This window comes from Malus sylvestris, chromosome 12 (genome assembly GCF_916048215.2).
Source record: "Malus sylvestris chromosome 12, drMalSylv7.2, whole genome shotgun sequence".
In the NCBI taxonomy this organism is placed as follows: Eukaryota; Viridiplantae; Streptophyta; class Magnoliopsida; order Rosales; family Rosaceae; genus Malus; species Malus sylvestris.
In genome coordinates this window covers 17,727,189-17,797,846 of record NC_062271.1, presented here as the reverse complement: position 1 = coordinate 17,797,846, position 70,658 = coordinate 17,727,189, and the positions used below count along the sequence as shown (strand labels likewise).

At 39.5% G+C, this 70,658-nt stretch overlaps 6 protein-coding genes across 7 annotated transcripts in view; 2 read left to right on the top strand and 4 right to left on the bottom strand.

Annotated features, from left to right (window-relative positions):
* The window catches only part of LOC126592426 (synaptotagmin-3-like), a 4,527-nt gene extending 3,024 nt beyond the window's left edge, over nucleotides 1-1,503 (bottom strand). The window contains exons 1-6 of the mRNA XM_050258113.1: nucleotides 1,272-1,503; nucleotides 743-841; nucleotides 597-647; nucleotides 389-512; nucleotides 180-298; nucleotides 1-47 (exon numbers count right to left, since the gene is read on the bottom strand). The exon at nucleotides 1-47 is cut by the window's left edge and continues 55 nt beyond it. Coding sequence (XP_050114070.1) covers nucleotides 1-47; nucleotides 180-298; nucleotides 389-512; nucleotides 597-647; nucleotides 743-841; nucleotides 1,272-1,382 — 551 coding nt within the window. The 5' untranslated portion in view covers nucleotides 1,383-1,503. The remainder of the gene's footprint in view (nucleotides 48-179; nucleotides 299-388; nucleotides 513-596; nucleotides 648-742; nucleotides 842-1,271) is intronic.
* Nucleotides 1,504-17,730: 16,227 nt separating this feature from the next.
* On the bottom strand, nucleotides 17,731-21,444 carry LOC126592206 (uncharacterized). The gene is made up of 6 exons (XM_050257932.1): nucleotides 21,019-21,444; nucleotides 19,439-19,487; nucleotides 18,415-18,926; nucleotides 18,104-18,329; nucleotides 17,865-18,007; nucleotides 17,731-17,820 (listed from the first exon to the last, which is right to left on the bottom strand). The coding sequence occupies exons 3-6, from the start codon at nucleotides 18,922-18,924 to the stop codon at nucleotides 17,731-17,733; spliced, it is 969 nt and encodes a 322-aa protein (XP_050113889.1). The 5' UTR covers nucleotides 18,925-18,926; nucleotides 19,439-19,487; nucleotides 21,019-21,444.
* A 462-nt stretch (nucleotides 21,445-21,906) lies between these two features.
* On the top strand, nucleotides 21,907-29,353 carry LOC126592951 (ethylene-insensitive protein 2-like). 2 transcript variants are annotated; one of them, XM_050258769.1, is made up of 8 exons: nucleotides 21,907-22,145; nucleotides 22,742-23,492; nucleotides 23,839-23,925; nucleotides 24,066-24,176; nucleotides 24,257-24,469; nucleotides 25,163-25,357; nucleotides 25,445-28,159; nucleotides 28,748-29,353. In XM_050258769.1, exons 2-8 carry the CDS (start codon nucleotides 23,244-23,246, stop codon nucleotides 29,117-29,119), a joined length of 3,942 nt encoding a protein of 1,313 aa, XP_050114726.1. In that variant the 5' UTR covers nucleotides 21,907-22,145; nucleotides 22,742-23,243; the 3' UTR covers nucleotides 29,120-29,353. The 2 variants fall into 2 exon arrangements, with proteins under 2 accessions (XP_050114726.1, XP_050114727.1); XM_050258770.1 differs by lacking the exon at nucleotides 21,907-22,145 and adding an exon at nucleotides 22,164-22,368.
* Nucleotides 29,354-38,890: 9,537 nt separating this feature from the next.
* On the top strand, nucleotides 38,891-40,691 carry LOC126594240 (uncharacterized). Its single transcript, XM_050260460.1, has 3 exons — nucleotides 38,891-39,042; nucleotides 39,118-39,547; nucleotides 39,621-40,691. The coding sequence occupies exons 2-3, from the start codon at nucleotides 39,320-39,322 to the stop codon at nucleotides 40,182-40,184; spliced, it is 792 nt and encodes a 263-aa protein (XP_050116417.1). The 5' UTR covers nucleotides 38,891-39,042; nucleotides 39,118-39,319; the 3' UTR covers nucleotides 40,185-40,691.
* Nucleotides 40,692-59,308: 18,617 nt separating this feature from the next.
* Nucleotides 59,309-60,603, bottom strand: LOC126592204 (uncharacterized). The gene is made up of 2 exons (XM_050257930.1): nucleotides 60,078-60,603; nucleotides 59,309-59,976 (listed from the first exon to the last, which is right to left on the bottom strand). The coding sequence occupies exons 1-2, from the start codon at nucleotides 60,601-60,603 to the stop codon at nucleotides 59,309-59,311; spliced, it is 1,194 nt and encodes a 397-aa protein (XP_050113887.1).
* A 7,728-nt stretch (nucleotides 60,604-68,331) lies between these two features.
* On the bottom strand, nucleotides 68,332-70,153 carry LOC126592684 (uncharacterized). Its single transcript, XM_050258441.1, has 2 exons — nucleotides 70,035-70,153; nucleotides 68,332-69,114 (listed from the first exon to the last, which is right to left on the bottom strand). The coding sequence occupies exon 2, from the start codon at nucleotides 69,011-69,013 to the stop codon at nucleotides 68,447-68,449; it is 567 nt and encodes a 188-aa protein (XP_050114398.1). The 5' UTR covers nucleotides 69,014-69,114; nucleotides 70,035-70,153; the 3' UTR covers nucleotides 68,332-68,446.
* Between the last annotated feature and the right edge of the window lie 505 nt (nucleotides 70,154-70,658).

The window sequence follows — 70,658 nt, the reverse complement described above, 5'->3', positions numbered from 1 at the left end:
GGCCTCAAAATTATCCTTGGTGCTGCAAATATTTGGATATCCACCAACTGAGAGCCGAAAAATGAACAAGTTTATGAGACTATTTTTCATGGTGATTGCACGCAGACAGACAGCACCCGACGAGGGTGTAATTTGCGTGTGCATGCACGCGGATGTAAGGTTCTGTAATTCACTCTAACCTGTGCTGTAAATCGAAACGGCAACAGTTTCAACACCACTGTTATGTGGGGATTTCCTGCCCATCTAATTGCAGGCTCAAATATCAGTTCGTTTTCAGTGGTTTCATGAACTCTCATGCCTGCAAAACTTCGATGACTTGGTAAGATCTCTCATAGACCAAAAATAAAAACACACACACATGCAAATTTAAATGCTTCTTCTAACTTACCGTAAATTGTAGGAGGAAGGCTTCCGAGAGTCAGGGTCTCGAATTCGATCGATTTTATCTGATACTTTCCAATGTACTCTGCAAATATAGGCTTCGTGGTGCTTCGTATGATACCGCATATTGCCTATAAGTGTAAGAACACAAGTGAGGCATCGAGACGACTGACTAGTTCGCTAGGTTTTAGTTACTAGGGTTAGCTCCAAATCACCTTATCAAGGTAAGGCCACATATCATATAAAGCCTTGTTAAACCAGTCAATCTGCAAAAGTTCATTAAAAAAAGAAAAAAAAAATTACTAGGAATAAAATGCCACAGTAAAATGTAATTAACAAGGAGGTAAAGTTAAACTCTCACTCTTTCATAGTCAGGATGTTTCACCCATGGAGGAATCTCATGCAAAAGATCAATCAGAGAGCCTGTATCAATCTCATCAAGGGGTTTAATAATTGGATCCTGCATAATTAGGTTTAAAGGAAATTTAATTACTTAATGACCATAAAATGACAGGACCCATGTAGTGGAGGATTGTTCTCAGGGTAAGACGACGCTGGTACACCATTTTGGCCAGTTACTTTTGAATACCTATCTTGTCATGGATTTTTTAGGCATTTTGTTAAGCACCTTGCCGCTACTTGACAGCTATTCTTAACAAGGACGTAAATGAACAATGAATAATTTCAATGCGAAGCAATCGTGTGAGATGGGGGGGCAAGTGGGCAAATGTAGACCAAAACAAAATTGAACACATATAGCATTGGAGATGAAGAACGATTTTTAATTGACATTCCCATATCAGACATGGCATTCATGGAAGAAAAATGAAAATTGTCATAAAATAATGAAACGAAAAATTAAGGAAGTTCTCGGTTTTGTGGTTAATTACCTTCACATCTTCAGGCTTAGAGTATATAAATATGAAAAATCCCAGTACAAGGCCGATTGGAATTCCAAATCCAAATCCAATAAAATCGAATAAAAGACTCAGAATTCTCATTTTTCCCTACAGAAAGTTGAAAATTAAAATCCAGAAATCCATCATCAATACAATATCTGGAAGAATTATGTAAAAGAAAAAAGAAAGAAAGAAAGGAGGATGCAAGGATCAGAAATTGCAAAAAAGTAAAGGGATGCAGAAACTGCCAAACTAGAGTGTCGTTGTATAGTACACGTGTCAGAAAAAGGATAGGGTTTTACTTTATAATTACGGGCTTAACTGTACGCTCCACGTGTCCGGTAGTTAAGCAATGTAATTGGGAATCGGATCCCATCTAAATCGAAAGGAACTGAGTCCACTAATCAATGCATCCGAACTATTGAAATTTGATCCAACAACTACAAACAAAGAATCTCTCTACAAGTTATAATAATTGTAAATGTTGGATTAAATTTCAATCGCCCAAATTCATTGATTAATGGACTCAGTTCCCTTGGATCCGGAGGGGATCCATTTCCATGTAATTGCTAGCCTGTAGGAACTTGACCGAAGATGGTGTGAAAAATGCTACTCTCCTCCTACTTTTGAGAGTTGAGAGTTTATACAAAGAAAAATGTTATGAATTATCTGTCACTTTACAGTTTAATATTAATTTTTGTGTTAATATTATAAAATATTTTTTCAAAAACATAAGATGGCTCACTTTGAGAGTCCCTTAGCATTTCTCTTCTCCACAAAATGAATGTAAGGCTATCTCTAACCAAAGGGTTCAGAGGGCCAGAGGGTCGAAAATAACCTGAAAACCGTCTTCAACCGAAGGTTAGGAGAAAGGGCTCGTGGGCCCCACTGGACAAAAAAAGGCCAAAGGGCCAACCAGCCAAACCTAGGTAGGGCCAGAATTCAAATTGCAACCATTAGCTAGCTGGCGTCAACAAACCGTTATTTTTTATTTTATTTTATTTTATAGTTTTATTTTATTTACAAAATTTGTTTAAAAAATTGTAAAAATTCTTTTTTTTCCCTATAACTTCCTGTTTAGGCCCGAAATAATAGTTTGGGCCGAGTAGAGAATCATTCTCGGCCTGGAAGGCCTTGCGGCATGGATCGTTCAGTACGTGGGCCTCCAAACCTAGGTCGGCTAGGTCAGGACGTAGGATAAGTCGAGTCCTGGTGCAATAAGGAGTCTCGGCAGGATTAATAACCCGAGAGCAAATCCGACTCAATAAAGGATTAGGTTCACAGTCATAATGAAAGTAGGATTGGTCGAGTCAGTGTTTGATTGGGAGAAGAAGTCTTAGTCCGAATGGGGTTTTAACTCAACCTTGGAGGGAGCCGTTGCTATAAATAGAAGAGGCTGTGCATCATTCGAGGCCCCCTGCAATTCAACACAAAACTGCCCTGCGCAAACTCTCTCAACAACTTGAGATTTTTCTTCTTTTTTCGCTGACACATCTTCCATTGGCATCAACAGCACTGTGGAAGCAACCGGTGATATCTTAAGTCGGCATAGATAGCTCTGTCATCGTAGAATCAGTCGCTCTCGCAGTATCTTCCATTGGCATCAACAGCACTGCAGCGAGGACGGTTGGTTACCTATCCAAGTCTCGGTCGAGAAGGATTTCCAGATCCTTATTGATTGAGGTCATCTCATTAGCCTCCTCGACGAAGTGAGGTGTTTCAGTATATCGAGCTTGGCGCATTGCACGAAGAGTTATTTTATGATTGGATACTCCCAAGTGGGATTTAGAGTTCGGCATTCGGACGGCCGAACCACATTCACTATTAAAACTTATATTTGCTTTGAGTATTTGTGCCCTTACACTTTGGTGTCGATTCGGCGAGAGTTTACTCTGACGAATAACATCACGGTGACCGAATCCGACGACGGCGATTCGTGAACTTCGTAAGAATAGTAACCTTGTCTTCAGGTTCGAGAGCCCAAGAGGCCGAGACGTGTTCCTTTCTCGGCCGCAGTCGCGAGACGCAGAAGTCAGCCGCGCGCCCAACGCAACATCAACAAATTTACTCCTCGGCTGAGCTCGGCCAACGAGTTGGCACGCCCCGCATTCACCGAATGACGTAGTTAGCTTATAGATTACTCGGCCTGCGCGCCACGTAAGCTTGGTAGTTTCTAGGGCCAACATTTTGGCACGCCCAGTGGGACATAGGGCTAAACTACGAAGTTCATGCCAATTGAAACGCGATCGGTAAAAAAGAAAACAGCTATGGGAAAATCAACAGCCGATCTGCCGATTCAGAACATAGGACATAGTGTGCCACAGGCGCAGATTCCCATCAACGCTGTAACACCTGAGTCCACGAGTGCTACCCGCCGAGAAAGGGAAGTTAATCTCGGCGGTCAGGTTCGCAGTCTTGAAATTCCCGACAGGAACACTTGCATCCTCAATGAAAGAGTAATAGAAGATTGTGATAAGGATGGTGGTGAAGGATCCGATCCACCCACAAGGTCGTTTCGAAAATGGCTTGACGAGCAATCTCGGACAGTTGAACAGACATTGAGTCGAGGAATCGATAAGCTTCATGACGTGATACGCAATTCCAGTGAAGCACAAACCAGATTACTCGAAATGCTGGTTAGTAAGGTCAACGATGGTAGAACTTTCGATCTTGCCCAGCATTTGCCGCCGAGGAATAATCTATTATCAAGTGCACCGACCGAGCCAATTCCTGCTCGGCTCAGGCCAGTTAACTTGGAAAGAGGAGGAGGGTCGAATAGTAGGTCAGACGGATCCGACCAGATAGTGGAAGTAACACCCGTCGATATGACCGAGGTCCAACGGATGATCGATTCGGCCATGAAGAAAGGGCCGAAGTTCCCTAAGTTTATACACCCATATCCAGCTTATGTGGAACAGTTCGAATACCCTAGAGGTTTTAAAATCCCAGATTTTAGCCTTTTCGCCGGAGAATCATCCTTATCATCGTTAGAACATGTAGCTCGTTTCACCGCGCAATGCGGGGACGTCAATAGTGACTTTCACAAGCTGCGACTTTTCAATTTTTCGCTGACTGGTTCAGCGTTCGCTTGGTATATTAACCTCCCATCGAACTCCGTCCAGAGTTGGGAGGAGTTGGTCGAGAAGTTTCATGAGCAGTTTTATCGGCCGGGAATGGAAATGTCAGTATCCTCACTAGCAAGGATGGCTAAGGCATCCGACGAGTCACCAATGTATTATCTTACCAGATTCAAGTCAGCCAGGAATTGGTGCCGAGTACCTCTCCCCGAAGTTGAATTCGTCAGACTTGCTCTGAACGATCTTGACGTCGAATACAAAAAGAAATTCTTGGGGGCAAACTTTCGGGATATGTACGAATTAGCCCAACATGTCGAGCAGTATGATTATTTGCTCCGCGAGGAGAAGATTTCGAAAGCTCCATCTCAGGGGACGATTTACAAGAATCCTACTGTCAATTATGCGTCAACCGAGGATGAATGCGTTAGTGTGGATGCAGCTGAGATAGTGATAGATAAGCCATACGTTTGCAAGGCACTGACTTAAGTTAACTCTAAGGAAGTCAAAATCCGCTCGGCCACTGAAGGAACACTGAAACCGTCAAAAGTTTATACTTTTGATATTACAAAGGCCGACGCAATTTTTGATCAACTGTTATCAGCGAGGATCATCAAACTTCGGCCTGGTCACAACATTCCCAAGGCCGAAGAGCTTAAAGGAAAGATGTATTGCAAATACCACAATTCAAGCAAACATACGACAAACAATTACGTCTTGTTTCGAGACAACGTCCAAAGCTGGATTGATAATGGCAAACTGAAATTTCCAGAGAAGAAGATGAGTGTTGATACTGACCCGTTCCCTACGGCAACAGTAAATATGGTCGATGCGTGCCTACCTAAGGACAAAGGGAAAGGGAAGGCCGAAGTTGTTGCGACGCAACGCTTTCGGAATCAGAATTCTCGGCCACGTTTCATGGTCGATTTTCGTTCAAACGAACCACCTACAGCTTTAACGGGACCCGTTATTGTCAAACCTATGATGGATTATAGCACCGATGAAGACAGTGGGACGGCGGTTTTGTGCAGTAAATGTAGAGCAAAGGTCGGCAGTGAGCCAGAGGAGAAGCCCTCTTCGCTTATAACGGAACGACCTACGGCCGCAACCCAGCAAAAGGTAGCCAACGTAGACCAACATCAAGGGGTTTTTGATAGGCTCGGTCCTAAAGTGAGGATGGAAGAGACACCCTCAGTCAGGCGGCGCCTTGATTTTAATGCTTCATTTTATGACGAGGACTACTATAAACGTAATTCTAGCAGTTCGGAATCATCGCGGGGCCAAAAAACTTTCAAACCTCCCGAACCTAGAGATCAACGTTGGTATACATATCATTCTTCGAAAGGCGTCTACATCGCACTGTCCAAATCCTAGAAACGTCGGCACTAAAGGATAGATTGCATGGCCTGCCGACGGGCAGCCCAAGAAACTTCGATCCCTAAATGGCGGCCGAAGGACACAATTGCTACTGATGATGAACGACCACCTCCAGCTATTATGACAGAGTTGGTTCAAGGGAAACGGCTGGTCAACCGAGATGTCGAAACCACGTTCGAAGAGGCTGATAAACGGATCAAACTTCTTCTTCGGCCGGGGGAGATGAAGGCACACCTCGAGCATTTCAGGCAAGAGGCCGAAAGCAAATTAGCCCCGCCAGACTCCCAACAAGATTACTTGCTCAACAATCGAAGAGACACCGCCTTCCGAATCTCGAGAGCCAGACTCCTAACAGGATTACTTTCTCAAAAATCGAAGAGGCACCGCTCTCTGAATCTTAAGAGCCACACTCTCAACAGGATTACTTTCTAAAAAATCGAAGAGGCACCGCTCTCCGAATCTCAAGAGCCAGATCCCCGACAGAATTGCTTGTTCAAAAATCGAAAAGGCATTGCTTTCCGAACTTCGAGAGCCAGATTTCCTTGGATAAAGCTTGTCTACAATCTTCACACGCAACATCAGCTTTTCAGATACCACAGACCACTTTTTCAAAGTGCTCTGACAAAGTTAAAACACGTGAATCTTGCAGTTTCCACTACATTACTATGACTGAGAAGGGTAAAGGAACAACGTTACCACTCGCTGTTGGGACAATTCCTATATATGTCGACCTTCATCCTCCACAGCCAGGCAGACCTGCAAATAAAATAAAATGCTTAACTTTTCTTCACATCCGAGAGGGCACTCTCAGCTAAGTTTCTCGAAATACTCAGTTTCTTTTCCCCTCGATAATACCTTTGAAAACAACCCACACCAGAGCAAGAGTATTTCATATCATCAGGGTTAACAACGAGAGTATCCCATATCATGCTTTTTTCCTATCTTTTCCTTTGCCCTTGTTCTTACCTGCAAGACAAGGAGAAAGAGAGCAATCAGTCAGCATTTGGAATCAAGCTTCCAGTCAGGAACTGACTACCTAGAATTCCTTGCCTGATTACTTACCTGACATTGCTCTCAAGTACTTATCTTCAACATCTTATGCTTCCAGAAAAGATACCACATCTGCCTGAGGAACAGATAGGGCAAGTGAGAAGGATACAAGGAAGCATGTGGAAACAAACGCAACAGAACACATGTCGATTCATCTATTACTTTGTCAACAGCAAAAGTATCTCATATCATCAAGGTCGAACACACTCTTAATTTGATGGACTTGTTTTGACCCTCAAATTCTTGAGTCGACCTTATACTCTGGAAGAAACCAGAAAACCCTCCAGCCCAGTTCAAGAATAAGACTATGGAAAGTTACTTCTTCAAAAGCAAAAATATCTCATATTATCTCTTCTCCTTTTTCTTCTCTTTATCCTTCCTGTTGCCTGCAAGATAGGGAGAATGAGAACAATCAGCCGAAACTTGAAATCAAACTTCTGATCTGGGACTGATTGCTGGGAGCTCTCATTGCTTACCTTGTCTATCACCTATTTCGGTAGATCTCCTAGCTCGGCGACTTGGGGGACTTTTACTACATGGTTTGTATCGCGTTTGACTAAACGTGAAACTACAAGTAGGCTTTAAGTGAAATTGATACATTACCTTGTGCATCTACACCAGTTAAAGATACCACCCCTGGATGGAGGAAGAGTACTACCAGAGAAGATGACACGTCTACCTGTGAGACAGATAAGGTAAGTGAAGACGATACTACATTTCAGTACTTAGAAGTTTCGTGATTACTCAGCGGCTTGGATCTGGCAAGTCACCAACCGAGGAGATTCCCTCACTCGGGAACTTAGGAGAGTACTGTTTGTACCATACTTGAGCAATCCCTAAACTACTAAGCACTAGTCAACGTTATACCGTCAAGGATCTAGAAGAGTTTCCCTTCAACCATGGAGGCCAATCATAGTGCAGGATCTGTCTCACAATTGGGAGATTTGCAACAACTGGAAATTTGAGGAGTCGGAGGTGGAGCTTTGTTAAGAAATCAAGCAAATTACAGTGCATCCCTCTGTGAGAAGGTTAGAGAGAGAGATGGGAGTGGCTGAATCTAAACAAAAAAAAGAGTCTAAAAACACATAATTTGTGTTTTCAACAAATAGGCTTTGTTTTCAAATATTTTTGGGTTGGAATTTTGAGAATTGTTTTCAAATCAAATACCAAACAAAGACCTTAAATTGTGACTCAAAACTTGTTTTTGAGTTAAAAATATTGGATCCAAATCCAATACCAAACAGGCCCTTAATTTCCCGTTTAAGAATACAAAATTTAGAAATTTTCCGTTTTGGCCGTTGGAAGATTTAGTACAATTATTGGTGTGGACCAAAGAAACAATTTATAGATGAGATTGCTACACCGTTATATAGTTTTATTAAGAATTTAGATTATAGAGTATAACATTTATAAATATAATATGAGTAGACTAGTAATCTCATGTGACAGTGTTACAATCAAGCTAAAAAAATTACCATGACGAGAAATTTTGTCTTACATACTGATGCCTTACAATATCTTAATTTTTTTTAGAAATTGTGATTCAAAAACAGTAGACTTGGAAGCAATAGTTTTGGTTTAAAATTTTAGCTCGAAATTATTAAAGAATGATTTTAGCTTAAATTTTATTTTCCGGTAACTTTTTTAAAAATAAAATTTATATAGATTATCCTAATTTATTTTTATGAACAATCACTAAACCTACCTCATTCTTACACATATGCACCACATGAAAGAACATGGAAAACCACACAACCTACCCTATTCTTAAACACAAATACATAGTTGACTAGAAAGAAAGAAAAAGGAAGAATTGTTTGATGATTTTGTGTGGATATTTGAACAAATACGTAGATAATTATAGAGTTTTTTTGGTGAATTTTGATTTAAATAATTTTTTTTAGCCGTTGGATTTAATTTTGGGTTGTTAGATTTTCTTTTTATTGTTAGATTTGCTCATATTCGATCTCAATCGTTGGCTTTAGTTTATTTATAGTTTTATTTATAAAAAAAAATGAATCTAGACTGTTGGTTTAAACCAACGGTCCAACCACGTGGGCCGTCCAAGAAAAAAAAATAGTTGTTGGTCTTTTAACAAGTGGTTGACATTTTTACTAACTGTATTTTGGCTCATTTTTGGGTTAAATTTGGCCAAAAAATAATTTGAGGAAGTCCTTTTTATAGAATAAGGGTTCGCTTCTCAATACATAAGTGCTCACCCACTTTAAAAGCTTCACCCACAAAAACTTCACTCACCACAAAAGCTTCACGCACTACAAAAGCTTCACCCACCATAAAAGCTTCATCCACAAAAGCTTCACTCACCACAAAAGCTTCACCTACAAAAGCTTCACGCACTACAAAAGCTTCACCCACCACAAAAGCTTCATCCACAAAAGCTTCACACACTCTTGATCAAGAAAGTGTGAAGCAAAATCAATTCATGGTACCCAACAAATCTTCAACACCAAAGCTTCACCTACAAAGCTTAATATATATAAATATATATTTTCAGAAATTCGAAAATTCGAAAAAAAAAATTGCCTAGGCCTCATTTTCTTTGGGCCTAACAACTTTCATAACAAATATATATGAATGAGGAGTTTTGGGCTACCACTTAAAAAGGAAATGCCTCATTCGTCAACTCCCTCAACCGGAGACTTGGAGGACTCTTACCATATGCTATTGCACCTTGATACTCGGAAGTCTCACGGCCACTCAGTGACTTGGATTTTTCAAGTCTCCAACCGAGAAGTTTTCCTCACTCGGGAAATTAAGGGAGCACTACCTCAACATACATGCTTTACTCACAAAGCTTCAACATATAAGCTTCAACAAAAGAAAAAATTCAAAGAACTAGTGAAGAAGGCCTTGGTGTATTTAACACAATACGTTGAAATGAAGCAAAGCTTGTTTATTGATATCTCTGATAAGTTACAAATATGTACATATACATGAATCAAAATAAACAAACAAGAGGGAGCCTTCACAAAGGTTGCTCAGGAGAAGTCTCAGCAGTCGGCAGAGCCCCAGAAAGAGGAGGCACTGAAGGGTGATTATTCGGAGCCTCAGTACTGGGTAGAACCCCAAAAGGAGGAGGCACCGAAGGTTGATCATTTGGAACTTCATTACGCGGTATAGCCCCAAAAGACGAAGGCAATAAATGCCTTTAGAACAAACCTATAAACCTCTGATGATCAAGTAAAATCTAACCATCAGATTCATGCAGCTGGTCAAGCTTCCTTTTCATGTTTGTAGCGTAGTCATGTGCGAGCATGTGCAACTGTTTATTTTCATGCTTGAGCCCTTTGATTTCCTGTTTGAGACTTATCACTTCAGCCGTCAATGATTCAACTTGGCGGGTTCGAGCAAATAGGCGTTGGGCCATATTATACACAGAACCTGCACACTGAACACTCAGAGCCAGAAAATCCTTAACAGCCAACTCATCAGACCGTTTGGAAAGTAGTCTGTTATCTTTGGGAGTGAGAAGGTTCCTGGCCACCACCACAACGGTCATATGATTCTTCATCACAAAGTTCCCAACGGTAAGAGGACCAGTAGGGGATAAGAAGGATGGGCGATATATGTTGTCTTAAGAAGGCATGGCTGCCTCTTCACCAAAGTTTAAGTCAAAACGACGGTTTGATGGGCCAAAGATCCTCAAAAATGATGAAGGAGAAATGAGATGCAATAAATCTCTGAAGTAAAAAAATAAGGGGAAAATTCCTACAAGCAATAACTCTCTGAACGTACTTCTTGCACATAATTGGTGCCCCTATAAAAGAAAGGGCAATAGGGTCGTTGGTTCAAAAATCGAAAAGGTACCACTCTCCGGATTTCGAGAAGTAGATTTTTCTGAGTAAAATATGCCGACAATCCCCACACGCAACATCAGCTCCTCGGTTACCACAAATAACTTTGCCAAAGATCTCTGACAAAGTTTAGACACATAAATTTTGAAGGTCCATCTACCCTATTATTACCCACAAGGGTAAAAGAACAACACCACTTCTTGAAAACTATAAAGTCCCTGTGTGTGTTAACCTCCATACTTCGTGGCAAGGCAAACTGGCAAAAATGCCCAACCTTTACTCACATCGAGAAACACTCCCAACATGATTACTTGCTAAAAAATCGAAGAGGCACTGCTCCCCGAATCTCGAGAGCCAAACTCCCACCAGGATTACTTTCTCAAAAATTGAAGAGGCACCGCTATCCGACTCTCGAGAGCCAGACTCCCAACAAGATTGCTTTCTCAAAAATCGAAGAGGCACCGCTCTCCGAATCTTGAAAGCCAGACTTCCAACATGATTGCTTTTTCAAAAATCGAAGAGGCATCGCTCTCCGAATCTCGAAAGCCAGACTCCCAACATAATTGTTTTCTCAAAAATCAAAGAGGCACCGTTCTCCGAATCTCGAGAGCCAAGTCCCCGACATGATTGCTTGTTCAAAAACCGAAGAAGCACCGCTCTCTGAATTTCGAGAGCCAAATTTCCTTGGATAAAGCTTATCTGCAATCTTCACACGCAACATCAGCTTTCCAGATACCACAGATCACTTTTTCAAAATGCTCTGACAAAGTTAAAACATGTGATTCTTGCAGCTTCCACTACATTGCTATGACCGAGAAAGGTAAAGGAACAACGTTACTACTCGCTGTTAGGACAATTCTTATATATGTCGACCTTCATCCTCCACAGCCAAGCAAACCTGCAAATAAAAAAAATGCTCAACTTTTCTTCACATCCGAGAAGGCACTCTCAGCAGAGTCTTTCGAAATACTCAGCTTATTTTCCCCCCGATAATACCTCTGCAAACAAGCCACACCAGAGCTAAAGTATCTCATATTATCAAGGTTAAAAGCAAGAGTATCCCATATCATGCTTTTTCCCTGTCTTTTCCTTTGCCCTTGTTCTTACCTGCAAGACAAGGATAAAGAGCGCAATCAGTTAGCACTTGGAATCAAGCTTCCAGTCAGGAACTGACTGCCTGGAACCCCTTGCTTGATTACTTACTTGGCATTGCTTTTGAGTACTCATCTTCAACATCTTATGCTTCTAGAAAAGATACCACATCTGCCTGAGGAACAGATAGGGCAAGTGAGAAGGATACAAGGAAACCTGTGGAGACAAGCACAACAGAACACATGCTGATTCATCTATTACTTTGTCAATAGCAAAAGTATCCCATATCATCAAGGTCAAACGCACTCTTGATTTGATGGACTTGTTTTGAACCTCAAATTCTTGAGTCGACCTTATACTCTGGAGGAAACCAGAAAACCCTCCAGCCCAGTTCAAGAATAAGCTTGTGGAAAGTTACTTCTTCAAAAGCAAAAGTATCTCATATCATCTTTTCTCATTTTTATTCTGTTTATCTTTCCTGCTACCTGCAAGATAGGGAGAATGAGAACAATCAGCCGGAACTCGAAATCAAACTTCTGATCTGGGACTGATTACTAGGAGCTCTGATTACTTACCTTGTCTGTCACATCTTTCGGCAGATCTCCTAACTCGGCGACTTAGGGGACTCCTACTACATGGTTTGTATCACGCTTGACCAAGCATAAAACTACAAGTAAGCTTCAAGTGAAATTGATACATTACCTTGTGCATCTCCACCGGTTAAAGATACCACCCTTGGATGGAGGAAAAGTACTTCTAGAGAAGATGCCACATCTACCTATGAGACAGATAAGGTAAGTGAAAACGATTCCATACTTCAGTACTTATAAGTTTCGTGATTACTCAGCGGCTTGGATCTTGCAAGTCCCCAACCGAGGAGATTCCCTCACTCGAGAACTTAGGGGAGCACTATTTGTACCATACTTGATCAATCCCGAAACTACTGAGCATCGGTTAATGTTATACCATCAAGGACCCAGAAGAGTTTCCCTCCAACCAGGGGCCAATCACAGTGCGACACGTGTCGACATCAAAAGCCAATCATAGCGCGACACGTGTCAACATCAGAAGCCAATCACGACACGACACGTGTCAATGTCAAAACAAAGCTAGAAACTCTCTTATATAAAAGGAGATCATTCTCCGACAATATTTCCTAATATCATTTGTACTAAATCATTCACTTGTACTCATTAAAGGAGAGCTTGAACCTATGTACTTGTGTAAACCCTTCACAATTAATGAGAACTCCTCTACTCCGTGGACGTAGCCAATCTGGGTGAATCACGTACATCTTATGTTTGCTTCTCTGTCTCTATCCATTTACATACTTATCCACACTAGTGACCGGAGCAATCTAGTGAAGGTCACAAACTTAACATTTTCTGTTGTACCGAAGTCTTCACCAATTTTATGCATCAACATAGCCCAAAACCTTTTTTAGCCCAATGATTGGAGAAGCTTTGAGCAAGCTTAAAACTTATGTTTTGAGTTTTAACCCAACCATAGGAGTTGGTATTCGATACGTAAATGGGATTGTGGTTTAATTTTGGGTTGTTAGATTTTCTTTTTATTGTTAGATTTGCTTATATTCGATCTCAATCGTTGGCTTTAGTGTATTTATAGTTTTATTTATAAAAAAAATATGAATCTAGACTGTTGGCTTAAACCAACGGTCCAACCACGTGGGCCGTCCAAGAAAAAAAAATAGCCGTTGGTCTTTTAACAAGTGGTTGACAGTTTTACTAACTGTATTTTGGCTCATTTTTGGGTTAAATTTGGCCAAAAAATAATTTGTAGCCCAAAACCTTTTTTTAGCCCAATGATTGGAGAAGCTTTGAGCAAACTTAAAACTTATGTTCTGAGTTTTAACCCAACCATAGGAGTTGGTCTTCGATACGTAAATGGGATTGTGGTTAAATTTGTTATTAGAGCATCTCTAAAAGAGATTTCAAAATTTTATTTGATGGTTGATGTGGCAAATTGAATACAAATGCTAAATTCTCTTCTTTTCCAATGGATGTGTCAAATATTTATGTTATTATTTTATTGGGCCTAGAGTTACATTAACTATTAAAAAATAATCAAAATTAGGTTTAGTTTTTATTCTATTGATTGTTAATGGGATCCATGCATTAAAAATTAAATTAAATATATTTGACTCTTTCTTTGTTTGCTGTAAAAAAATGCAGCTAGAAAGTAAGGAGTCAAATTACTCACATACCACATCATACATGACTTATCCATTGGAGAACACTTAAATGTCTTTTAATCTTATTTGACATATTTGACATTTCCCTTAAAGATGGTCTTAAGCTTCAGCCCTAATTGTACCAAAAAATCACGTGCGACGATGATCTTTCTAACACTGAGTTTCTAAATGAATGATTAAAGCAATACAGATAAAAAAAAAAACATGTAGTATTTTGATTCTTAAGAAAGTAAATGCTGACATCTATTTTCCACGTGTATATTGACAATTGCTAGTTGCGAATCACAATATTGATTAATGTGGATTCTATATCGGGTCTCGTATAGATCTATAGTTAAGAATTTTGAAACTACGTGCAAATTAAATAACTTAAAGAAACTAGTGAAAATAAATTGCATGGTTGGATGTTTGTAGAAAACATATGTTTTTGTGTCCAAACCTTGTAACGTGTCCGACCCCTTGAAAGTTACACAAAATGAATTGATGAATATCTCCTCTTGGCACTAGTATGAAAATTCTTATTAACTACTCCATATTGTCTCTTAAAAAAATCACAAAATGTTAGTTACTTGTAATACAAATATCTACTTGAATAAATATATGAAGGTAACACACATTGTTGGAATTTAGGATTATTTTGTTATTTGAATTTGAGCTTAGCCTATTAGTATTAGAGTTTTGTTTTCTTGTTTATTAGGATTATGTTAGTTCTCTGTATATATGATGTTTTGTAGCTCGTAGATGAAAAAAAAGTTATTCACAATGTAGTCTCTTAGGGTTTTGTAGCCATTTTGGCATTTTCAGTTAGTTTAATAATATTCTTATTATTTTGTTAGTCTTGTTCGTTGTGCACTTTGATATTCAACTTGGTATCAAGGCAGGTTTGATCCTTCAGGATTGAATCAATTCTTGGTAGCTAGTTTGTTTGTCTTGTCACGTTCCTCTTCTTCGTTGTGGTTTGTCGTGGTGCCCTAGTTAGGGTTTTGTTGCTTAAAAAAAAAAAGAAAAAAAAATTGAATCTGTTTGTTGCATCACGTCATCGTCTTCTTCTACACTTGAAACAACCGCCACAAACCTGCATCACCATCCACACGTGCTGATCTGCAGAACCATCCACCACCGCTGTTGCTCGACGACCACCCGCCACCACCGCTGTTTCTAACTTGCACGCTGTTGCACCATGAACCAGACCCACATCGTACCCACACCTTGTTGCCTACCTACAACCCTAACTCGACCAGTCGATCTGAGCAATCCACCACACCACTGCTACACCTTTGTCTCGCACCGCTGCTGTACCTGCTGCCATCCCTGACTCCAGATGCTTCGCTCCTTGACCTGCTGTTGCACATCTGTCGCTTTGCTTACCAAGCCCACCTGATTAGATTTGTTGAACCCAACAACCTGCATCAAACTCGCCATCACGCCCACCAGAAAACAAAAAAAACAAAAACAAAAAAGGAAAAAAAGAAAAAGAAAAAAGGAGAAAAAAAGGAGCTTGCCTTGTCTTGTTTGCCTAACAGAGCTTGCCTTGTTGTGTCCGCCTAACGAAACTTGCCTTGTCGTGTCCGCCTAATGAAGTTTGTCTTGTCTTGTCTGCCTAACGGAACTTGTATCAGCATCTGCTTGTTGGCAAACTCATGATGTGTATCACTATAAGTTTGATGGGGGATGTTGGAATTTATGATTATTTTGTTATTTGAATTTGGGTTTAGCCCGTTAGTATTAGGGTTTCGTTTTCTTGCTTATTAGGGTTAGGTTAGTTCTATATATATATATATATGATGTTTTGTAGCTCATAGATGAAAAAAAGTTATTCACAATGTAGTCTCTTAGGGTGCGTTTGTTGAGCCGGACTGTCTCAGACTGGACTAGCTGCCGGGACTAAGCTGGACTGGCTTAGACTGGACTAAGCTGGACTAACTTAGTGAAGCGTTTGGTGTAATGTCGGACTAAGAAGCAGGATAAGAAAAACAGTACTGTTCACCAGATTTGTGTTTGCTTAGACTAGGACTACAAATTTTTGCCATTGTGTAATAGAGTAATGCTACAAATCTCATGATATGGGTTAATTGGAGCATATTTTTGCCATGTATATTATGAATCTTAAAAAAAAATTGACAATTGTTTTGTTTCTATTACCTGCTAATAGAATTGGGTTTAATTTGCAAATGTAGCTTGGTTTAAACTCTATCACCCAACAGAAGAAAAATAATAGTGCCCAATACATGCAACTTCAACAAATACAAGTACATAAGAAGATCTCCATAATTTAGAAAATCCTAGTTAACATTAGTTAACATTAGCCAAAATAGATCTCCATAATTTACAAAATGGCTAGTTAACATAAGCCAAAATACTAGTGCAAAGCTAAGTTATAAGCCATAACATAAGATTGTATGATTAATAAAATACATCCATGTTAACATTAATAAAATACATCCATGTTAACATTAGCCAAAATCCTCATCCGCTTGCGTTGTCGCTTAAAAGCCTTTGGACGAACACTTTCTTGAGTTCCGGTTTGATTGCCCTAAACACTCCCACATTTTTTGGTTTATCCAAAATAAGAGACAATGCATCAATTTGATCCATAGGAGAGAGACCCATTGCTTCAAGTTCATTAGCTATGTCAGTATGATCTGCAGTACCTTGAACTAGTTACCATTTGCATCCTCTTCCCACTTTCAACATAAAAATCTTTCAGTCCACTGATAATTGCCTCGGTTCCATCACTTGAACTTCCCACAGCTCTTTTCCTCTTTCTTTGGCTATTTTCAGATGGGGTGCTTTGTTGGCTTTGTTGGTTCATTGAAGAAACAAAAGTTTCACCTCCAATATCACTTTCACCAACATGATCATGACTTTGTTCCTCCACCATTTGAGCAGGGGTTTCGGCTACATTACCCGTAGCCCGATCTTTTCCAAATATATATGCAAATCTATCAAACAGTGGAAAAGGTTTGCTTCTCCATCCATCGGCTTCTTTATTTCTCTAAGATTATATCAACATAGCAAAACTAAAATTTAGCATGCGTAACAAATATAGCAGCAATAATATAACTAATGTATAAATAAAATAGGATATGAACCTGCACATAAGTTTGCCATGAGTCATCACTGTCAGCTTCAACGCACTTTTTGACATCATTCCATGCAAATCCACTTGTGTTTATCATGTCAACGACCATACTATATGTTTTTTTCCATTTCTTCAACTTGGACTCAATATGTGGATTTGCCTTTATATTTGAATGAGGACATAAAACATTGACAGATTTTGCTATTTCAACCAAAGTACCTTGTTTGAAAGCACCGGTGTCACACCGTTGCTTCCGAGCAACAAAATCCTCAAGAACTCCTAGTAATACTTCTTCCTCAAATGCTTCCCATTTACGCCTTCTTCCTTTTGGCTCTTGAGTAGCATTCAAAATATTTTCGTTATCCATACCTAAACAAAAAATATTTTAATGAAGGAAAATACCATACAAATAATCAATTTGCATAATATCCAATCAACTTGCATAATATCCAATCAACTTGCATAATATCCAATTAATTTGCATACCATCCAATCATTGTGCTAATATCTAACAAATGCATGATAAAAAGGAATACTAAAATAAAATGTTATCATTAACACATATAGCTAGTTCGGTTGCTGGTTCCTAATTGCTCTCCACTCGTTATACATTTCCTGAGCCATGTCATTCCTCTTTGCAGTCCACTGGTCAGATGTTTGAACACTACCAACATATTCACCTTCTTCTGTATTTTGTCCATATTCTATTATTGGCAAATTCTCCATTGGATCTACAGACATCTCTTGCCTAATAAGATTGTGTAGTAGGCAACAAGCGGTAATTATTCGACCTTGTGTCTTTATCGGATAGAAAGATGGACTCCTTAGTATCGACCACCTTCCTTTTAACAAGCCAAAACAACGTTCAATTACATTCTTTGCCTTAGAATGCTTCATGTTAAAATATTCTTCCTTATTAGAAGGTGTTCGTCCCTCCCATTCAGATAAATGATAAGGTATTCCTCTATAGGGTGCAAGGAATCCTTCACCATTTGTATAACCACCATCTACAAGGTAATAATAACCTAATGAAAAAAAAAAAACAGACCTTATTAGTGTTTTGTAGTTGACAAACAGAACTAGACCTAACTTACAAAGTTGAGACTAAGTAATAGTCTTACCCGCTGGTACCTTAAAACCATTAGGCCTAGTAATTGCATCATGTAGCACTCTAGAGTCTGATGCGGAACCCTCCCACCCCGGAAACACATATATGAACTGCATATCTCCTGAACACACACTTAACACATTAGTTGCGACTCGACCCTTTCTTGTTCGGTATCTTGGTTTGTCAATTTCAGGTACATGCACATCAATGTGTGTTCCATCCAATGCTCCCAAGCAATTCTTAAAAAAAAAAGTTTTTGTTAATTTATACAAAGGGAATGAAGAGTTAAAGCTTAGGGAAAATGAAAAAAAATTCTCATCATACCTTAAAACATCGCCACCTAGGATCTGTAGAATCAATAGGCACAGGCTGAGGGACTTTTAGTAGGATACCTTGTAATCGCAAAATTCCTTGCAATACGATATTAAAATACCTACTTATAGTCTCTCCCGACCTATAAAATCTACAGCCAACACTACGATTCTTAATATGATGTGCTAATATTTGTAAAGTCATACACACCTGCTCCTCTACAGACACCAAACCATCAGTTTTTACCCTCCCATCTTGACGAAGTAAGTCACATAATATGCCAAAAGTCCTTCTATCCATTCTCAATTCGTTGACACATTCAGTATCAGTATTCCCTATTATACCATTCAGATAACACAAACTAATCTTTCGTCTAATAAGTGAACGATTAGTCAATGTGGGTCGTTCAACATGTCTCTGTTTGCCACGTAGCATCATCAACACAAGAATCGTACAAATGCAAATTGTCTCCAAATAAGACATCTCTAACAATAAGATCAATAAAAGCTTCCTTCGATCCATATCTATCCAAACAAAAAAAAAACAAAAAACAAATTAAGGACATTATATATGTAATATTTACTGTTATTAAGGGTGATGGAAATGAAGTGATTATGATACGAAATGAACTAGATCAAAGTAACTAGCGAAGTCACAATCCGAGGCATCAAATATACGGGTGGTGTTGGAAAAAAAAAAGTTATCATTAACCCGAGGCAACAAATATACAGGTGGCGTTGAAAAAAAAAGTTATCATTAACCCGAGGCAACAAATATACAGGTGGCGTTGAAAAAAAAAAGTTATCATTAACCCGAGGCAACAAATATACAGGTGGCGTTGAAAAAAAAAAGTTATCATTAACCCGAGGCAACAAATATACAGGTGGCATTGAAAAAAAAAAGTTATCATTAACCCGAGGCATCATATTCAAAATGTTCTACTCTTACACATCTATAAACATGTGTCTAAGAACACTAGTATGAGGATTGCTATCATTGCTAGGCATTGCATGTGAAGAGGGAAATTAAAGGACACCTGTAATGCAGTAGCCTTAGCCTTAGCCTTCCGTTTATGCTCCTCTTCTCTGTAACCAACAACCACAAAAAATTGCAATTCAGCATCAACCCCACACAATACAAAACATTCACATTGTAATATCATGGTTATAAACCAAGTACACACACACACACACTCATGGATAAATGTGCAAAATACACATACATACTCACACTCACACTCACACTAACACACACACACGGACATATTCACACTCACACACGGAAATACACTCACACACACACACTGCATACACACACACACACACACACTGCATACACACTCACACACATACTCACACGGACATACACACTCTCACACACGGACATACACTCACACACACCCTGCATACATACATACACACACACACACACTGCATACATACACACACACACACACACTGCATACACACACACACTGCATACACACTCACACACTGCATACACACTCACACACATACTCACACGGACATACACACTCTCACACACGGACATACACTCACACACACCCTGCATACATACATACATACACACACATACACACACACACTGCATACATACATACATACACACACACAGCATACATGCATACACACACACACTGCATACATACACACACACACACACACTGCATACATACACACACACACACACGGCATACATACACACACACACACGGGTCAGATGCACACACTGCACACATACTGGTCAGATGCACACACTGCATACACACACACACTGTGCATACACACTCACACACTGCATACACACTCACACACATACTCACACGGACATACACACTCTCACACACGGACATACACTCACACACACCCTGCATACATACATACATACACACACACACACTGCATACATACACACACACACGGCATACATACACACACATACACACTGGTCAGATGCACACACTGCACTCACACGGACATACACACTCTCACACACTGACATACACTTACACACACCCTGCATACATACACACACACCCTGCATACATACACACACACACACACTGCATACACACACACACTGCATACATACATACACACACACACACACTGCATACATACACACACACTGCATACATACATACACACGCACACACACTGCATACACACACACACACACACACACACACACACACACACAGCTTTATGAAAACCCCAAATTCCAAATTTGAAACCCCAAATTCCAAATTTCTAATCTCAATTTCAAACCCCAAATTCCAAGCTTTATGAAAACCCCAAATTCCAAATTTCTACTGCATACTTACATACACACACACACTGCTTTATGAAAACCCCAAATTCCAAATTTCAAACCCCAAATTCCAAATTTCTAATCTCAATTTCAAACCCCAAATTCCAAGCTTTATGAAAACCCCAATTTCTAATCTCAATTTCACCTAAATATCAGAACCCTAAAATTTGTTCAACTGCAGAATCAAATAAAGCTCAAACCCAAAACAAATCCGCCCAAATCGACGAAAAAAATCCACCCAAATCGACCCAAATCGACGAAAAAAATCGAACAATCGAAGCTTACCAGACAACTGGAGGCAGATGAGGGCGAGCAGATCTGTTACGTGAAGACGAGGGAGCGGACGACGAGAGGAACAGATGAGGAGCAGGATGCAGATGAGGGCGACCAGGATGCAGCTGACGGCGAGCAGGACGCAGAGATGAGGATGAGGAGGACGACGTGAGGGAGGAGGACGTCGATGATACTCTCTCCTAGGATGACCGAGGTTCTTTCTCGCAAGAGCGCAATCGGATGAGGAGGACGACGTGAGGGAGGAGGTCTTACGAATCCGGACGTTTTTGGGGTGGTTCGCTAAGAACTCCTAGCGAGGGGTTTAATCCGTGCGAGTCGGATCTAATCCCATTAAACCTAATCCTTGCCCCTACCAAACATCAGACTACAATACCAATTAGTGTAGTCCAGTCCAGTCCCCCCTAAGAAGGTCAAACAAACACGCCCTTAGAGTTTTGTAGTCGTTTCGGCATTCTCAGTTAGTTTAATAATATTCTTATTATTTTGTTAATCTTGTTCGTTGCGCACTCTGATATTCAACTCACATGAATCAAAAAAACAAGAACCGAGATGGCCATTTGTCTACTTCTCCTCAAATATATTCGTGAGTTTTTTCGATTTCCGACAAGTTGAACTATCGTGAGGAAATTATTAATTGATTTTTTTTAATAAAAAACAAAAGAGGAAAATAGGAGGTAACACATGATAAAGAAAAGTAGAAACTGTTATTAGGAACTTTTGATTTTTTTTATGTTTTATGTTTTGTCATCTTTATTAGAAAAAAAAGACACATTTTGTGAAATTCTTTTCCTCAATACCTCACTTTCACCATCTGTCTTCCTTTCTCTCTCTTCAAGAATCAAGATGGCCTTGAAACCCCACCAATAGCTCTCTCTCTCTCTCTCTCTCTCTCTCTCTCTCTCTCTCTCTCTCTATATATATATATATATATATATATATATATATATATATATCCAGTACAAGATTATCTACATAAAATATAAAAGCTTTGTGGGTCTCTTCGAAGTCCTCTGAGATCTACTGCCTGTGTAGGACTTTAGATTAGGAGATAGAGATTGGAAGAGAAACTGAAACAGAACATTATAAGTGAAAGGGAAGGCTCACAGAGGAAGGTTGAGGTAAAGCTATAGCATTTCGAAAACCCTAAAAACTCATGAGCCAAAGGCACCAACTTTCTGTGGTTTTGTACTTTGATTGATCAATTGATTGTATCGTCTTCCTCGATTTTTGTGTACATGGCTTCTGGGTTTTGCTTGTCTTGGTGCCTCAGATCCATGGCAATGGATTCTGATGTCCTTCTCAGCGTACTGGGATTCTAGGGTTTTGGGATGTCTTTCAACTGTGAGTTATTATTGTTTTGGGACTTGTATGTGCCATGTTGATTCTGTTTATGTTTGGTTTTGTTTTCTAATGTTGGGGAAGGATCTGACATGGGTTTGGAGCTGGGTTTTTGCATTTGTGCTTGAATATGTTGAGTTGGAGTTTGATTGGTTGCTCTTAGATTCTTGTTAAGGTTGTTTTTGTTGTTCTGTTTTAGTTTTTTCGATTGACCATTTTATTTTTGGAAGATAAGCATGTTTTGGAGATGAATTGTTTTGGTGCATATGATGTCATCAAATGTGAATTAGTCATACAAATAGGTTGTGAAGATGCTTTGATTTTGATACCAGCCCTTTTCTTTGGTGCATCAAACTAATGTGATTTTGTGGATCAGGATTGATGCCAAAGGCAGAGTACCGAATGATTGGAGCGGTTGAAGTTCGTTCCATGGATGGAGTTGAGACCGTCTGTTAATTTTGCTCTGTAATTATAGTAATTGGCTCGAAGTTTCGCGAGGATTGTATGGACACTCTTGTTTATTCTCAGGATATGAATAGAAAATTTAGTGGGCTAAAGTTTACCATGCAATGGAAACCAATTGGATGTGGTTTAATGATAATGTAGTAGCCATTTGGAAAAGTTAGGTTTGATCTCCGCAACTGTATTAGAATAGCCTGCGCTACTTATCTGGATCTTCATTTGTTGCACTTTCTTTACCTATTTATGTCCTCCAAAGACAGTAGATTGGGTTCATGTATTGTGGCATATTAAGTTGGTGCTAGTGCTTTTTTCTCTCCTGCTGCCTCGGTTTGTGAGTCTAGTTTTGCAGAGTAGTTCAGGAAGGCCATCCGTAATCCATTGGACTGGAAATTTGGTTTGTCCTAGAGTTGATAGCTATGGAATCCGCCAATCCTAATGCTAACATTATACCGGGTGTTCTACAGCGGTTGATTCCTGTTGTTGGACCTGTGCTTCTGATTTCAGTTGGATATATTGACCCTGGAAAGTGGGCAGCAACTGCTGAAGCAGGTGCCTGTTTTGGATCTGAACTTGCAGCATTGATGCTTATTTTCAATTTGGCAGCTATTTTATGTCACTATCTGTCAGCTCGGATTGGTGTAGTCACAGGAAGAGATCTTGCACAGGTATCATTTTTCTCATTTAATGGTTTTTTTTTAATGCATAATTCTTCTTATAAGTGGTATTGGTGGAGGCGCTATTACTTATGCATATACTCTGTTTGCAATCATGCTTTTGAGCTGCGTCCTAACCAGGATAACTTTTATAGTTGCATCTCGTTATTTGATTGGCTATGCAGTTGGTTTTTTGATCTCTCTGTCTGTGTTTCTCCCTCTGTCTCTGTTTCTCCTTTGTTCAGACAATTATGTGCACATAGGATATGCAGTGAGGAGTATGATATTTTCTTTTTATGTTAAGTCGACAAGTGTTAACATCTCCTTTCTCTTTCTTAAATTTTGTTAATGTCAAAAGATATGCAGTGAGGAGTATGACAAAGGCACTTGCATATCCTTAGGAATTCAAACTGAGGTTTCTGCGATCCTGTCAGACCTAACCATGGTAATTTCTCTATCATGACCAACTTACCCCACCTCCAATTTGTCAAAACTATGTGGTAGCTGCTGTAGGTGTTGCATGAAGTTATGATCTGTATTATTGTTAACAATTCTCGTAACGTATGATTGCACTAATTTTACCAGGTCCTCGGCATTGCACATGGGCTTAATCTTCTGTTTGGTTGGGACTTGTTCACTTGTGTCTTTTTGACTGCTGTTAATGCCGTTCTATACCCTCTTTTTTCCACCTTCCTGGTAATTTCTGTTACTTGCATTTATTCCTCTGTCGCATTTGCAATAATGTTTACAATGACGATGGAGTATCCATATTCCAGGAAACTTGCAAGGTGAAGGTTGTATGCATATATGTTACAGGATTTATACTCCTTTCCTTTGTTCTTGGAGTAATTATCAGTCAACCAGAAATGCCCCATTCCATGAATGGGATGCTAACAAAGCTGAGTGGGGAGAGTGCATTTGCACTGATGAGCCTTCTTGGAGCCAGCATAATGCCTCACAGTCTGTATTTTCATTCTTCTATTGTGCAGGTATCTGTACTTCTCATTCTCCCCTGTTTCGGTCTCTGCATTTATGTTCACATCCATGCAGATATTGCTGGATATGAGCTTGTGCAAGCATCTGTATCTTGTTATGTATACACACATTGATTCTTTTGTTGTATGCTGTTTTGTCTGTGCATATTTGGTTTTACACAATTGCTCATTGCAGATGCAGATTGTTTCATATGGGAAATTTTGGTTTAATTCAAATCGGTAGCAAATGTTTCTCCCGTGTGTTGGATGTATAATGGTTTTCAACAGTTGACTTATTTAGATATACATTTAATGCATGGATATGCAGTGTCCATCTTTTTCTTGTTTTTCAAGATTACTTTCCTAGGACATGCTGCTGAGTCATCTATTCCCTTCACTTGAAAGAACTTCCTTACAAAATAATGCAATTAAAGACAAATGGTGCCATTTTCGATTGTCATTGGAGGTTGTTGGAGACCGCCGAGTTACACATGCTCATACTTCTTTCATAAGTAGAAAGGAAAAAGTTCCATTAACGGGAGATTGATAATCTCTTGCTCGACTAGGGAGCCAAAAAGCAATCAATTTTAATTTGTGCTTCAACTAATACACTTGCATCACTCCTGTCTGTTAACTACTTGAAAATTGTTCATATGATAATTAATTTGCAGTGACGGTCTCTAAAACTCCAATTTTCTAATTTTTCAGCAATATCAGCAGCAGGCAACTGTTCCCAAGGGTGCTTTGTGTCATAACCATTTAGTTGCCATCATATGCATCTTCAGTGGTATTTATATGGTGAATTATGTCCTTATGACCTCAGCAGAAAATTTATTCTACAGTCCAGAGGCAAGTTCAGGCCTTGTTCTTACGTTTCAGGATGCAATGTCACTAATGGAACAGGTTACACTTTCTTCCCCTGAGCCAATTTAATCTTGCAATATCATGCAGCATTCTGAGCCAATTAAATCCTTTTCTGAAATTATGCAGGTCTTTTGGGGTCCAATAGTGCCGGCTTCTTTCTTACTGGTTCTCGTTCTGTCAAATCAAATTACAACATTAAGCTGGAGTCTGGGTGGGGAAGTAGTCCTGAATGAATTTTTGAAAGTGGACCTTCCTGGTTGGCTTCATTGTGCTACAATCAGAATTATTGCCATTGTTCCAGCCCTTTATTTTGTTTGGAGTTCGGGAGCTGAAGGAATGTATCAACTGCTTATATTCACACAAGTTTTGGCAGCTCTGCTACTGCCACCTTCTGTGATCCCTATTTTTCGAATTGCTGCTTCAAGACCAAGAATGGGCGTCCATAAAATTTCTCAATTTGTTGAATTCTTATCCCTGATTACGCTTATTGGGATGCTTGGATTGAAAGTTATATTTGTAGTAGAAATGATTTTTGGGAATAGTGAATGGGGTGGTATCTTGAGGTCGAACAGTGGTAGTAGTATGTCACTATTCCTCACTGCTTGTGCATCATTTTGTTTGATGATTTGGCTGGCAGCTACCCCATTAAAATCTGCGAGTGTCCGACTAGAGGCTCAGGTGTGGAACTGGGAACTGAAGGGTACACCAGATTTGTTGAAAAATGAAGAGGAGAGTAACATAGCTGGACCTCAGTATCAGAGTGAGGCAAGTGTCCAGAACCATGAACCATCACCATCATTTGGGTTGGATGCTGATTCAGAAGTTGCAAATTTTGATCTTGATCTGCCTGACACTATCGTGGAGGCTGATCAGGAACTTAACCAAACAACTGTAGCGGAGAATAGTAATTCTCATATTACCTTTCCTAGCTCCCCTAAAAGCTGCATGGAGGGATCCACATTTGCAGTGGAGTCAGTTCCAGTCGCAACTGTTGTTAATGATGTTTCTGATGTCACATTAGAGGACACCAGTGCACTGAAGGTCAAGTCAACAGAAATTGAAAAGACAGTTGAAGTTGAAGGAGTTGAAGGAGACTTACCAACTGAAAAAGATGACGATGAGGGAGATAACTGGGAGCCTGAAGAATTATCAAAAGGGGTTTCTGGGAGCACTGCACCATTGGCCTCCGAGGGATCAGGATCCTTTAGGAGTCTAAGTGGAAAAGGTGATGATTTGGGGAGCAGTGCAGGAAGCCTTTCAAGATTAGCAGGGTTGGGGCGTTCTGCAAGACGTCAACTAGCTACTATGCTTGATGAATTTTGGGGACAACTGTATGATTTCCATGGGAATGTAATTCAAGACGCAAAGGCTAAGAAGCTGGACCTTTTGTTGGGATCAGATTCAAAGGCGGTGTCCTCCTCGCTGAAAGTTGATACTGATGCAAAAGAATCTTTGGGATACTATCCATCTCTAGGAGGCAGAGGATCTGATTCTCTTATCAACTCAAGTTTATATGACTCTGCAAAGCAGCATAGGGTTCAAAGCAGTTTAGAGTCATATGCGGTCCAAAGGGGATCTTCCTCATTGTTGCCCAGCCACATGCAGTTGTTAGATGCCTATGTACAAAGTTCAAGCCGTAGTATTATTGACTCTGATGAGAGGCGCTATCCAAGTATGCGCAGTATCCCAACTTCTGAGAGTGGTGGGAAGCGCTATCCAAGTATGCGCGGTATCCCAACTTCTGAGAGTTGGGATTACCAGCCAGCTACAGTACATGGTTATCAGATTGCATCATATCTCAATCGATTGTCAAAGGAAAAAAATTTTGATAACTTGAACGGTCAAATGGAGCCATCAATCCTAAAGTCCGGTTCTTCGTTGGGTGCTGGAAACTACAGAGATTCACTTGCATTTACCATGGGGCAGAAGTTGCAAAATGGGTTAGGATCTGGTCAGGCCTCCAATTTTCAGAACTTTACAGTATCTAGAAATAGTCCAATGCAATCTGAAAGACAGTATTATGATCCATGCTCTTCTGGAATTGCTGAGAATGTGGTAAGTCCAGCCAATGCAAAGAAATACCATAGTTTACCAGACATTCACCGGGAGCTTTACATGCCTGATAAAAATGCTAACTGGGAAAGTCCTCTCGGGTATGGATCATCTGCTGGGATGGCTGGTTATGAATCATCCTTTTATTCAAATTCTGGGGCACGAACAAGAGCTCCTTTGGCTTTTGATGAACTCTCTCCAAATGTCTACAATTCTCTGTCATCACAACAGAGTTCTACTTTTAACACTGGTTCACTCTGGTCTAGACAGCCTTTTGAGCAGTTTGGTGTGGCTGATACTAGTCGTACTATTGGTAGTGGAATTGGTAATAGGGTAGGTTCAGTAAATCAAGAAACTACTTCAGTTGCATATTCAGAGGCCAAGCTTCTTCAGTCTTTCAGGCATTGCATTGTGAAGCTTTTGAAATTGGAAGGGTCGGACTGGTTGTTTACACAGAATGATGGGGTTGATGAGGATCTAATTGATCGTGTGGCTGCAAAGGAGAAATTTCGTTATGAAGTTGAAACTAGAGTGATAAATCAAACAGGTCAAGTGGGCGAGCTTCAGTACTGTTCTTCAGATACGGAGTCTGCTTCAGCATTGAAGAATAATGATTCGAGTTATATTATGATTTCCTCAGTTCCACATTGTGGGGATGGTTGTATATGGAAGGCAGATTTGGTAGTAAGCTTTGGGGTTTGGTGTATCCATCGCATTCTTGATTTGTCACTTATGGAAAGCCGGCCAGAGCTATGGGGGAAATATACCTACGTCCTCAACCGACTTCAGGTAAACAATTAAAATCTCTGTCTAATAAACTACATTCGTGTCTCAAATTTTGCAATAACAAAAATGAAATCAAACCACAGCATGAATAGAAATCCTAGAATAAATTAAATTAAGTAAACCCTAAATGGACTGAATTGGTTCTGACACTCCTCAAGCCGCTGTAGAAACATGCCTTGAACACAACTTAGAATCTTTGTGGAACAGATCTTCCAATTTCAAAAGCTACGTCGGACAAATCTTTGTTTGAGCACAACAACATTTCCATAACCTGAGCCCTATTTACTCTTTTTTTGGTCTAATCAATCTAAAAACTTTTCTTTTGGACGTTGAACTTTGACTGCTTTGTATACTACATTGTATGCTTCTTATAAGGTTTGTTTATTGCTGCTTTGTGCGAGAGGAGGATTAAACATGATTAGCATGGTGAAATACATGAGTTTTGTATATTTGGTGAATTGTACTGGAGTTTCTCTCCTTGCATTGCACTAATGCTACTTCTGTATAAAAGCAGATTAACTTCAAATGTATATTTATTTCCAAAGCTTCTTAATCAGTAGTGTTACTGGCTCTGTATCTTGTTAATTCTAGGGGATTATTGATTCGGCATTTTCAAAGCCTCGTTCTCCAATGTCACCATGCATCTGCCTTGAAGTTCCCACGGCACACCAGCTGCAATCGAGTCTGTCATTTTCTAATGGAATACCTCCTCCTGCGAAACCAGCCAGGGGAAAATGCACAACGGCAGTAACGCTTCTAGACATAATCAAGGATGTGGAGATTGCAATCAATTCTCGAAAGGGCCGAACAGGGACAGCAGCTGGTGATGTAGCTTTCCCGAAGGGAAAAGAAAATCTGGCATCTGTCCTCAAACGCTACAAGCGTAGATTGTCCAACAAAACTGTTGGCACTCATGAGGGTCCTGGTTCGGGCAAGTCTCTGACATCTGCTCCTTATGGGTAAATAACTCTCAGTTTCATACACAGACACAGTATGTCTCAACTGGGCTATCGAGCTGTTTGATTCTGGAAAACGGCTAATCTTCTGGATCAAAACGCTCAGTTAAGACAGTTTCTCTCACTGTATCAAAGCCGTCGCTGCAATTTGTATTTCCTAGTATTTTAACATATACATAGGTAAGAATTGCTGGATCTGTAATTGCAGCATTATCAAAGAAAATGGGTGGAAGGTTGAAAATTGGTTGTTGCATATTTTGAGTTACTTTGCCTGCTTGCTTGCATCTGTTACTTTTTCCGATAAGATTGAAATTCGAAAACGCCAGGGGTTTTTCGTTCATCTCTCCTTCCATTGCAGGAAGTTATGGGGATGGGATGTAATCCAAGGTGCTACTGACATGAAACAAATGAACATGAATGCAAATACTAATCCGCCAGTTAACAACTTTGGCAGGAAAATACTTCGATTTTGAGTATTTAGACCATTTTGGTCACTCGTCTCCTTAATTTTGTGCCCTAAATTATCAAGTTGTGGAGCGTGAGATTGGTAGTTCAGTTGGTTAGGAGCATTTAACATCGGCATGTAAAGTTCCGAGTTTGTATTCCTCCTCAGAGTATCGCTTGTATGTACGGGTGTTTGTGCTAGTGAGTCGATTCGGCTGTGTCCCATATAATGTAGTTGTAGTCACCAACCAGACCATCCCATCTTTTATCAATTCGGGAAAGGATTTTGGGAAGAGGAATATTTGGTATGCCGAAATGAATTCATGGGAAATGATTTTCCGTCTTTTCTTAGGGGAAGGGAAATACAAAATTATTTCGTCGGTATTTTGTAACGTTGAGAAAGTTGGTGGGAAATATCACTTTTTTGAGATATAATGTGAATTTTAAATTGTCAACGGGAACATTTTTATCATAAAAAGATATCAATTAGTGCATTTTATTTTTGTTTCCCTTGGGGAAGGAAAGTGAATACAAGGGGAGCAGTAGTATTCACTTTTTCACCTGTTGGTGGGGAAGTCATTTTTTTTTTTCAAGTCTAGACTTTCTAAATATGGGGAAGACAGCAGTTTTTTAGTCCTCAACTCTTTTCCTCACACCAAACGTAGCCTAAAGAGAAATATAACCGTTTTTTTTTTTACTCCGACACCTTTCTCTTTATTTTTTTGTTAATCAAATTGAATCAATCAATCAAAACTAATGAACAAACTAAATAAGAGTAGAAAAAAAAAGAGTGGTTGTTATTTTCGATCACTAAAAACTAACTCAAAAGTCACTAATTTTAACACTCTTATAAACAAAACAATAATACTACTTTAATTTATACTAACATTTGTCTACATACTTTGTGTGTATGAACATATTTTTTTAGAGAATGAGGAGAGAGAGAGAGAGAATGTGGGGGGAGTGAGAGATTTATTTATTTATTTTATTTTTAATTTTAAATATTAAAGATGTTTTAACATCACCGATAGTGAGATTTTAATAAAAAAACAGTAAAATTTAGACTTGTGAAATTACATTATTGCCCATCATTTTTTTGTGTGATAAAAGACTAAGTTGTCTTTTCATCATTTTTTTGTTGACAAAGAGAGTTTCATTAATTAATAGAGATTAGCATATGGGCACACACCAAGTGTGATAAATTTTTTTATTTTTGTTTTTGAAATAGAAGGAGAGAGGAAGAAAGTAATAGAGAATGTGGGGTGGGAAGTTTTTTTTTTTAATTTTTTTATAATTTTTTTTTAATTAGAGATATGTTATGATTATACGTAGGTGAGGCTTTGAAAAAAAAAAGCAAAATTTGGTTGTGTGAAATTACATTTCTGCCATATATTTCTTATTTATAAGATTTTAGTTGATAATACGTGTTTTATTAATAAGTAGAAATTAGAAAGAGCAGAAAAGTTTGAATTCGAAACACAATGCAGCAAAAGAAAGACCCTAACCACCGTAACAATTAACCGCTTGCTAACATCCTTTAACTGCTTCCACCTTTGAGCGAGTGCAGAAAAAGTAGTAAAAGTTCTTATTTCAGAAGCCAACATTTTTCTAAGAAACGAAAGAGCAGTCAATCTTTCAGTATTATAATAAAATTGCAGTTGGAGCAAGTGAACGAGTGAGGACTTTAGTTTATTTAAGTCGCTGCTTTGTTGACATTACAAGATAGATATGGCATAACCTTGACAACCAGTGGCGTGTATAGTTCATCAGCAGCTCCCTCTCACGTGACCCCATGTCCACGGTCAGATTCCTGACACGTGGGGAGCTTACAGGCCGCATCCTGAGCTCAACCGAGTGATCTGGTTGGACATGATGTGTTCATCATCATCATCTCTTTCTGTCTTAGTCTTTGAAGCTTTAGTTCCAGGCTTCACAGAATCTTTCAGGTAATCTTTTGCTTAGTTTGGAAAAATCAAAGGCACACTCCAGACTAAAGCCCAAGAGGTAAGTCCTGTCCATGAGAATTGGAATCATTTGGACTTTTGAGTTCCTTGTGCTTACTAACATGAGTATAGGAGTGGTTTCACTTCATTTACTTTCTTTTGTGTTTTACTAAAATAGAATCGAAAAGATGTGAGTTCCCACTGAAATCCGTAATTAAACATCTGAAAATCAAGAATCTGATTTCTTTTCCTTGCATCTACAGTTTCTAAGTTCTTCGATTCCTTCTTTATCCCATTGCATTGTTGTTAAGTGGACATACCATTAGTTTATTGATTCAGTAATTCCGTCTATGAGATCTAATAAAGTAGAGACTGAATACCACTAGACTAACTAATCATCTGCGTAACAATTTTAGCTAATCTTATGGGATTTATAGATGGAATTACTTGATGAATCCATGTTTCATTAACAAAGTAAATATGTATTTTGATTAGTTGATGAATCCATGTTTCATTTAACTTTCAATCTAAGTGCATGATTTGTGATATGCAGAGACTCTTTAGCTTCAAATCAAATGGGATACATAATTGTGGTATCAGCGCCGGTTATACTGTTCATAATGATTGTAGCCCTTGCATTTTACCTCCTTGGTAGGGCAACGGGCCGAAGACAATCATCTACTGCTCCACAGTATTTTGGGCCTCCGGTGCCTCCACCCCAAGAGAAGTTCCCCGAGGTCTAGACGTATTATAATCAGCTCAGTTTTCTTTTCATAGTTTGACATGTATGCATAAACTTTTGTGTTTGTAGCTTAATGAGTATACATTTGTGTACAAGTCAACCCAAGAATATAAGGAGGAACGAGAACCATTTTGAGAGTGCTAAGTTATGTATGACTCATGTCAAGGTTAGGATTCTGACGTGTTCTAAAGGATCTACCTCTTTGGTCTTTTCTTTGGTTCCTTCTACGTCAAGTGCTCTTGTTTTTGAGACTTTAGGTCTTTTTCCTTTGTTGTATACTGACCGTGTTTCATCCCTATTGTATGGAAACCTCCTATGTTGGGGTGGACCAAGGTAAATACTAATCGGTCATGTAAGTCTATAGGCCGTGCAGGTGGTTGTTGTTTTTTTTTTTTTTTTTTTTTTTTTTAAGGGTAAAACACCATGACAGAACATGGTGAAACTTTTATTACTAACGGAACAAATTTACAAAGGCCAAATACATGTACACAAAGCAAAATGGGACCTTCCAAACAAAACAACAAACACCTAACTAAATGATTAGGCCCAAATACACACACAAACCGTAGGAAACCCTAGTCCTTCTGCTACTAATGCCGCCCCAGTTCCTTTTGATCAGCTTGACCTATCTAACCTGATGAACTCCAAAATTTGAACTAACAACGCCTCAAAGAAGGTAGGAAAGAAGACTCCATCATCCAGTAACCAGTTCTGTTGATGCACAAAATCAGTGAGGACTTTGGTACAACAGAAAGTGTCAAGTTTGTGACCTTTGCTAGATTGCTTCGGTCATTAGTGTGGATAAGTATGCAAATGGATAGGGACAGGGAAACAAACACAAGATGTACGTGGTTCACCCAGATTGGCTACGAACACAGAGTAGAGGAGTTCTCGTTAATTGTGAAGGGTTTACACAAGTACATAGGTTTAAGCTCTCATTTTGTGAGTACTAGTGAATGATTTAGTACAAATGACATTAGGAAATATTATGGGAGAATGATCTCCTTTTATAGAAGAGAGTTTCTAGTTTTGTTTTGACATTGACACAAGTCGTGTTATGATTGGCTTCTGATGTCGACACGTGTCATGCTGTGATTGGCCTCCTGGTTAGAGGGAAACTCTTCTGGGTCCTTGACGGTATAACGTTAACCGGTGCTCAGTAGTTTCAGGATTAGTCAAGTATGATACAAACAGTGCTCCTCTAAGTTCTCGAGTGAGGGAAGCTCCTCGGTTGGGGACTTGCAAGATCCAAGCCGCTGAGTAATCACGAAACTTCTAAGTACCGAAGTGTGGTATCGTTTTTACCTTATCTGTCTCATAGGTAGATGTGGTATCTTCTATGGAAGTATTTTTCCTCTATCTAGGGGTGGTATCTTTAACCGGTGGAGATGCACAAGGTAATGTATCAATTTCACTTGAAGCTTACTTGTAGTTTCAAGCTTGGTCAAACGCGATACAAACCATGTAGTAGGAGTCCCCCAAGTCGCCGACCTAGGAGATTTGCCTAAAGAGGTGACAGACAACGTAAGCAATCAGAGTTCCCAGCAATCAGTTCCAGATCAGAAGTTTGATTTCGAGTTCCAGCTGATTGTTCTCATTATCTCTATCTTGCAGGCAGTGGGAAGGATAAAAAGAAGAAAAAGGAAAAGAGATGATATGAGATACTTTTGCTTTTGAAGAAGTAACTTTTCACAAGCTTATTCTTGAACTGGGTTGGAGGGTTTTCTGGTTTCCTCTAGAGTATAAGGCCGACTCAAGAATTTAATGGTCAAAACAAGTCCATTAAATCAAGAGTGCGTTCGACCTTGATGATATGAGATACTTTTACTGTTGACAAAGTAATCCTGTTGGGAGTCTGGCTCTTGAGATTCGGAGAGCGGTGCCTCTTCGATTTTTGAGAAAGTAATCCTGTTGGGAGTCTGGCTCTTGAGATTCAGAAGGCGGTGCCTCTTTGATTTTTAACCAAGTAATCCTGTTGGGAGTCTGGCTCTTGAGATTCGGAAAACGGTGCCTCTTCGATTTTTGAGCAAGCAATCTTGTTGAGAGTGTTTTCTCGAATATGAGTAAAGGTTGGGCATTTTTGCCAGTCTGCCTTGCCACGGAGCACGGAGGTTGACACACATAGGGACTTTCCAGTTATCAAGCAGTGGTGCTGTTCCTTTAACCTTGTGGGTAATAGTAGGGTAGCTGGACCTTCAAAATTTATGTGTCTAAACTTTGTCAGAGATTTTTGGCAAAGTTATCTATGGTACCCAAGGAGCTGATGTTGCGTGTGGGGATTGTCGACATATTTTACTCAGAAAATCTGCTTCTTGAAATCCAAAGAGTGGTGCTTTTTCGATTTTTTAACAAATGGCCCTGCTGCCCTTTCTGTTATAAGGGCACCAATTGTGTGCAAGAAGTACGTTTAGAAAGTTATTGCTTGTAGGAATTTTCCCTTTATTTTCGTACTTCAGAGATTTATTGGACCTTATTTCTCCTTCATCATTTCTGAAAATGTCTGGCCCATCCGATTGTCGTTTTGACTTGAACTTTGGTGAAGAGGTAGCCATGCTTCCTCAAGACAACATATGACGCCCATCCTTCTTATCCCCTACTGGTCCTCTTACCGTTGGGGACTCTGTGATGAATAATGATATGACCGCTGAGGTGGTGGACATGAACCTTCTCACTCCCAAAGATAACATACTACTTTCCAAACAGTCTGATGAGTTGGTTGTTAAGGATTCTCTGGCTCTCAGTGTTCAGTATGCAGGTTGTGTGTCTAATATGGCCCAACGCCTATTTGCTCGAACGCGCCAAGTTGAATCATTGGCGGCTGAAATGATAAGTCTCAAACAAGAGATTAGAGGGCTCAAGCATGAGAATAAACAGTTACACAGGCTCGCACATGACTATGCTACAAACATGAAGAGGAAGCTTGACCAGATGCAGGAATCTGATGGTCAGATTTTACTTGATCATTAGACGTTTGTGGGTTTGTTCCAAAGGCATTTATTACCTTCGTCTTTTGGGGCTGTACCACGTAATGAAGCTCCAAATGATCAACCTCCAATGCCTCTTCCTTCTGGGGTTCTGTCTAGTACTGAGGCTCCGAATGATCACCTTCCGGTGCCTTCTCTTTTTGGGGCTCTGCCGACCGTTGAGACTTCTCCTAAGCAACCTTTGTGAAGGCTCATTCTTGTTTGTTTATTTTGACTCATGTATATGTACATATTTGTAACTTATCGGAGATATCAATAAATAAGTTTTGCTTCATTTCAACGTATTGTGTTAAATACACCAAAACCTTCTTCACTAAGTTCTTTGAATTTTTTCTGTTGTTGAAGCTTGTATGTTGAAGCTTTGTAAGTGAAGCATGTAGGTTGAGGTAGTGTTTCCTTAATTTCCCAAGTGAGGAAAACTTCTCGGTTGGAGACTTGAAAAATCCAAGTCACTGAGTGGTTGTGAGACTTCCGAGTATCAAGGTGCAGTAGCATATGGTAGGAGTCCCACAAGTCTCCGGTCGAGGGAGTTGACGAATGAGATGTCTTGCTAGTAGCCAAGCTTTTTAAATTAACAACACTTCACCATTTTCCTTTCTAAGTGGTAGCCTAAAACTCATCCTTCATATATATTTGTTATGAAAGTTGTTAGGCCCAAAGAAGAGGAGGCCTAGGCAATTTTTTTTTTCCGAATTTTTGAATTTTTGAATTTTTGAATTTTTGAATTTTTGAATTTTTGAATTTTTGAATTTTTGAATTTTTGAATTTTTGAATTTTTGAATTTTTGAATTTATGAAATATATATATTTTTAAGCTTTGTAGGTGAAGCTTTGGTGTTGAAGCTTTGTAGGTGAAGCTTTGACGTTGAAGCTTTATTGGGTATTATGAATTGATTTCGCTTGACACTATCTTGATCAAGAGTGTGTGAAGCTTTTGTAGTTGAAGCTTTTGTGTTGAAGCTTTGTAGGTGAAGCTTTTGTGGGTCAAGCTTTTGTAGGTGAAGCTTTTATGGGTCAAGCTTTTGTAGGTGAAGCTTTTGTGGGTCAAGCTTTTGTGAGTCAAGCTTTTGTAGGTGAAGCTTTTGTGGGTGAAGCTTTTGTGGGTGAAGCTTTTGTGGGTAAAGCTTTTGTAGGTGAAACTTTTGTTGGTGAAGCTTTTGTGGGTCAAGCTTTTGTGGGTCAAGCTTAAGCTTTTGTGGGTCAAGCTTAAGCTTTTGTGGGTCAAGCTTTTGTGTTGAAGCTTTTGTAGGTGAAGCTTTGGAGTTGAAGCTTTTGTTGGGTACGATGAATTGATTTTGCTTCACACTATCTTGATCAAGATAGTGTGAAGCTTTTGAGAATTTGTAGTTGTCCTCCATTGATGAAGCTTTTGTTGGTGAAGCTTTTGTGTTGAAGCTTTGTAGGTGAAGCTTTGGAGTTGAAGCTTTGTAGGTGAAGCTTTTGTGGGTGAAGCTTTTGTGTTGAAGCTTTGCAAGGTACCATGAATTGATCACGATAGTGTGAAGCTTTTGAGAATTTGTAGTTGTCCTCCATTGATGAAGCTTTGTTGAATTTCCCTTTTTTTTTGGGAAAATTAGAAATTTGAAAATGTGGGAGAGACAACATATACAAATTTTGCTTCCACACTGTTGAGCAAGAGATTGTGATGCAAGCCACACCTTGTAGTAGTCGAAGGTTTGGATGAACCATATATATTGAATTTGCTTCGAACAGTCTTGATCAAGAGTGTGAAGCTTTCTACGAGTTGTAGTTGCCCTTCATTGATGAAGCTTTTGTTGGCACCATAAATTGGTTTTGCTTCACACTGTCTTGATCAAGAGTGTGTGAAGCTTTTAAGAGTTGTGGTTGAACTCCTTTGATGAAGCTCTTGTTGGCATCATAAATTGGTTTTGCTTCACACTGTCTTGATTAAGAGTGTGTGAAGCTTTTGAGAATTGTGGTTAAACTCCTTTGATGAAGCTCTTGTTGGCACCATAAATTGTTTTTGCTTCACACTATCTTGATCAAGAGTGTGTGAAGCTTTTGAGAATTGTGGTTACCCTTCATTGATCAAGCTCTTGTTGGCACCAGAAATTGGTTTTGCTTCACAATGTCTTGTTCAAGAATGTGTGAAGCTTTTGAGAATTGTGGTTGAACTCTTTTGATGAAGCTCTTGTTGGCACCATAAATTGGTTTTGCTTCACACTGTCTTGATCAAAAGTGTGTGAAGCTTTTGAGAATTGTGGTTGAACTCCTTTGACGAAGCTCTTGTTGGCAGCATAAATTGGTTTTGCTTCACACTGTCTTGATCAAGAGTATGTGAAGCTTTTGAGAATTGTGGTTGCCCTCCATTGATGAAGCTAATGTGTTCACCTTCTCCCCTCCCTTTTTTTTGGATTTTTTTTTTGTTTTTTTGAGGGGGAGAGGGGGTGCTACAAGTTTGAAATTTGAAAACTCCCTAGCTTGTGTGGAAGTTTGAAGACTTTCCATGTGGGGTTTTCTCATGGTTTGAATTTTTAATTTTGAATTTCTTTGGCCATGTTTAACCCTATAAGAATGAGAAGTTTCCACTCTTTTCATTGTCTTCATGTGCTCATTTTGTAGTGATTTTTAGAGATAGAGTGCTTTTATAGTTGAGAGGGATTCCTGCATTGGTTTGCATCTTCATGTTGGTAGTCTTCTCCACTAGATCACATGCTTTCATTCTTGTTGAATTGTTTGAATGTTCATGTATTTGGTTGAGAACATAATGAACTGATTGAGTTTTTCTCCATGCCCTAGGAACTTCCTTATGTTTCGATCTTTCATGTGGTGATAGAGTTTGTTTCTATTTGTTGTAGATGTTAGATTTTGGAAGTCTTAGTGATGGGGGCTCCCCTAACTCTATCTCTAGGTTTGAGCTTGCAATGTTGGAGTCTTCAGGGCCTTTGTTGGAGTCTTGTACAAAAAATTCGAGATTGGGTGATCTTCGCAATTGCCAAGCCTTAGCCAATATTGGTCATTCCTCATTCATGTTAGTGGGTGAGGGGGTTGTTTGTGATGCCATACCCATATTTCGCTCTGAGTTCACAGCAGACCATTTAGTGCAAAACTTGTTAGATAACGAAAAGCAGCTTGAGGCCCTAAGGTAGTCATGTAGTATCCTCCGTAGTGTAGGAATGTGTTTGGTGCATCATGAAGAATTGTCCTCTGAACCGCCTAAGGGTCATGTTATGTTCTATACCCAGATATTATTGACTTTAGGGGTGAAGCTGCCTTTGCACCCGTGGTTGCAACGGATGCTGTCTTTCATTGGATATGCGCCTGGACAACTCTACCCTAGTTTTTGGGATACCTTGATTGGGTTTTATATTATTTGGATGGAATGTGGGTTAGGTGAACCTTCCTTTCATCAGTGGCACTACTGCTATAAGATGCGCTCGGTGAAAGCATGCACTGGTTATGCTGAGTGTGCATGTTGGAGTGAGAGAGAAAGTATTGTCTTTGGTAAGAAAAAAACGTACTGCACTTGGAAAAACCGTTGGTGCTTTCTTTATAATGATTGGGAGTATGCTAAAGGTGTCACGCCTAAGCGACGTGTTCCTACTCACTTCCAGACTGTAGGTTGTAATGTATCCATTGTTTGCATTATTTGCTATTTGTTGTGATTTTCTCTTGCTTCTAACATTTTTTTCTTATTGCAGTGACGTGAGGGATTATCAAGCTGTCTGGACGGGAGCTAGCTGATATAGAGAAGGTGTTGAGGGTGCCCAAAGAGGATAGACATTTGGGCAAGCTACGACCCTTATTTCGAAAGTACGGTTTCCAGCCCCTAGTGTCAGATTGCCAGAGACGAGCAAGTAAGTTGTGTCTTTCATTTCGCCCCCTCTTTCTTTTACAAAGTTGCATTCCTTACTTTGATTTTTCTTGTCCAGTGGAGAAAGTGGGCAAGAAAGGGGAGACTAGCGCCAAGAAAGGGAAAACACCCATGTTAGTTCGTAAGAGGAAGCCCTCAAGATTACTGCCTCAAAGAAGGCTGAAGCTGAGGCCATTGGGTGTGCTGCTGCCATAGTTGCAGGGGAAGAAAGACGACTGTTGCCTCATCTTCCTACCATCAATCCCATATTTCCTCCAACCATGGAGTCTACAGACCAAGAAGGTGGCCCTACCTGTAGCCGTAAGAGAAAGTACAAGGAAGAGGTTGGCGGCATTCAGTGGAAGGACTTGAAGGTTGCCATGCAGCCAAGTAGTTTTAGGTATGTCAATAATTACCTGGCAAGACGTCGATCCACTATTGATGAGCTTGGCGAGCCGCTAGATGAGAACGAATCAGATCGTGACCGGATGATGAGGCTATCTTCTTATGTAAGTGTTACTTTGTCATTTCTTTGCTTTCTCCCTTCTTTTTCCTGGTAGTGACGATTATCTTGTCATGTAGGTCATGACCGAGTATGATGACAGATTACGAGAAGTCGAACGGTACAAGGTAAAGTTTAAAGAGAATAAGCAGCTTGTGAATGACGCCAGAAAAATGAGCAAAGCTTTGGCTGATGCCATCCGCCTTAAGGATGAAAACTTTGAGAGTTTGAAGAGGCGGAATGGTGAGAACGTGAGGCTCAAGAAACAATTGGAAGCGACTAAGGAACAGTTGGAGACAACCATCCTTAAGGTTTCCAAGGTTAAAGGGGAGTTAGATAGTGCCTTGGTTGAGGTTTCTAGGCTGAAGAGGAGTATCCCAACTGAGAGGGATGCTGCTGTGCAAGAGTTCTTAGGTTCCCAGGCCTTTCACAATGCCTTTAGACCTCACTGCATCCGAGCTGCTAATTTTGAGAAAAGGAAATGGATGGCCGTCCTTGAGCATTATGATGATGGAAACATTATTCGAAAGTACCGTGATGAGATGGATGAGTATCGACAAAAAGGTGAAGCCTTCGTCCTCGCAGTTGATCCTAGTAGTGATGATGACTTTGATAATGAGGCTAGCATCAGTGAGCAGTCTTAGGAAAGTGAGGATGGTCCTGGAGATGCTGAGAAATGTGGTGATGGCGATGGGGTTGAAACGCAGAGTGATATTGTTAGGGGTTCGGCCTCAGATGAGGTTGACTCGTAGTGCCCTATTTTTCTGCATGTACTCTAGATGTACAAGTTTGTTGTTTGAGTGGCATGTGCCATGTACTCTGGATGTACTAGTTTGTTGTTTGTGTGGCTTGTGCCATGTACTCTAGATGTACTAGTTTGTTGTTTGTGTGGCATGTGCCATGTACTCTGGATGTACTAGTTTGTTGTTTGTGTGACTTGTGCCATGTACTCTGGATGTACTAGTTTGTTGTTTGTGTGCCATGTACTCTAGATGTACTAGTTTGTTGTTTGTGTGGCATGTGCCATGTACTCTGGATGTACTAGTTTGTTGTTTGTGTGACTTGTGCCATGTACTCTGGATGTACTAGTTTGTTGTTTGTGTGGCTTGTGCCATATACTCTGGATGTACTAGTTTGTTGTTTGTGTGGCATGTGCCATGTACTCTGGATGTACTAGTTTGTTATTAATTACCAAGTATTTGCACTATCATTGATGAATGCCTGGCTATGTTTGAGCAAATCCTTTGTTTAAATATAAGCCATAACTTAGACTTGATTTCCTGTTGGAAACATTCATGTTGAAGATTTGAACCCAAGTGTTTCATTGCTTGGAATGTAAGAGGATTAGGACCGAGTTGTCTAAATCACCTCTTTTATTGAATTCATGCCAAATAGTATTCGTTACATAGGATGTCGAACGACTGAAGCTTAACACTTGTACAATGTAAGTTTATTTGTAATAATACTTCAAGTGATCAGCGTTCCATGGATGGCCAAAGGTCTTGCCATTGGAGCTTCTAAGCTTGTAGGAGCCAAGGCGACTGATGCCAACAACTTCAAACAGTCCATCCCAGTTTGGACTAAATGTTCTTTCACTCGGGACTTTGTCGCAGAGTAATCTTTTCTTCAATACCCAGTCCCCCACTTTGAAAGAACGAGGTTTGACCCTTGAGTCATAGTAGTTGGAGATGCGCTGCTTGTAGGCTACATTCCTCAAGTGAGCCTGGTTTCTGTGTTCCTCGACTAGATTTAAGTTGAGGGTAAGTTGTTTGTCATTTTCGCTTTGCACGTAGTTCTGGACTCGGAACGTTGCTTGCTCAAACTCAACTGGGACAATTGCTTCTGTACCAAAGGCAAGTGAGAATAGGGTTTTTCCTGTTGATGTCCGATACGAAGTGCAGTTTGACCAAAGAACTTGGGGTACAAATTCTGGCCAACAACCTTTAGCCTTGTCCAAGCTAGTTTTCAAAGTTCGCTTTATTATTTTGTTGATGGCTTTAACTTGTCCAATAGACTGGGGATGAGCTGGGGAGGCAAAACATAAGTTGATGTTGAACTTAAAGCAGAACATCCTTGACTTATTGTTGTCGAACTGTTGCCCGTTATCAGTAATGGTTGCCAAGGGTTCTACTTCGGCCCACTTTGTGAAGTAGTCAACTGCAACGATTGCATAGCGGACCTTGCCCTTCTCTTCAGGCATTGGGCCGATCAAATCAAGTCCCCATTGGGTGAAGGGCCAAGGGCCAAGGGCTGATCATAGGAGTGAGCGGCTCGGAAGGGGAGTGAGGAATAGTTACGTAGCGTTGACACTTATCACATGAGCGGGATATTCTGATGGCATCTTGGTGGGGTGTTGGCCAGTAATATCCTTGGCGAAAAGTCTTGTGTGCTAGGGATCGAGATCCAGCATGATCTCTGCAGACTCATTCATGTATTTCCCGAGGGATAGTTTCCACCTCTGCGGGCGTAAGGCATCTTAGGTATGGTAGGTTAAAACCCCGTTTGTAGAGTTGGTCATTAATGATCAAGTAATGGGTAGCCTTGTATCGAATTTGCTTAGCTTGGACTTTGTCACTTGAAAGGGTTCCATGAGCAAGTAATCTATAAATCGAGGTAATCCAACTATCCCCCTGTTGTAAGTTGCACACTTCCGCAGCCATGGTGCTTGGTGTTGCCAACAATTCGACCTAAATTTTTCTCCCAATCTTATCTTCCACCGCTGAGGCGAGGCAAGCCAAAGCATCTGCATGACTGTTTACCGCTCGAGGAATTTGGGTGATCTGGTAGTGGAAGTGCTGGAGCAACAATTGTGTTTGTGCCAGATATGCTGCCATGGAGCTATCCTTAGTGTCAAAGTTGTTGGTGACCTGGTTAACCACCAATTGGGAGTCACTGAAGATATCAATTCGTTTAACCCCAAGGTGTTTGGCCAAACGTAAGCCTGCTAGGAGGGCTTCATATTCAGCCTTATTATTCGACGCATTGAATTTGAAACGAAGAGCATACTCCATCGCCACTTTTTCAAGTGTCGTAAGGACTAGTCCTGCTCCACAACCCTATTGGTTGGATGAGCTATCAACATATAGACTCCATGCTGGGGCTGTTGGTTCTATTTTCTGAGCTTCCGAGGGTAATGAAACTATTTCTTTAGGCGTAGAAACAATGTCAACAAGATATGTGAAGTCGGCGATGAAGTCTGCCACTGCTTGGCCCTTCTCAGCTAGCTTTGGTTGGTAGGAGATGTCAAACTCACCCAATGCTATTGCCTATTTAGCATTCGCCCTGAAGTGTCAGGACTTTGGAGCATCTGTCGAAGATGATGATTGGTAAGCACGATGATGGAGTGTGCTTGGAAGAAAGGGCGAAGTTTTTGAGCAGACATGACCAATTCTAGAGCCAATTTCTCAATGTTGGACTATCGTGTCTCTGCATCTTGTAAGGCCTTGCTAGTGTAGTAGACAAGCCGTTAGACATTACCATTATTTCGAATGAGAATGGAACTTCCTGCTGAAGCCGATACCGACAGATAGATAATAAGAGTGTCACCAACCTCAGGTTTGGAGAGCAGAAGGGCTTTACTCATGTAGTCTTTGAGGTTCTTGAATGCCTCGGCACATTCAGCAGTCCATGTAATGTACTTCTTACTTCCCTTAAGTTGAAGAAATGAGCACATATGTATGTGGCCTTAGAGATGAACCTAGTTAAGGCTGCCACCTTACCAGTAAGGCTTTGGATGTCTTTTGAAGTTATTGGTTCCTTCATGTCGAGGATTGCTTTGATCTTCTCGCGATTAACCTTAATGCCTCGTTGGCTTATCATGAAGCCTAAGAATTTGCCAGAGCCTACACCGAAGGCACATTTGTTAGGATTCAACCTTATTCGATACCTCTTTAGAATGGTGAAAGTTTCAGATAGGTTAGCGATGTGTTGGTCAACATGTTTACTCTTGACTAGTATATCATTAACGTAAACTTCCATACTTTTCCTAATTTGTTCGGCAAACATTGAATTGACTAGTCTTTGATAAGTCGCTCCTGCATTCTTTAGGCCGAAGGGCATGACTTTATAACAATATAGTCCCCTGTTAGTAGTGAAGGCTGTGTGTTCTTGGTCCGGAGGGTTCATGAAGATTTGATTGTATCTTGAGTTAGCATCCATGAAGTTGAGGAGTTCACACCCTGCCATAAAGTCTATAAGCCTGTCAATGAGAGGAAGAGGAAAGCTATCATTCGGGCATCCTTTGTTTAGGTCGGTATAGTCGACACATATTCTCCATAAGACCTTTTGGAGTACGAGACTTTCTTTGGTCGGATTTTTCTTAACAAGGACCACATTTGCTACCCATGTTGGGTAATTGACTTCGCGGACGAAGCCTATGCCTTTTCAACTTCTGCCTTCATTGCTTTGTATTGTTCAGCGTTATAAGATATTCGCTTCTGTCTCACTGGCTTGGTCTTGGGGTCAATACTTAAGCGATGACAGATGATATTGGGAGAAACGCCTGGCATGTCCTCGTATGACTCGGCGAAGACCTCAGTATTCTCTTGCAAAAAAGAGATCAATGCCAACCAAATGGGTGGTGACAAGGTGGTGGCAATCTTCACCATGCGATCCGGATAATCTTTTGAGATAGAGCCATTCTCCAACTCTTCAGCGGGTTGTGCTTGCTGGGTGAAAGAGTCATCTCGAGGATTGTCAGGTTGACTGTTGCCACCGTGAAGATCCAAGTTGGCTTCGTCTGGGCTAGTCTTTATGACATGGTCATGTATAGACAAGGTTTTCTTGGGCACAGACAGGTGATGTTGCTTGACCGAAGTGTTGTAACATGATCGTGCACTAAGTTGATCTCCTCTGTTGTAACCATTGCCATAGGGGGTTGGAAATTTCATCAACAACATATGTGTGGATACCATGGCCTTGAGATCATTGATGCCTGTGCATCCCAAGATGACATTGTATGCCCTTGGGCAATCAACCACCAGGAAGTTAATGGTAATGGTAGCTGTGTAAGGGCCTGTACCAATGGTGAAAGGTAAGTGTATGCTCCCCAAATGTTGCACGATATCACCAGAGAAGCTTATCAGAGGAGAAATCGAGCGATCGAGCAAGTGTTCAGCTACATTAAGTGCCTTGAAAGCTTCAGCAAACATGATATTGACCGAAGCCCCCGTGTTTACCAGGATTCATCGTACTTCAAAGTTGGCTATTTGAGCTTCCACGATCAGTGGGTCATTGTGACGGTAGACGATACCTCTTTCTTCCTCAGGGTAGAAACATATTGGATCTCAGTTAGGCTTTTGATACTTGCCTCCTCTGATGTCTTCTACATGAAACACTTGGTGGCCAGACTTTAAAGCTCGTTCACTATTTTTCATGGCCCTGTTGGAAAATTTAGATATGGTGTGCCACCCCTTATGGAATATATCACATTCACCTAGCGTTGGTTACGGTTACCCCTTGGAGGGTGAATGAGGAATTGATCAATTTTTCCTTCACATGCCAAAGCTTCAATATGATCACGAAGGGTGATACACTTCTCGCCGTCATGGCCGTTATGCTCGTGGTAGCAACAAAACGTGCCCGAGTTCTTTGTGGGCTTGGAACCCGATTGCCTCGACATTGGCTTTGGTATCAGGTGTGCTATACTAGGGTAAATGGCCACGCATGTGGCGTTCAAAGGTGTGTATGTCTCATACCTCGGGGTAGGGCCTGTCCTGACATGTGCTTGGCCTACTGTGTTGACTGCCTGGGGGCGGGCATTATCGTGGCAATACCCTTGGTTATCGTGATAGTGTCCCTTACTTATTTTACTAAAATGAGACTGGTGAGGATGAAAGTCTTTCCTTTTGCCCTGAGATTGATATGTCTGTTAACTTGGGAAGTATTAAGTAAGGCAGAGGGAGGCATCGCTGCCCTTTGGAATGTCGAAGTCTTTTCATTTGGTTGGATCTGGCTTCCACTCCCTACTTGCTGATAAGGGGTGGCTGTGTGGGGTTTCCCTTGGTATGTCATTGCCTCGGCGGAGGCATGGTTATAAGCCTGGGCCATCACCTTAGAGTAAGTCTTCCTAGTGTTGGCATTGATCATGTACTTAAAAAAACAATCACGTAGGCTTGCCGTGAAGGTTTTAAAGGCAGTCTTGTCATCTGTCTCGACATAACGAGAATACTCATGGCTGAAACAGCCAGCATACATATGTAATGACTCGTTTGGCTTATGGTAAATAGTGTACAAGTCATCCGCAGAGTGCAAGCGATCGGTCTGGAAAATGTGTTGAGAAACAAACAGTTTCCTCAATTCCTCAAATGAGTCTACCGTCTCAGGTGGAAGACGGCAATACCAGTTAGAACTCTGCCAAAGAGGGTGGAGGGGAAGAGAAGACACCGCTCTTCATCGGTGTGCATCTGGTATTCCATGATGGACTCAAAAAGGTTAAGGTGTTCAATCGGGTCCTCCTTTCCAGTATAGAGTTGTAAGCCAAGCTTCTGCTTTGTCTTTGCTTGGAGGGGGTGTCGAGGATCCTCCTTGTAAAAGGGCCAGACCTAGGTTGGTTCCAATCAGGTATCTCAGCTTGTCGTTCAGCCTTCAACTTGTATACTTCTTTAAGGAGCTGTAGGACAAGAGGGTCCTAAGTGGAGTCATGTACCACTGGAGCTTTCTTTTGTAAATCTCCATCTCCTCTTGGAAGTAGGAAGGTTTGATCAAGAGCATGTGATTTTTCCCTGGCCTCGCCGTACTGACTTCCAAGTTATGTCTGTCAGAACATCTTTGAGTCCTTTTTACCTTCGTGTTCCTTTAGGACTTGTTTCCCCTTCCCCAAATTGGTAGCTGGCCTAGGGCATGGGAGGGGACCGAGTCTTTTAGAGACCCTTGGTTCATTGATCTTCGAGCTTACATGAATGGGATTGTCTTGACGTTGCTTTAGAAAGTCTCGACAGTCGCAAAAAACGGCTTTCGATCATTCCACTTTTTCTGTAAGGAGGTGCCTTCCTCCACTCCTTCTGCTTTGGGTCGAAGCAGCTGGGTTGAGAGAAGTCTCATGTTCGTCGCCATTTTGATGAGTAACTCGCTCCTCAACAGGAATATCCATGTCGAGGGCAGATGACCCTTCGTGTTGGGGGGCACCCAGTTGATGGTTGATGTCCACAAGGGCAACGAGCTCATGTGTTTGAGTACGCCTAGTTTCGTGGAACGTCTCAAAAAGCTTCTCATACTGCTTCTGGATGACCTCATTCTTCATTACTATCTTGTTGTTCTGAGCTTCTAACTCGTCGACTTTAGCTTGAAGAGCAACCTTCTTTCGTTGCTTCGCATTAGGTGCAAGATGGGTGTCATTGTGTGTTGTGGCTTTCTTCGCTCCCCATGTTGGAGAGGGATGCCTGGTCAAAAGAGAGTGTACGAATGGTGGAAACCAGCTTGACAAAGCTGAAGAGAGTGGGAATAAATGTCGTTCCCACAAACGGTGCCAAATGTTGATGCACAAAATCAGTGAGGACTTTCGTACAACAGAAAGTGTCAAGTTTGTGACCTTCGTTAGATTGCTTTGGTCATTAGTGTGGATAAGTATGCAAATGGATAGAGACAGGCAAACAAACATAAGATGTACGTGGTTCACCAAGATTGGCTACGTCCACGGAGTAGAGGAGTTCTCATTAATTGTGAAGGGTTTACACAAGTACATAGGTTCAAGCTCTCATTTTATGAGTACTAGTGAATGATTGAGCACAAATGACATTAGGAAATATTGTGGGAGAATGATCTCCTTTTTTAGAATAGAGTTTCTAGCTTTGTTTTGACATTGACATGTGTCGTGTTATGATTGGCTTCTGATGTTGACACGTGTCGAACCATCATTGGCTTTTGATGTCGACACGTGTCACGCTGTGATTGGCCTCCTGGTTGGAGGGAAACTCTTCTGGGTCCTTGACGGTATAACGTTGATCGGTGCTTAGTAGTTTCAGGATTAGTGAAGTATGGTATAAACAAGTCATTCTTTTATTGCAGCCACAAAGTAGAAGAAATGAAACAAGCCAGTGGGATTTCCATAAGCAACACTGCCACCAAAGGCAGATTGAGGAAAGGTGGTGGTGCGAACACCCGAGCCAGTGTGAACATCGAAACTTTACACACCTTCCCGATGAACCATAACAAAATGTGGTCAAAAGTGATTGCAAACTAGATTTGGGGAAAATTTGATGAAAGATGGAGTGAAGTCAAAAAGGAAGAATCAGAAGAAAACATAGATTGATGATGGATGAGGGATGTGAATATGTAGGTAGAAAAGGGGATAGAACAACTGATTTGAGGATAAAAAATAGGTTCAATGGCTTGTGAGGTGGAAAAATCAAGAATTTCAGGAAGGAGAACAATGGGAAAACAGTAGTAGAAGGAAAGGAAGGGGAAAACAAAAGGAAGGAAAAGGCTACCACCGACCCCAGCCGGAGCTAGGGTCGGCAACAGAATTGAAATCTGGAAGAAAAGAAAGGGCAAACTCACACAAACAGTGAGAAAATCTCTTAATGGGAGAGAAGGTCTCTCACCGACAAGGGAGAGAAGAAAAGCAAACCCCCGGCCGTGCATGTTATGGTGATGTATTTTGTGATTCACAAGGTATTGCTTTGGATTCTTTTGCGTCGTCCATGAAATTTTCTAGTTTAATTGTAGCTAAGGTTCTTGCTATAATTGAGGCTATTTGAGTTGCTTGTGTGAGTGAATGACATCACATTTGGTTGGAGACAACTCAACTATGGTGATTCACTACTTAAACGCTCCTAGTTATATTATTCCTTGGTATTTGCGTGTTGATTGGAGCAATTGCCTATGACAAACTAGACAGATACATGTTTGTGTCTCCCATATATTTTGTGAAGGCAACTGTGAGACTGATGCCTTAATTAAGTTTGGTACAGATCACGATGCATATTACTAGTAGTGCAACTTTCCTTCATGTGCAACTTTTGCTTATATTCATGATTTGACTGCGTCTACCAACTATTGTTTTAGATGATTTTTATCATATTTTTGCTGTGTAAGTGGGGTTATTTTATTATGTACCTCTCATTTGTATTTCATTTAAAAAAAAAAGATTATGGGAATGAACACCATCACTCAGTTCATTAAAAAAAAAAAGAAAAAGAAAAAAGAGGACCAACTCTTTACAGTTAAAGCCAATGTTCGTCGTAAAATCCTTCAAGGTAACTTATATGCTTCATTGTAAAAAATTTGTGCCCACTGTCACCAAGACATGTCTATATGAACATAGAAGTTGAATTCCAATATTGTAGAAAAGCTTCTTAATTCTTTATGTTGCTTCTGTTACTTGATCATGAAGGCATATATGGTGAGGCAAAGTCGAACATACTATTATCTTAACTTTTTAATACTGATTGACGTGGTACATAATACAAGAGTTTCTCATTTTTTTTTATAATGTACCGCGTATGAAATGATGCCATGATTTTAAAAGTAGACTATGAGTTCGTGTCGATAGGTTTATCGAAAGATGCTTGGGTCCATGGGGAAGGTAGGTATAACCAATGGCGGATTCAGGAGTTTAAATTAGGGTGGTTCCAATATAAAAGCTCCAAAAATAAAAACAAGATGAAAATATCATTGAACAAATAAATGGAAAACTACAATTTTCATTCATAATCTTTTTGCTAAACAAGCTAGAAATACTAAATTTGTCCACGACGGGATCTCATACTTCGGAAATGTGTTGTTGATGCACAAAATCAGTGAGGACTTTGGTACAACAGAAAGTGTTAATTTTGTAACCTTCACTAGATTGCTCCGATCACTAGTGTGGGTAAGTATGTCAATGGATAGAGACAGGGAAGCAAACATAAGATGTACGAGGTTCCCCAGATTGGCTACATCCACGGAGTAGAGGAGTTCTCATTAATTGTGAAGGGTTTACACAAGTACATAGGTTCAAGCTCTCATTTAGTGAGTACTAGTGAATGATTTAGTACAAATGACATTAGGAAATATTGTGAGAGAATGATCTCTATTTATAGAAGAGAGTTTTGAGTTTCATTCTGACATTGACACGTGTCATGTTGTGATCGGCTTATGATGTTGATATTGGCTTCTGATGTTGACACATGTCGCACCGTGATTGGCCTCCTGGTTTGAGGGAAACTCTTCTGGGTCCTTGACTGTATAACATTGATCAGTGCTCAGTAGTTTCGGGATTGGTCAAGTATGGTACAAACAGTGCTCCCCTACGTTCCCGAGTGAGGGAAGCTCCTCGGTTGGGAACTTGCAAGATCCAAGCCATTGAGTAATCACGAAACTTCTAAGTACCGAAGTGTGGTATCATTTTCACTTGCCTTATCTGTCTCATATGTAGATATGGCATCTTCTCTGGAAGTACTTTTCTTCCATCCAGGGATGGTATCTTTAACCGATGAAGATGCAGAAGGTAATGTATCAATTTCACTCGAAGCTTACTTGTAGTTTCGGGCTTAGTCAAGTGCGATACCCTATAGTAGAAGTCTCCCAAGTCGCCGAGTTAGGAGATGTGCCGAAGGAGGTAATAGATAAGGTAAGCAATAAGACTTCCAAGCAAGCAACCTGGATCAGAGGTTCAACCTCGGCTTCCGGTTAATTGTTCTCCTTCTCATTGTGTCGTAAACAACAACAAAGATAAGGAGAAGCAAATGGAGAAGAGATGATATGAGATACTATTGCTTTTGAAGAAGTAACTTTCCACAGACTTATTCTTGAACTAGGCTGGAGGGTTTTCTGGTTTCCTCCAGAGTATATAGCCTACTCAAGAATTTAAGGGTCAAAACAAGTCCATCAAATCTAGAGTACGTTCGACCCTGATGATATGGGATACTTTTGCTGTTGACATAATAGTGGATGTATTGACATGTGTTTTGTTACGCTTGTATTCACATACTTCCTTGTATCCTTCTCACTTGCCCTATCTGTTCCTCAGGCAGAAGTGGTATCTTTTCTGGAAGCATAAGATGTTAAAGATGAGTACTCGAGAGCAATGCCAGGTAAGTAATCAGGCAAAGGGTTCCAGGCAGTTAATTCCTGACCGGAAGCTTGATTCCAAGTTTTGACTAATTGCTCTCTTTCTCCTTGTCTTGCAGGTAAGAACAAGGCCAAAGGAAAAGACAGGGGAAAAGCATGATATGGGATACTCTTGCTTTTAACCCTGATGATATGAGATACTCTTGCTCTGGTGTGGCTTGTTTGCAGAGGTATTATCGGGGGGAAAATAAGCTGAGTATTTCGAGAGACTCTGCTGAGAGTGCCCTCTCGGATGTGAAGAAAAGTTGAGCATTTTTTTTTGCAGGTCTGCGTGGCTGTGGAAGATGAATGTTGACATATATAGGAATTGTCCCAACAGCGAGTGGTAACGCTGTTCCTTTACCCTTCTCGATCATAGCAATGTAGTGGGAGCTGCAAGATTCACGTGTTTTAACTTTGTCATAACACTTTGAAAAAGTGGTTTGTAGTATCTGGAAAGCTGATGTTGCGTGTGAAGATTACAGACTAGCTTTATCCAAGGAAATCTAGCTCTCGAAGTTCGGAGAGCGGTGCCTCTTCGGTTTTGAACAAACAATCCTATCGGGGATCTAGCTCTCGAGATTCAAAAAATGGTGCCTCTTCGATTTTTGAGAAAGCAATCATGTTGGGAGTCTGGCTTTTGAGATTTAGAGAGCGGTGCCTCTTCGATTTTTGAGCAAGTAATCCTGTTGGGAGTCTGGCTTCTGTTGGGAGTTTGGCTCTCGAGATTCGGAGAGCAGTGCCTCTTCGATTTTTAAGCAGGTAATCCTGTTGGGAGTTTGGCTCTCGAGATTCGAAGAGCTGTGCCTCTTCAATTTTTGAGCAAGCAATCTTGTTGGGAGTGTTTTCTTGAATGTGAGTAAAGGTTGGACATTTTTGCCAGTCTACCTTGCCACGGAGCACGGAGGTTAACACACATAAAGACTTTCCAATTATCAAGCAGTAGTGCTGTTCCTTTACCCTTATGGGTAATAGTAGGGTAGTTGGACCTTCAAAATTTATGTGTTTAAACTTTGTCAGAGATCTTTGGCAAAGTTATATGTGGTACCCGAGGAGCTGATGTTGTGTGTGAGGATTGTCGACATATTTTACTGAGGAAAATCTGCTTCTCGAAATCCGGAGAGTGGTGCTTCTTCAATTTTTGAATCAACGGCCCTGTTGCCCTTTTTTTTATAGGAGCACCAATTGTGTGCAAGAAGTACATTTAGAGGGTTATTGCTTGTAGAAATTTTCCCTTATTTTTGTACTTCAGAGATTTATTACACCTTATTTCTCCTTCATCATTTCTGATAATGTCTGGCCTATCCGACAGTCATTTTGACTTGAATTTTGGTAAAGAGGCAGCGATGCCCTCTCAAGACAACATATGGCACCCATCCTTCTTATCCATTACTGGTCCTCTTACCGTTGGGGACTCTGTGATGAAGAATGATATGACGCTGCGGTGGTGGCCAGGAACCATCTCATTCCCAAAGATAACAAACTACTTTCCAAACGGTCTGATGAGTTGGTTGTTAAGGATTCTCTGGCTCTCAGTGTTCAGTGTGCAGGTTCTGTGTCTAATATGGCCCAACGCCTATTTGCTCGAACTAGCCAAGTTGAATCATTGGTGGCTGAAATGATAAGTTTCAAACTGGAGATCAGAGGGCTCAAGCATGAGAATAAGAAATTGCACAGGCTCGCACATGACTATGCTATAAACATGAAGAGGAAGCTCAACCAGCTGCAAGAATCTGATGGTCAGATTGTACTTGATCATCAGAGGTTTGTTGGTTTGTTCCAAAGGAATTTATTGCCTTCGTCTTCTAAGGCTGTACCGCGTAATGAAGCTCCAAATGATCAACCTTCGGTGCCTCCTCCTTCTGGGGTTCTGCCTAGTACTGAGGCTCTAAATAATCACCCTTCAGTGCCTTCTCTTTCAAGGGCTTTGCCGACTGCTGAGACTTCTCCTGAGCAACCTTTGTGAAGGCTCCCTCTTATTTGTTTATTTTGATTCATGTATATGTACGTATTTGTAACTTATCGGAGATATCAATAAACAAGTTTTGCTTCATTTCAACGTATTGTGTTAAATACACCAAGGCTTTCTTCACTAAGTTCTTTGAATTTTTTCATTTGTTGAAGCTTGTATGTTGAAGCTTTGTGAGTGAAGCATGTATGTTGAGGTAGTGCTCCCTTAATTTCCCAAGTGAGGAAAACTTCTCGGTTGGAGACTTGAAAAATCCAAGTCACTGAGTGGTCGTGAGACTTCCGAGTATCAAGGTGCAGTAGCATATGGTAGGAGTCCCCAAGTCTCCGGTCGAGGGAGTTGATGAATGAGGCATTTCCTTTCTATGTGGTAGCCCAAAACTCCTCCTTCATATATATTTGTTATGAAAGTTGTTAGGCCCAAAGAAGAGGAGGCCTAGGCATTTTTTTTTCCTTTCGATTTTTTTTTTGAATTGTTTTTTTTTTCTTTCTAATTTTCTAATTTTTGAATTTTTGAATTTCCAATATATATATATATATATATTAAGCTTTGTAGTTGAAGCTTTGTAGGTGAAGCTTTGAGGTTGAAGCTTTGTTGGGTACCATGAATTGATTTTGCTTTACACTATCTTGATCAAGATAGTGTAAAGCTTTTGTATGTGAAGCTTTTGTGTTGAAGCTTTGTAGGTGAAGCTTTTGTGGGTAAAGCTTTTGTGGTGGGTGAAGCTTTTGTTGGTTGTTGGTGAAGCTTTTGTAGGTGAAACTTTTGTGGTGGGTGAAGCTTTTGTGTTGAAACTTTGTAGGTGAAGCTTTGGAGTTGAAGCTTTGTAGGTGAAGCTTTTGTGGGTGATCTTTTGTGGTGGGTGAAGTTTTTGTGGTGGGTGAAGCTTTGGAGTTAAAGCTTTGTAGGTGAAGCTTTGGAGTTAAAGCTTTGTAGGTGAAGCTTTAGAGTTTAAGCTTTTGTTGGGTACCATGAATTGATTTTGCTTCATACTATCTTGATCAAGATAGTGTGAAGCTTTTGAGAATTTGTAGTTTTCCTCCATTGATGAAGCTTTGTTGAATTTCCCTTTTTTTTTTTTTGGGAAATTAGAAATTTGAAAATGTGGGAGAGACAACATATACAAATTTTGCTTCCACACTGTTGAACAAGAGATTGTGATGCAAGCCACACCTTGTAATAGTCGAAGGTTTGGATAAACCATATACATTGAATTTGCTTTGAATTATCTTGATCAAGAGTGTGTGAAGCTTTTAAGGATTGTGGTTGAACTCCTTTGATGAAGCTCTTGTTGGCACCATAAATTAGTTTTGCTTCACACTGTCTTAATCAAGAGTGTGTGAAGCTTTTGAGAATTGTGGTTAAACTCCATTGATGAAGCTCTTGTTGGCACCATAAATTGGTTTTGCTTCACATTGTCTTGATCAAGAGTGTGTGAAGCTTTTAAGAATTATGGTTGCCCTCCATTGATGAAGCTCTTGTTGGCACCATAAATTGGTTTTGCTTCACACTGTCTTGATCAAGAGTGTGTGAAGCTTTTGAGAATTGTGGTTGCCTTCCATTGATGAAGCTCTTGTTGGCATCGTAAATTATTTTTGCTTCACACTGTCTTGATCATGAGTGTGTGAAGCTTTTGAGAATTGTGGTTGAACTCCTTTGATGAAGCTCTTGTTAGCACCATAAATTGGTTTTGCTTCACACTGTCTTGATCAAGAGTGTGTGGAGATTTCTACGAATTGTAGTGTTTGCATTGTTACAGAGGGGAAATGTCTGAAGCAGATGCAAGAGGGCTGAATAGCTTGATCTTCGTATGCCATGCACTGAAGTTGTTGTTGGCTTGCAATAAGACTTTGTTGGTAACTATAACTCTTGTTGGGCAGCCTCTAGTTGAGTTGTTAAGCTTGAGGGTTTTTGATTATTTGTGAATGCTAGGAGTTCACATGTACAAGTTGTACCACTTGTCTTCTGGTAGGTGGAATGAATGGTGAGTTGCTTTCATCACTTGGTTGGTGGTACGAAAGTAAGTTCCTTCATCACCTTTCATCACATTTCATCACATGGTTGGTGGCATGAGGATGAGTTCCTTCTTCACTTGGTTGGTGGCAAGAATGGCAAGTTGCCAAATAATATTAGAGTACGGGTTGTACATTTCATCACCTGGTTGGTGACATGAATGAGAGTACGGGTTGTACATTTCATCACCTGGTTGGTGGCATGAAGATAAGTTCTTTCTTCACCTGGTTGGTGGCATGAGTAGCAAGTTGCCAAATGATATTAGAGTACAGGTTGTACATTTCATCACCTGGTTGATGGCATGAAGGAGAGTACATGTTGTACATTTCATCACCTGGTTGGTGGCATGAAGATGAGTTCCTTCTTCATATTTCATCACCTGGTTGGTGAGAATAAGGGCAAGGTGTCAAGGCACATTGTAGCAAGTGTCGAATGACGCAAAGTATGTTGAACCTTTTCAAAGCACAGTTGGCTTATGTATGAATGTGCTGGAATGTACGATTGAACAAATATACTATGAAGTTGTTTGTTTATTTGTATAGTTTTGTTGACATATACTTAGACTTTGTTTCATGTTGGAAGCATTCAAGTTGAACCTTTGAACTCGAGTGTTTCATTGCTAGGAATGTAAGATGATTAGGACTGAGTTGTCTAAATCACCTCTTTATTGAATTCATGCCAAATAGTCTTCGTTACATAGGATACCGAACGGCTGAAGTTTAACACTTGTACAATGTGAGTTTACTTGTAATAGTACTTCAAGTGATCAGCGTTCTATAGATGGCCAAGGGTCTTGCCATTGGAGCTTCTAAGCTTGTAGAAGCCAGGGCGACTGATGGTAACAACTTCAAACGGTCCATCCTAGTTTGGACTAAGTGTTCCTTTACTCAGGACTCTGTCGCAGAGTAATCTTTTCTTCAATACCCAGTCCCCCACTTTGAAAGAACGACGTTTGACCCTTGAGTCATAGTAGTTGGAGATGCGCTTCTTGTAAGCGACATTTCTCAAGTGAGCTTGGTTTCTGTGTTCCTCGACTAGATCTAAGTTGAGGGTAAGTTGTTTGTCATTTTCGTTTTGCACGTAGTTCTGGACTCGGAACGTTGCTTGCTCAAGCTCAACTAGGACAACTGCCTCCGTACCAAAGGCAAGTGAGAATGGGGTTTCTCCTGTTGATGTCCGATAAGAAGTGCGGTATGACCAAAGAACTTAGGGTACAAATTCTGGCCAACAACCTTTAGCCTTGTCCAAGCTGGTTTTCAAAGTTCGCTTGATTATTTTGTTAATGGCTTCGACTTGTCCATTAGACTGGGGATAAGCTGGAGAGGTAAAACATAAGTTGATGTTGAACTTCGAGCAGAACATCCTGAACTTATTGTTGTCGAACTATCGCCCGTTGTCAGTGATTATTGCATTGGGAATGCTAAATCTACAAAGGATGTTCTTCCATACGAAGTCTTTTATTTTTGCCTCACTAATGGTTGCCAATGGTTCTACTTCAACCTACTTTGTAGTAGTCAACTGCAACTATTGCATAGTGGACATTACCCTTCCCTGGAGGCATGACCAATGCTAGACATGGCCATTGCTAAAGCCAATTTCTCAATGTTGGAGTATCGTGTCTCTGCATCTTGTAAGGCCTTGCTAGCGTAGTAGACAAGCCGTTTGACATTACCATCATTTCGAATGAGAACGAAACTTACTGCTGATGCCGATATCGACAGATAGATAATGAGAGTGTCACCAACCTCAGGTTTGGAGAGCATATGGGTTTTACTCATGTAGTCTTTGAGGTTTTTGAATGCCTCAGTACATTCATCAATCCATGTAATGTACTTCTTACTTCCCTTAAGTGCTTTGAAGAAAGGAGCACATCTATCTGTGGTCTTAGAGATGAACCTAGTTAAAGCTGCCACCTTGCCAGTAAGGCTTTGGATGTCTTTTGAAGTTACCGATTCCTTCATGTCGAGGATTGCTTTGATCTTTTGGGGATTAGCCTCAATGCCTCGTTTGCTTATCATGAAGCCTAAGAATTTGCCAGAGCCTGCGTCGAAGGCACATTTGTTGAGGTTCAACCTTATTCGATACCTCTTCAGAATTGTGAAAGTTTCAGATAGGTTGGTGATGTGTTGGTCAGCATGTTTGCTCTTGACTAGCATATCATCAATGTAAACTTCCATGCTCTTCCTAATCTGTTGGGTGAACATTGAATTGACCAACCTCTGATAAGTTACTCCTGCATTCTATAGGCCGAAGGGCATGACTTTATAGCAATATAGTCCCCTGTCAGTAGTGAAGGTTGTGTGTTCTTGGTTTGGAGGGTTCATGAGGATTTGGTTGTATCCTGAGTAAGCATCCATGAAGCTCAGAAGTTCACACCTTGTCGTAGAGTCTATAAGTCTGTATATGAGAGGAAGAGGAAAGATATCATTCGAGCATCCTTTGGTTAGGTCGGTGTAATCAACACACAATCTCCACAATATCTTTTGGAGTATGAGACTTTCCTTGGTCGGATTCTTCTTAACAAGGACCATATTTGCTACCCACGTTGGATAATTGACTTCGCGGACGAAGCCTATGCCTTTGAGTTTTTCAACTTCTGCCTTCATTGCCTCGTACCATTCAGCATCACCAGAGAGGGTAAAGGGGAAGAGAAGACATCGCTCTTCGTCGGTGTGCATCCGATATGCCATGGTGGACTCAAGAAGGTTAAGGTGTTCAATCGGGTCCTCATTTCCAGTATAGAGTTGCAAGCCAAGCTTCTGCTTTGTCTTTGCTTGGAGGGAGGGTGTCGATGATCCTCCTTGTAAGAGGGCCAGGCCTAGGTTGGTTTCAATCAGGTATCTCATCTTGTCATTTGACCTTCAACTTGTTTACTTCCTTAAGAAGCTGTAGGACAAGAAGGTCCTGAGTGGAGTCATGTACCACTAAAGTTTTCTTTCATAAATTTTCATCTCCTCTTGGAAGTATGAAGGTTTGATCAAGAGTATGTGATTTTTCCCTGGACTCGCCGTACTGACTTCCAAGGTATGTTTGTTGGAACATCTCTGAGTCCCATATACCTTCATGTTTCTCTAGGACTTGTTACCCCTTCCCCAAATTGGTAGCCGATCTGGGACATAGGAGGTGATCGAGCCTTTCAAAGACCCTTGGGTCATTAATCTTCGAGCTTACATGGATGGAATTGTCTCGATGTTGCTTTAAGAAGTCTCGATAATCGCGAAAGACGGCTTTCGATCCTTCCACTCCTTTTGTAAGGAAGTGCCTTCCTTCACTCCTCCTGCTTCGGGTTGAAGCAGCTGGGTTGAGAGAAGTCTCATGTTGGTCGCCATTTCGATGAGTAACTCGCTCCTCAACAGGAATACCAAAGTCGAGGGCAAATGACCCTCCGTGTTGGGGGGGTACCCAGTTGATGGTTGACTTCCACAGGGGTGATAAGCTCGTGTGTTTTAGTATATCTAGCCTCGTGGACCATCTCGAATACCTTCTCATACTGCTCTTGGAGGATCTCATTCTTCATCGCTATCTTATTGTTATGAGCCTCCAGCTTATTGACTTTAGCCTGAAGAGCAAACTTCTTTTGTTCCTTCTTTCGTTGCTTCGCACCAGGTGCAAGAGAGGTGTCATTCTGTGTGCTATGGCTTCCTTCGCTCCCCATGTTGGAAAGGGATGCCTGGTAAAAAATGAGTGTACGAATGGTGGAAACCAGCTTGACAAAGCTGAAGAGTGTGGGAATAAGTGTCGTTCCCACAGACGGTGCCAAATGTTGATGCACAAAATCAGTGAGGACTTTGGTACAACAGAAAATGTTAAGTTTGTGACCTTTGCTAGATTGCTCCGGTCACTAGTGTGGGTAAGTATGTAAATGGATAGAGACAGGGAAGCAAACACAAGATGTACGTGGTTCACCCAGATTGGCTACGTCCATGGAGTAGAGGAGTTCTCATTAATTGTTTAGGGTTTACACAAGTACATAGGTTCAAGCTCTCCTTTAGTGAGTACTAGTGAATGATTTAGTACAAATGACATTAGGAAATGTAGTGAGAGAATGATCTCTATTTATAGAAGAGAGTTTCTAGTTTCATTCTGACATTGACACGTGTCGTGTTGTGATTGGCTTCTGATATTGACACGTGTCGCGCTATGATTGGCTTTTGATGTTGACACGTGTCGCGCTGTGATTGGCCTCCTAGTTTGAGGGAAACTCTTCTAGGTCCTTGACTGTATAACGTTGACCAGTGCTCAGTAGTTTCGGGATTGGTCAAGTATGGTACAAACACGTGTCATGATAGTTTCATTGTCAATACAAGAAAAAACATTTTTCTCAATGTAAACAACTAAGCTATCATTTAACCATTGATCTCCCATTCTGTTGCGGAGTGGACTCTTTATGATATTCATGGCGGAAAATGCTCTCTCCACTGAAGCAGTTGCAACAGGTAAAACCAAAGCCAATTTAATAAGTAAATACATATATTGAAATACTCGATGCAACCTTTTTTCCACCATTTTCTTAGCAAGATCACCAATGCTTTGCAACTGAGAAAAGTCACTTCTCGAACGCATAGAATGAATATAAATATCAAGTTGATCTTTAAGTGCCAATAGGTCTTGCTTCGTAAAATCTTGAGGGTACAATTGAGCGAGGCGAAATAGCTTTTCTTTGTCAAAAGCTGTAAAACAATCATTTGGACTCAAACTAGCCAAACAAATGAGCAATTCAGTACTTGTTTCATTGATGTGATCATTTAACTCTGTAAGCTAGGAATCAATGACAAAAAAAAAGAGCTCCACTTTGTAACGATGACGGTTGGTCTTTTTGTGGGTATTACGATGCGACCTCCCATGAGCTACATATGTCTCATCCATGTTAATACCCTCAATATGATGTTGGACACAAAATGACAATACTTTGTCAACCAAAAGGTCAAACCCCTCATCATTCCTCATGTAGAGTAGTTGTTCTTTACATGTGTTGACTAAAGCCATTGAATTAACAATCTCTTGATCATCCTTTTGTAATGCTTGTGATAAATCATTCGTGATTCCCAATATAGATTTCATCAAAAATAGGAGAAACACAAACTCAAAAGATTGTATGTCTTTCAATAACCTATTTGCTTCGACCACACAATCATTGGTATTATCATCAACAATCATTTCAAGCACATTAACCACGGATGAGAACATAGTAATTAAACTAATCAAAGTACCATAATGTGAATTCCATCTTGTAGCTCCGGCACGTTTGAGACTAGTTTCTTGATTTAATCCTCGTCCCGGCATAAGAGAATCATTTTCAAGAGCTTTTATAAGTTCTTTTTGTTGCATCTCTCTAAGTGCATCATGACGCTTACATGAAGCTCCAATATTATTTACCACATTATTAGCCAATAGGAAGAATGTGTTAACATCAACATTATCCTTTGCTACGCAACAAGAGCTAATTGGAGTTGATGAGTAAAGCAATGAACATAGAATGCACAAGGTTGATCATTCAAAATCTTTGTCTTGAGTCCATTGAACTCACCTTTCATATTACTAGCACCATTGTAACCTTGCCTTGGTAAATTGGAGAATCTCAACTCATTGAAATGAATGAAGGCATCAATAAACTCCTTTAATGTGTTTGAAATGGTGTTGGGAACATGTTGAACTCCTACAAACCTTTCAATGACTTTCCCATTATTGTCCACATAACGCAAAACCACCACCATTTGCTCCTTTATAGAAACATCACGTGCCTCATCAACCAATAGAGAAAAGAACCTAGCATTCTTTATATCACTTATGATAGTTTTAATGGTTTCAATATAACATGAATGAACAAGATCTTTTTGAATTGAATGAGCTATTAGCTTGAGATTTCCCGGAGCTTTATCTAATACAATGGCCTTTATTTTCTCATTATGATCCGCAAGGAATTGCAAGAGCTCCAAATAGTTACCTCTATTGTTTGAAGTGTCATTTTCATCATGACCACGAAATGAAAGACCTTGTTGCAACAAAAACTTAGTGCAATCAATTGATGCATTCAAGCAAGTGCGATAAACCATACGAGCTTCTTCTGACTATTTGACCACAATTGTTTCAATATGTGTCTTTTGATTCATTAGATTACCAGCAGCTTCAACAGCTTTATTGTGAAAGCTACCAACCATTCCCACATGTTTTTCAAAACAGGCTCTTGTGTGCTTCCAATTTTGAAAGCCTACCTCAGTAAAGACGTCATTGCCTGATTGATCAAAGTTGACTTTGAATAGATAGTAATAAAAGCAAAATGCAGCATCTTTAGATATACTATATTCCAACCAATGAAATTCCTTCAACCAATTATCAACGAATTGTTGCTTTTTATTCGAATGCAAAGTGAATGGAAAATCATGATCTTTAACTCTAAAAGGATCCATCAATATATATGCTCTTCGAACCTCATCTCGAATATCTGGAGGATAAATCCGTCATTGGAATTCTCTTTCCGGGGTCTCTTTTAAGATTATCAAAATCAACTTTTAACTCATTTTGTTGTGGAGTGGAATTACCCCCAATTGGATTAGAACTACTTGGAATTAAAGGGAAACTGTTCAGAATAGGATTGGAACTATCCAAGTTTGGAGATGAACTATTTGGAATATGATTGTCCGAACTAATCAATGATGATTTTCGCTTGTAATATCGTTCCATACTTCTAATTTCTATACATATCAATTAATAAAAAAATCTATATCAATTGATGAAACTAAAAAAAATATTATATGAAAAACAAGAAATCAGATTCATTTATAAATTTATAATTAGGTATGTGCCCGTGGGATTCTAATATTATGAATGCCAAAGACAAAAAGATGCATACCACAAATAGACTGCCATCATTTCAAAGAAACGTTAAAAGTTTAATTCATCACCAGATTCACCACCAAACATTAAAAATAAAGATACTTCTTAAACAAAATATCTAACACCACAAATAAATCAAATAGTGGATCGTATTAATGTACCCATTCTTCTTTATTAATGTACCATTTTGTTATATGTGAAATGTACCAATTTTTTTGTCTTTATAATGTACCCATTCTTCTTTTATCTGTACCCTAATTTATTTATAATGTACCCATTCATCTTTATTAATGTACCATTTTGTTATATGTGAAATGTACCATTTTTTTTAACACTATGGATACATTCTTTTAACATTTATTATTTCGTATTTTTACATAGTTTTTATCCATTTATTCAATCAAAATGTTTGAATTTTTTTATTGTAACCGTATCTAATAGTATTATAATGAGGGATTTTAAATTTATAGGATTATAAATCTCATAAAATATCAAACAATTAATGTCAAAACTATAAAAATATAAATATTAATTGTAATATAATTCGGTGTACAAAGTCAATGGACTTTGATCAAACTATGAATACCATTAAGATTTTAGTCAAAGAATGTTAAGGATTAGAGACCGCATATAAAGTATCCCAATTATTTAAATATTGAACACCACAAATAGTTTAATATCAGATAGTGTATGGAAAAATTATTTAATGGATAGAGTCAAAGAGAGTAAAAACCTCTTTGACTAAGAAGAAGAGGACCAGTGGCTAGCCTCCGGACCAAAGCTTTACACGGAGAAAAAATGCAGAAGGTTACAGATTTTCACCAGAGATGTAGTCACCCCGCCCGTCGGTGCAACGGTGAAAATAAACTAGAGTGCAACAAATAGTTGATCGATGCCGTAAGGAATAGGAGCGGGCCAAGCGGCAGACGATTAGGTATTATTGGTAAAGTGAAGGTTCTGATTGCTCTATCGTGTGAATGAGCTGAGTGCTCTATCGTGTGAAGATTCTCACGTGAGTGAGGTTTTAAATTTTTTTAATGACTTGGCTTTAAATGACGTCGTTTTGCCAAGTCATTGTGCAGCATCACTTGTGCAACATCACATGCTGCGCATCACTTGTGTAGCATCATTGGTGCAACATCACTTATGTAGCATCACTAACATGGGTGGTCCTTGAAGATCCTCACATCCATTTTTCCGAGCTTCGGGTGGTCCCTTAATAGATCCACCCCTGGGTATAGCAAGCAACCAAGAAAGCAAATGCTATTTCAAGTTTTCAATAGTCCCCTTCTAAAGAATTCAAGCTAGCACTCAATTTTTATTTCTGTTTATGCATAAATAACAATGTGTTGGGATTTACGGTTCAAAATTAGGATGATGCAGAAATTATGTTTGTGTTACCTATTTTGTTTCGTGTCCCATTTGGGTTTGAATTTGACTTATTCGATGGACTCCTTATAGGGAGATTTTGTTAATTACCTATTTAATTACGATTTGGATTTACTTCCAATTATGAATAGCATTCTCATTGTTGTTGTAAACATTCCTAGTTTAAGTGTGATTGTGTAAATCCTAGATTAGATTTGATTCTAATTATCATTTTCTATTACAACTTGTATTACTTGGAGAAGAAGGAATATCTTCTCTCATTTGACTACTATAAATAAAGGCACCATGTAGGAGGGATAACAACACACATTCCCCTACAATTCTACAAACACATCTCTCTTAATCTCTACCCTTGCCGCCGGCCCCCTTTAACCCTGTCAAATAAAATAGGCTACAACACTTTATCAGCACGCTCCTACCGCTGTGCTTAGGAATCTGACGTCAAAGAACTTTTTCTGCATCAAACCATTTCATCCATATCATCACACAATCAGGCTCTTTCAAAACAACGATTTTTATCTCGATATTTTTGTAGCCATGATAGCATAAACATTCAACATAATGCATGACCCAACTTTACGTTTTTCGAATTTTAGATTCTACAAAAATTGTGTATGCATTATATTCATAATTATTGAATTATGTGAATTTGATATTTGCCATTGAATTGCATCAAATATATGTACATGCATTATACCATTGAATTGAAGATGCTTTGAATTAAATTATATATGAATTGAATTGAAAAAAAAAAACAGAAAAAAAAGAAGAAATCGAAATAGGCAACTTGGGTTCTTTGAACCCATGCCCTCGCGCCATTAAACCAAGCCTGCAGCTTGGGTGGCCGAGCCGTGCCAAGTCGTGAGTTCCCTAGCCGAAGCCGAGGGCTCCAGGATTGAAACCTAGCAACCCCGACGCTTTCCATGGTATCTTCCCCCATCGCAGGTTGGCTTACAACCAATCCCCATCCACAGGTTTCCATGTTTGACGGCTTGAAGCTCATCCCCAATACTAGTTGACCGAGATTCTCGAATCTCGTTGCAATTTTTTTTAAATTTCTTATTCGTATTACTAGGGTTTTGATAGAACATTGAGATTTTTCAATCTCCATTCATATTTAAGGTCTTCGTTGACCCATGGACTCGCCCCAAGTACTGTTGTTCCAAAGCATGACCGCATGAAGCAGTGGTGTCGACCTTCTTCCTTGGTGAACACACCCAACTACGGCTGCGGTGTCTTTGGACCCAACCCGAGCCCTATTGGGCTCAATCTCTCGGCCTGCTCCTTAATTTTTTTGGGCCCCTTGTATTGGCCCATAAGCTGTTTGACCAGCCCACGAAAAAATTGAAAGTTTGCTAATTTCTAATTTCTTTGTTTAATTTGGAAGTTTGCTAATTTCTCACCGATGTGGAGATTGTTGGGATTTACAACTCATAATTAGGATAATACATGATTTAGGTTTAAGTTATCTATTTTGTTTGATGTCCTATTTGGCTTTTGATTTGACTTATTTGTTGGACTCCTTAGTTGGTGGAGAAATTTTGTTAATTACCTATTTGATTACGATTTGGATTTACTTCCAATAAGAATTAGGATTCTCATTGTAACCTAAGTCCTCTACATTATAAATAGGACTTTGGGGTTAGTTTATTTTTGTGTGTCATTGTCACCAACGTTAGTTTAGAAGAGTTTTCTCTCATTGAGTTTTGGTTAGAGGTTACTGTTTGGAGTCATGAGTGTGTTATAAATTCGTGGCTTATTCGTGTGGCAATTTGGTGAGAGTTAATTTGTCAGTTTGTGAGTTAGAGAGCAATTTGGGAAAATCTTCTCTGTTAGGTTTGGGTTATCTACTCCTTTGGTTTAGAGTTTGTAATTTGTGGGATTTGAGTTGGGATAGTTTAAACTCTCTTTTGTAATCTCCGCTTGTTTAATGAAATTCCTCGCCGTGGTTCGCCCGTGGACGTAGGCTTTACTCCAAACCACATTAAATCTCTTGTGTTATTATTTTTGAGATTCTTTGTTTCTTCGCTTTCGCCTATGACGTGGATATTTGGTACTTTTGCTAGAAGTTTTTTTGTTTATAAGTTTTTCGTATCAAGTTTGTTTGTTTACAAGTTTTCTGTATCAAAAGTTAGATAGCTAACCGTTGGGTGTTGAGTTTTTACTCATGCATCTAGGATTTGAAGTTTCAATCTGCTCTCCTCACCGTAATAATAATAAATTAATAAAAAAAAAATTACATCGTTGACATGTGGACAGCTTAGAGGCCTCCTTAGTTGCTAAATAATAGAGACATATGTACTGTAGTCATTAGTACATTATTAACAACTCAAAGCTACAAGTTTTTCTTTTTTGAAACAAGCCCATTACATAGCTTATTATTGGAAAACAAACCAGATCGAAGACAGAGAGAGGTATGACTGTAAGAGCTCCATTACATTTGGACAATTTGCTCTAGTCAATGTAATTACACTTACGTCTGCAACTTTCTTTTTAATTTATGTGCTTTGTTTTGGTAAAGACATTTTGTAATTTTGTAGACCTCAAAGTTCAAGGAAAACGAGACATGTCACTTTGGTGATATCAATTCCAATGGTACTGGTGATCTGGATCCTGGTCTTGGTGCATTTTGTGTTGGTCTAGGCCTAAAAGCGAGGAACGTAGAAGAGTCCCAATGAGTCTTGGACCTGCTGCACCTTCAGGACCTTCAGCGCCTGCAGCCCATCTTCCGGCCCAGGTCAATGTAGCATGAGATAATTGGATAATAAAGGGGAAGCTTGAGCTCTTTTGGTTAAGCACAATACTTTCATGCACTTGAAATTTTGAGTTTGATTCTTCTAGACAAGCAACTCGTAGCTCTTTTGTTTTGAAACATTCACTTCCCATACCTGAGATCCTGAGTTTGATTTCTCTTCTTTTTAATATCACTTGTATTAAGATAAGAAAAGTCTAGACATTGCATCTCTAATGGGCTGCTGTTTGAACCCAATTTGGTATCATCGGCTTGTTTGATTGAGGTATTTGCACGTGATACACATTGGAGGGTAGGTTGATAATTTTTCATAGAGAAATAGTGTATGGAGTTAACTTTGGAGGGTAATTGGTAGTTTTCATAAGAAATAGTGTAAGTTAACTTTGAAGGGTAAATTAGACATTAGATTCACAACCTATATAAAATGTGAAGGGCTTATAGGTGAGAAAATAACTGTATTACACTCTGAAGTGTGTCAAGTGATTTAAGTAGACGAAAAAATAGTTAAAATAGCTTTAAATATAATAGTAATATCATGAAATTAGCAATTTTTAAGGAATTCATGGACTTATTTTACCCAAAAAATAATTCTGTGACATAATTTTCACTAAGGTGATACTTCATAGATTAAAGCGGCACTTCACCCTAATATTTTGGCTAAATATTAATTATCAAACTATTATTTGGAGACGAGGATAAAACGAAAATGGGTTATTCAAAAGATCAAAAGATAGGTTCCACACCATGTTGAAAATTACGAAATAATTGGATTGCAGGATAATCATCATGATCGTACAACACATATCAACTTGCAGAGAGACTATTTTGCCTTATCAATGCAATTCAAATTGAAATGGGGTTGTTTGATTGCATGTGGACGTGTGGAATTAGGTGACAGACAGTATGGCTGGAGGAGTTGGTTTAATATTGGTGGATTGGTCTCATCACACGTTTTGAATTTCTATCAAGAAATTTAAGCTCACAAGGAGACCAAAAGAGATTTGGTTTGGTGGCTGGTGGAATGAATATTCCGATAATATCACAGAGAGATGGGTGCAATTTGGAAAACACATTTGCAGTTTGATAGCCAAAGCGTACGAAGAGAATCCTTTGTATAAATAGAAGCAATTCTGCAACATTGAAAGAATCTTCAACTCTACACAAATTGTTTTACATTCTCGCTCTAAAACCTCTCAAACTTTTGAGAAAATACTAACTTCTCTAACTATGTCAACATAACATTTAGTTTGGATTAACAGAGCTCGATAGCACGCTCAACACCATGACCACATTCATTCTACTTGTTGACTGAGCTCAATAGCAAGGTGGCACCCCATCATTCACTAGAAGGACGTAGTTAGCTCATTAGTTATTCAGGTTGTGAGAAACCTAGACTAAGTAGTTTTTAGAGAACGTCTCCGTAAATGAGCTCCTAACTAAATTTTAGAGACGATTTGTGAAATCCATCTCCAATCACACTCCCTAACCACCTCCTAAGATAGATATTCTCGTAGGAGCTCATAAATTTAGTGAGTGAAAAAGGATATCCTAGCATTAGTTGCTAATATTTTAAATAAAAACTCTATTCCCAATGGAATAAGGATCCTCTTTATGAGGATCTTAGGGATCCTTCAATCATGTCAGTTCATCGTACGTCGTGCGGTTAGAAATCATTGTAAATTTTTTTAATTTAAATTGAATATAAACAGTACCTGACGAAAACTGGTTGCACGATGTACGATGAACGGACATGATTTGAGGATTTCCAGAATTCTCACAAAGAAGATCCGGAGAGGATCCTCATTCTTCCCAATGGTCGACGATCATTGTGACTCCCTATTTAGCTGAAATAATTAGTAATTTAAATGAAGCACGTCCTAATATAAATTTGGAGAATAAATAGAGAATTTAGTTATAAGTAGCTAGTGACAATGCATAAGCACAGTAGGATGAACATGGGATGAAGCAAATGCGTATCAGAACATATGTGATTTTAGAACTTGAGTTTACAAAACGTCTTATCATCAAAACATAATTGAGTACAAGCATTCTCATGTCTTTTTTAATATGTAAGCGATTTTAATCTGCTTAAACTTAGACTAAAAAGCGGGAGGGGGATACAAACTCAAGTTCAAAATGAGGTGCACATCTGTTCTAACCTATGCAGCTATATTCAAATCTTCTGAGCATTCTAATAGTTAAATATAAATTTTGTATCCATACTTTATACCTTTCGTGATTTTTATCATCTTTAAGGAAAAATATAAGATTATTAAAGATTTTTATCATCTTTAAGGAAAAATATAAGATTATGTATTCCAAATCATAAAACCACGATTAACATCGACAGCATCACTGTTTCAGCCTCCTCTAATTACTATCGTGCGATTCATTAAAAATCAAACACATAATATACCATATAAAATACGAGCATGAAATTTCTCTCCAACCACTGTAGAAGAGGAGAGTGTTAGGCCAAAAACCAACTAGTTTGGTCCATCCTGCATTACATATAATCACGTGCCATCGTCCAGTGCCTTTGATTTGTACTGTAGAAGAGGCGAGTGTTAGGCCAAGTCACGTGACCGTCTGAGCCATGCATGGTTTGCAAATCTACCAACTCCTCTTTTGATTAATTTTCAAAATCTCAAAGACTTAATCTCTTTATTCAGATAGAGCATGTTCACTACATTTTTTTTAAGGGAACTTTCATAAAAAGGGTTTGAGTTAAATTTATTTTAATAAAAAATAATGGTATAACTTTATTTAATTATAAAGACTTAAATTTTAATGAAAAACCCTTAAATTTAATAAAATGTACAAAAGAACTTAAATTTTTATGAAAAAGACATAATTTATCACACAATTACACTGTTTATGAAACTTATTAACTTACTATACTGTTTATGAAATTTACTACATTATTTATGAAACTTAACGTGTGTCATTCCCTTCTTCACCTCTCCGCAATGTCGCTTCTTCAAATGCCACAAATCTCTGTCCACGCACACAAAGGCCCCAGTAGTGTCGAAGATCACATGGGAATAGCAGCCAAGTCCCATCACTTGGAGTGGTCTATTGGTATCCCAAACGGCTTGGGAAGATTTGGTAGCAAGCGGAAGAAACCCAAGGTCATCATCAGGAAGCTCAAATGTTATAATACCCATTGGGAAATTGGGAACTAGAGAAGCTACAACCATCATGAGGTTCTCTATCATCTGGTCCAAATTTCCCCAGATAATAAGAGTAATTGCAACCATGAATGGGAATAAAGAGAGTAAGTTGGAAATGATGAACACCAAAACACCATAATATCCATCCTTGTAGACCACCTGGGAATATTTACCATCCTTGTAGTCCCTTCTTTTGGAGAACCAGTCCGGGATCATGTCGACGTCGGCCTTCTTGTAGACGATGTCAGCGAAACGTCTATCGATACCCATGATGGAGGTAATGGTGAAACATGATCTTCTGCTTTCCATCCACATTGGTATTCAACACACGCATAATATGCTGCAACTCCTCATCTGCGAATTGCAATGAGAGACATGGCTGCGACCTTAGGGTTTGACGGCTCTTTGCTCTAACTCTGCGTGCGTGTGGTTGAATTGTTGTCAGAAAAACTGGAAACTCGGGCCATTTTAATTGGATTGATTTAATATTGAACTTTGTCCTAACCATTAAATAAAGTTAGTATATGATTTTTGATTAACATTTAAAGTTTTCAAGCCCTTATTATTAGTTTTTATTTTTTTTTAATGGAAAGGGATCTCCGGAGATCCCTTCCACCTAATACTCATCATCAAACAATCTGGGACTTTAAAATTTAATCCAACGGTTAAAAACACAGGCTCACTTTAAAAGTTATAGTAACTTTATCCGTTAGATCAAATTTCAAGGTCCGAATTGTTTGATGATGATGATTACATAGAGGATCCCTTTGCTTTTCAAATGACAATGATATGAGATAATACAGGAATGATACGTGAAGTGTTCATGTATGAGATGAACTGTTTTTTCGGTAATAATGATACTTTACTGAATTTGGGAATTGAGCACATATTTTGACATATATATAATGTCTGTATATTTTCATTCCTTGTGTTATTGTAAACCAAGAATACGTTAGTAATGAAATAAATTCTAATATCTTGTATTCTTATTTCTCATAAGTAAACATGTATTATTTTTTAGTCACTCTTTACAGCAGTTATGTTCTCCTAGACTTTATAAGTTATGTTCTCCTAGCCTCTATAGTCCAACAAGACCGTAGTTACTTATAGTTTAATAGTGCTTGATCCATAAATAAGTGTCATTTAAATTGTTACATTTTTATTCGAATGTTAAAGTAAAATCAAACGGTAATATTACTATAATTTTCTTAGACTATAGAGCCTTAAGAGAACGGGACCCCTTGCCTTGAAAAAGATAGCGATTGATGGCTTTTTCCTGAAAGAACAAAATTTCGACTAAAAAAAAAGAAAAAGACGTAGAAAATGAAAGACTCACATTGATCTTCCAAGCTGGCAGTTTGGTAGAATCAGTAGGCACACATAATATATTTCATGGGAATGGAATTGAAAAATCCAGGAAAACGATCACCACATATCCAATCACAGCCGTCGCGTACTTTGATTCCATATATTTAAACATGCGGTGGTTAGTGAGAGAGAGAACCTCCATATTTGTATTTGGTATGAAGCATGCTTTGTTATGTGTTTGGTTTATGATTTTGGTAGGTGGAACGTATGTCGTCGGATCCAACTTATTACATTACTATTTTGGATCATGAGAACAGTAAGTGTTACAATTATGTGGTAGCACAAAAACTTAAACGTCTAACAGTTAAGGTCCAGCTAAGGTCTCAGTGTAATTCAGATTATACGATAAACTTGCATATATACTCCATAAAACTTAAAATCTTCACGGATGCCCAAGGTTTGCGACGGTAGATATGTTAAGAATAAATTTCATATTGATGGAAGAAGTGACTTTGCATGGAGTTATAAATAAGTTGGGATGCTCTCCATATTAAGTAATGCTATTTATACCATGTTTTTGTATTATATTTTCATACCATCTTAAGTGACATCTGATCTGCACAGCCACATCATTTAAATTACTCAGATTTTT

What these genes read in the sequence shown, in the direction of transcription:
- LOC126592206 (XM_050257932.1), bottom strand. Translation starts at nt 18,924, where the DNA reads ATGGATCGAAGGAAGCTTTTATTGATCTTATTGTTAGAGATGTCTTAT. An exon ending in TGGTTTTAAGGTACCAGCGG is followed by an intron (nt 18,008 to 18,103) that starts GTAAGACTATTA and finishes TTTTTTCATTAG; the next exon opens with GTTATTATTACCTTGTAGAT. An exon ending in TTAACATGAAGCATTCTAAG is followed by an intron (nt 17,821 to 17,864) that starts GCAAAGAATGTA and finishes GTTAAAAGGAAG; the next exon opens with GTGGTCGATACTAAGGAGTC.
- LOC126592951 (XM_050258769.1), top strand. Translation starts at nt 23,244, where the DNA reads ATGGAATCCGCCAATCCTAATGCTAACATTATACCGGGTGTTCTACAG. An exon ending in TCCTGTCAGACCTAACCATG is followed by an intron (nt 23,926 to 24,065) that starts GTAATTTCTCTA and finishes TAATTTTACCAG; the next exon opens with GTCCTCGGCATTGCACATGG. An exon ending in TTCATTCTTCTATTGTGCAG is followed by an intron (nt 24,470 to 25,162) that starts GTATCTGTACTT and finishes CTAATTTTTCAG; the next exon opens with CAATATCAGCAGCAGGCAAC.
- LOC126594240 (XM_050260460.1), top strand. Translation starts at nt 39,320, where the DNA reads ATGGAGTCTACAGACCAAGAAGGTGGCCCTACCTGTAGCCGTAAGAGA. An exon ending in TGATGAGGCTATCTTCTTAT is followed by an intron (nt 39,548 to 39,620) that starts GTAAGTGTTACT and finishes CTTGTCATGTAG; the next exon opens with GTCATGACCGAGTATGATGA.
- LOC126592204 (XM_050257930.1), bottom strand. Translation starts at nt 60,603, where the DNA reads ATGGTTTATCGCACTTGCTTGAATGCATCAATTGATTGCACTAAGTTT. An exon ending in TGGTGCTAGTAATATGAAAG is followed by an intron (nt 59,977 to 60,077) that starts GTGAGTTCAATG and finishes CTTGTTGCGTAG; the next exon opens with CAAAGGATAATGTTGATGTT.
- LOC126592684 (XM_050258441.1), bottom strand. Translation starts at nt 69,013, where the DNA reads ATGTGGATGGAAAGCAGAAGATCATGTTTCACCATTACCTCCATCATG.